The sequence below is a fragment of the Sinohyriopsis cumingii genome, chromosome 16 (assembly GCF_028554795.1).
Source record: "Sinohyriopsis cumingii isolate HCF-2022 chromosome 16, ASM2855479v2, whole genome shotgun sequence".
Classification (NCBI taxonomy): Eukaryota; Metazoa; Mollusca; class Bivalvia; order Unionida; family Unionidae; genus Sinohyriopsis; species Sinohyriopsis cumingii.
In genome coordinates this window covers 91,255,209-91,327,297 of record NC_142976.1, presented here as the reverse complement: position 1 = coordinate 91,327,297, position 72,089 = coordinate 91,255,209, and the positions used below count along the sequence as shown (strand labels likewise).

At 35.7% G+C, this 72,089-nt stretch overlaps 2 protein-coding genes across 2 annotated transcripts; both read right to left on the bottom strand.

The window, feature by feature from the left end:
- Positions 1-42,585: 42,585 nt before the first annotated feature.
- Positions 42,586-51,039, bottom strand: LOC149780986 (uncharacterized). The gene is made up of 3 exons (XM_089938095.1): positions 50,908-51,039; positions 50,263-50,441; positions 42,586-46,257 (listed from the first exon to the last, which is right to left on the bottom strand). Exons 1-3 carry the CDS (start codon positions 50,942-50,944, stop codon positions 44,956-44,958), a joined length of 1,518 nt encoding a protein of 505 aa, XP_089794221.1. The 5' UTR covers positions 50,945-51,039; the 3' UTR covers positions 42,586-44,955.
- Positions 51,040-51,196: 157 nt separating this feature from the next.
- On the bottom strand, positions 51,197-54,631 carry LOC149780985 (twitchin-like). The gene has a single exon (XM_089936259.1). It carries the CDS (start codon positions 54,629-54,631, stop codon positions 51,197-51,199), a length of 3,435 nt encoding a protein of 1,144 aa, XP_089792385.1.
- Positions 54,632-72,089: the final 17,458 nt, after the last annotated feature.

Below are 72,089 nucleotides of genomic sequence, written 5' to 3'. Positions count from 1 at the left end.
CGAGGAAAATTTCAGGGAGGGATTAGGAAGCAGGTAACCGATGCAGCTGCTCAGTACAATGGTCCACAATTGTTTGTCTGCTTGTTGCAAACTCAAATTGGCGATGGCTGCACCGATGACACAATACACCACGAAGGTTAGGCAGAAAAAGACGATTTGCGTTATAGGCACACGTTCTCTATACCTCAACCACAATGGTTGTTTTTGTAAATCTTGCAGAGAAGAATTGGGTGAAGGAGTGATCGCAGTAGCTGAATCTGTGTGAAAGGGAATGATGGTCACTTTTTTTATAGTCGATGATGTGCGAAGCGTCGATCCAAGAATGATAACTCGTCGGATATCCTTTCCAACGTACTTTGACTTCGTTGACGCGTCGTTTGCCCACTTTACGGTTTCTGCTTTTGACAATGCCTTTGATGTCGTATTTTTTGGTGACACGACTTGATTTGAAATAAGTACGGGCTAGCGTTTTGGTGTCTTGCTGAGCACCTTTTTCCTCCTTTACCACGCTCGGACAGAAAAATGAGTGTGTGGTGAGACAATTCCCACTCATGTTTAAAGCCTTTCAGTCAGGTTGTTAAGGACTAGTTAGTCCTACACCTGAGTGGCTAAATTTAAAAATAGTCTGTGAGTACATAAAATCCTGAGGGATGAGGCTCTCTTTCCTTCCCCAGGAGTAATTAAAAATCACGCGGTGCGTTATTAAACCAGTGATACATGCACCATTAGAGCGAAAATCACTTTAATTCAAGTAAGCAAGCAAGCATGTTCAGGTACCGTCTCTAGCACTCTTGATGACACCAACTGTCTGGGTTATTTTCTTTCTTGCAAGCCCCTATGTTCCACTTCTGTTTGTGATAATAACTTGTGATACTTCACATTTTCTAAAGTGGAAATCTTTACAAGCCGTACAAAATACAAAACTTATATGACTTTGGCTTTTGACACTTGCACAGACTCTTCACTTTATAAGTGTCACGAGAAAATTGTATATCCAATTTTTACCATTTTCAAAAACACGCACACACTTGCAGCCTGACCAGAAATATGTACATCTTGTTTTGTGGATAAGTCACAGACAAGTCCAAGCATATATAGGTGGTTATGAACGTTAGGAATATAACCTCATTTTTTCAGAAACATCAAAGCTTGTATGTGCATTTTCCCATTTCCATTCTATATTAGTGCTTAGATTTGTTCCAAAAAAAAAAAAAAAAAAGAATCGAAATAATTTTGAAGAAAAAAACAACTGAATTTTGAATTCAGGTTTCTCTCTGTTTATAATTTGTTTCAAGTTTATGGTGCATGACAGAGTACATTCGCCTACCTTTCCAAAGTGAGATGCATTTCTTCACATGTCATTGCCTTTGTTAAATTCGGTTTCATTGGTTAGTTATCGTTAATCTTTAATTTTTTTCGTGCATTTCTTTTTGATAGAAGATTTAAGGCTTTCTATTGTTGTAAAGGTATTTATGTTGTTTAGTCTGTTGATGAAATTATCTATAACCAAGTTTCTTAAGATTTTTCAGTTTTTTTTTATTATTTCAATCCCTACAAAAGGAGACCAAGTTTGTCTTCAAAGACGATTGAAACTCTAAATTACATGGCCGTGAAGGAAAACATCGTTGTGTTTAATCTAATCATGCTTGCCGTATATCTTTGTGTTTTAGAGGTCATATGTTTTCTTAAGTAAATACACGCATCAATAGACAAACAGATTGGGTCATCATCCTTGAGATTCACTGTACTTTCGGTTCTTTACTTCATACAAACCCCAAATTTATTAGTTTAAAAAAAAAAGATAACATGCCCCTCAATACTGTAACACGTCTGTTCTGACTCTACCGATGTGAGTGTGAGTGTTTATGTCGAAATGTTTAAGTGAGATATAAAAAAAATGGTCAGCTTGAAAACGCGAACCAATACTGTGACGCTCAGTATTTTGATGTGGTAAGAGGAAATGGTACAACACACAAAGAGGGCTTGTAAGTTCACATTTCAGTCTGTCTGCACTGTAATGGTAACAACGCAAGAACAAAGGGATTATTATGCCACACAGTCCTAGAACAAAACAATACATCACCCGTTGTAAGCCATTTCATTGGCTATACTTATTTTCTTACCGCGTTCACTTCGAATTGACTTGAGTAGCTATTCAGACAGTGACGAGAATGGCCATGCTTTACTGGGTCTATCCTATAGGCGATTTATATAAAAAAATATTTTTAAAAATTAAACTAATGCACGAACAATCGTACCATGGGCGATCCCATGGAAATTGTGTCCGTCTTATTGCAAAATACATCAACATTTAATTTAACCGTGCAGATCGCTAGAACAAACCTCTGATAATATACATTTTGAAAAGTGTTGTGTGACACGGATCGCCATTGTCTCTTGGTGTCTGTTTTCTTGTTCGAAAAGAGATCGTTTCGTCTTGACTATAAAAGTTTAATTTGACTAAGTTTTACGCACTACTTGAACTCATACATTTACGTTGTAGGTGTAAGCCGTCGTTCTCAGTTTTCTGGAAGTTCGTTTTTGCGTTTCTCAGATGTGATACTATTTTTTATGGACCGAACGAAATTTCTTTTGGCGTGAATCAGGACTCGTGGTTTTGTGGCATTATTGGAGAGCACTGATTAAAGCTCAGTTATGTCGTCTTCGAAATTGCTGACACGGATTTGAACCAACACTTCAGGTTTTGTGTGAGGCGATACGGTACATCATTGCCTTTTACTTCCTCAATGAAATCGTTTCATCTTATTGCAAAATTACATTTGACTAGGTTTCATACGCAGCAGGTCCCTGTATATAAGGAGAGTGTCTTAGCGTCAGAGTATTCATTCCGCTCTCAAACGATCAAGAAGATAGAAGAGTCAGCACAGATCGACCTGCTGGTCAAATATTTGCTAAAAGTCATACGAAAGCATAATTCACATGCGAAAGTGGCAACAAAACTTGCTCTTTTGGTCGTTGATTTGATGAGAGTCATACGAAAGTGTGTAAGTGCTAATGAAGTTTGCTATATCTGCAAAGGTAAATGGGTATTTGTCTCCAGAATACCTGCTTCGTCTAAGAAAGAGAGACAAAAGTCAAGATACCTAATATCGTTGTCAGGAGAAAGGATAGTGGAATTCAGAGTGCCCTACGAGAAAAGAGAAGAAACAAAAACAAGACGAAACAGAGAAGAGGGATTCAGAAGAAGAAGAAATTGAAGATGATGAAGAACTTGTGCCAGTAAAGACATGGAAATGGAAAAATTGACAATGTGAGCCGATGCGTTGGCCCTGATTTGAAATTTCATACCACCTTCTAAAAGAGAATATACCAGAAAGAAAGCGTAAGTGTCTCTTGGTCTTTGCATTGTATAATAAGGATGGCGTGTTTTGTTTTTACTCACACTTTATGAAATTGTGCTCTTTCACCCCTCTCTATCCCTCTGGATCATGTTTTAGTTAGAATTGAAATGGAAGGATGTTTTCCTTCAAACACGCTCTTTAGGCATGCAAGTCGGTAAACAATAGTCAGTCTATTCATCCATCATTTTGTGTCTTGATGTTTCCTAAATCACACACTGATGCCATAAAATAATGGGTTAAATGGGTTTTGTAGTGTTGGGAGTGGGGGTGGGGTGTAGGTGTTTGGTGAAGTTGGTCATTGCAGGTGAGGGCATAGGTGCTTTCAAAAAACTTTTTCTTCTTCACTCTGTGTTGATGGAATATAATGGGTTATTTCCTTCATTCTCTGTTGATAGTATATATAAAGGGTTATTTCTTCACTCCGTGTGGATAGTGTATAATGGTTTTCTTCTTCTTCCCTCTGTGGTGTGCTTGTGTGTGTGTGTGTGTGTGTGTGTTCGCGTACGTTGTGTAGATCGTATATTTGGTTGTTTGTTTCTTCTTCCTCCCGAGTGTGGATAGTATATTTGGGGTTTGTATGCGTTAGCGACGTTGTGTGGATAGCATATTTGGGGTTTGTATGCGTTCGCGTACGTTTGTGTATATAGTTTATTTGGGGTTTGTATTATCTCCCTTCTGTGTTGATAGTATATTTGGGGTTTGTTTTTTCCTCTTCCCTATGTGTGTGTGTGTGTGTGTGTGTGTGTGTGTTCGCGTACGTTGTGTAGATCGTATATTTGGTTGTTTTTTCTTCTTCCTCCCGGGTGTGGATAATATATTTGGGGTTTTGTATGCGTTAGCGACGTTGTGTGGATAGTATATTTGGGGTTTGCATGCGTTCGCGTACGTTTGTGTGGATAGTTTATTTGGGGTTTGTATTATCTCCCTTCTGTGTTGATAGTATATTTGGGGTTTGTATGCGTTCGCGTACGTTTGTGTGGATAGTTTATTTGGGGTTTGTATTATCTCCCTTCTGTGTTGATAGTATATTTGGGGTTTGTTTTTTCCTCTTCCCTCTGTGTGTGTGTATGTGTGTGTGTGTGTGTGTGCGTATGTCTGCGCGCGTACGTTGTGCGTGTGTGTGTGTGTGTATTGGTCTCTGTTTCTCTCTATAAAATTCACTTTATCCCTATCAGATACACTCTACCTACCTACCTGCAGTAGCGTGTATTCAGGTCAGCCACTTGCAACACTGTTGACATTTATCCCCTAGTGCTCAGTACAGTGACGTCACTGACGCTGGAAATTTCGAGACAATAAATATGGACTTGGGGATTTCCACAGGTTGTAGCTATACATATGTACTAGAGTTCATAAACAGGAACGTCACTCAAGCTGAGGCTATAAAAAGATAGTGGAGTTTTCCAAAGGAATAACCCACAAGTTGTAGTATAAATAGACAGTGGGATTTCATAGGAATTTTAGCTGATTATAGCTATAAATAGACACATGGGTGTTTATCCACGATCGTCACACAAGTTGATATTGTAAGTAGGTACTAATTTTATCCATTTTAGTCTAAACCATTGTAACTTAATTTTCCGGGATATGTTTATTTTCCTTTAAATTCTGGGACAATTTCGTCATTTTAGCGTTACTTTTAGTCATATCCATTTTGACGTTGAGCATTTCCTTGATTATAGCTATTTATAGCATCATTACAATTATGCAAATTTTTGAACACCCCAGCAAGATTTCAGGTCTTGGTAATGCTTTATATATAAATCTCACGCTTGTACTAGTGTATGTATGTCTCTGTCTCTGTTGTGTTTGACCCTCTACCATCATTGTCCCTAGATAATCCCACCATGTTCAATTCCCCTTGACGCTATACAGACCCACCATGTTCAATTTCCATATGTTAAATTCCCCTTGACGCTAGACAGTCCCACGATTTATTCCCATGTTCAATTCCCCTTGACGCTAAACAGACCCACGATTTATTGCCCATGTTCAATTCCCCTTGACGCTAAACAGACCCACGATTTATTCCCATTGTCCCTATACAAGCCCCACAATTTATTCCCATGTTAATTCCCCCTTGTCGCTAGACAGACCCAAAATATATTCCCCATGTTAATTCCCCTTGTCGCTAGACAGGCCCAGGGATTTTTGCCCATGTTAAATTTCCCTTGTCGCTAGACAGGCCCAGGGTGGTTAATGTTAAATTTCCCTTGTCGCTAGAGTTGCCCAGGGGTGTTTTTAATGCTAATCCCCATTGTCGCTAGGGTGCCCCACTTAACTACTATTATTCGTTATTGTGAATAATTGTTTGAATGATGGACTTACCGATTGACCTGCAGTTAGATTTTGAATGTGACATAACAAGTTTTGGAATAGTGTTCAAGTCGATGATCATGCAAATTAGCTGGATTTATGGGTGTATGGTAGGAACAGTCCTGAACGTTAATGATTATTTTTGTTAACAAAAAAGGATTGAGTTCTTAACTGTGTAGTAAATTCACTAATCTTTTGTAAATCTTGAAAATAATAACGTTTATTTCTGCTTACCATACTATGTAAATCGTTGTGACTTCGTCTTTTTCAAACAGTTTTACCTGAATGCATCAATGATACATAAAACATTGGTAATATTGTATTTTTAGAGTGTTTTAAGTCAACCTCAACACAAAGAATACTAATATAACAAAAAAATAAACATAAACAAAAGCCAAGCACAACATGTCTAAAGTAACCGAATCGAAGTTCCTAACTATAGTGCAATAACCTTGACGTTCTGTAATTCCAAATGTGAAGTGCAAGGGTCAAAGTGATTTATCATATTACATGTATGGATAGAGTTGGTGAATGCTTGTAATTTTATAATACATACAAGCAGTTGGTTTTGTTTTGATGCTAATAATGAGAAAGGCACACTTTAATGCAACACTACTCTCCCAGCTCACTTTCCAGGTCAATCAAATGAGATATTTGGCGATTCAAAGTACTTTGTGAGGGTGTTTTGTACCGTTGATTACTACTGAACAAGGAAAGCGGTGACATTTTTAACAGTTTTTTAGTCTCCAGGTCGCATTCTGTGATAAACGTGCTTAAAAAAGACTACATGAGTGGGAGTAGTTGTTACAGGTACGGCGTATAGACTGGCCCTTAAGAACATTCTGTGAGGTTTGCCTATCACCAAAACTATTGCAGTTTGGAAGGAAAGAAAGTGTAACAATTCATGATTGACACCACGGTACATGTAGACAGATTGATTTCTGGTACGTTCATATTTTGTGTAGTGTTTCCACGAGACTTCCTCACAAAAAAAGATCACAGATGCAAGCATCGCATAATCAGCAAATGAATGATATCTGACCTTAACATATGTACGTATCCATTGAAGTTATATGCATGAAGCTTAAAGATTAAGATTGTCAAGACTGGATGTCACTCTAATATGATCTGTGATGTATTGCATGTCAGACCTCTCATTCTTGACGCTAAAGATATAAAACGATCGGATATTGTTCATTGAATACTATAAATGTTGCATATTATGGGCTTCTTTCCAATAGCTTTGCATATATAAAACGGACTGCAAACAAAGCATTTTTACCGTTCTCTCAGATAGGACAATTACGCGATAACTATACAACTCAGTAAGCGATTTGTATGTATTTATGATAACAGTTTCATGTACATGTATCGTATGACGTGTCGTGGATTTATTTGCTTGTATAATGCACGTACCTCATAAATGTACCTTGATTTTCCAATAACATTTGACACACATGTATGAAAAAATAAAACCCACTAGGGACCGTTGTATGAATCAGCTTTTCTTCGTCAAGTTACTCGGATAATCGAGGACGTGGTGTCGGACATTTTTATCGCGTGCTTCGAAGGAAAGATAAATTCCAGAATCACCAAACAAGAAACAAGTTTGTACACATGGACCTTTCGACAAATCATGTGCTAAAAGTTGTTGTTAGAAGTAAGATTTTACCATTTTCCAATACCGAGGATGTACACTTATCTACGGTCCATATATATATATATATATATATATATATATATATATATATATATATATATATATATATATATATATATAATCGTTCTCGTGCGAAAATTTAACATCTCTTTAATTCTCGTACCTTGTATGGACATGTATAGATGCTGTCTGGTGGTACAGTTTATGGGTGTGGTTAGTTTTCTTGAGATAGGGATATAAAAGACAAGTGGATTTTTCAAACACAAATCTAACATCTTCGGACCCTTAGAAAGTTTTTGATACTGAATGTAAGGGTCAAAAAATAAATAATTGAGACATTTCATGTAACTATTTTATCCAGCAAAATGTTGTCTTGGGTCTATTGCCAGTAACATCAATGCTGTATTGTGCATTTTTGACACCATCATCAAGTTTGTCTTCTGTCCACGACCAGCAGCATCATTGTTTTCTTGCGACTATTACCACCAGCATCAATGTTTTCTTTTGACTATTACCACCAGCATCTATGTTGTCTTCTGAATGTTACCACCAGCATCAGTATTGTATTATGTGATTAAAACTAAGAAATTGATTATGATTCGTTTGCATGGCTCTTAATTCCGCTATTTAAATCGTAGCCAGTGGGTTCAAATATCATGTAGTGTGATTTCGCTGGGAAACAGTAGTTTAACACCTTACAAGAATAAAACATTTGTGTAATTTCAGGTATTTAGATTATTTTGGCTCTAATTATGAGTGTGTATATGGTTACGGTATTATTTCTGTTTTATGCATACTAAGATTCTTTCAAACACAGTGTGTCTGTATATGTGGAGCTGTGTGTTGGGAGATGTGTGGGCGCATGGGAAAGCTGGTGCTGTTTTATTGATTTAAGTCGCTGAAACATTCCTGCATTTGAAAATTTGTGCACAAATCTTTTTAATTTTTATGTACTTTTCATTTGATTCCATTCAACCTTAAACAAGAAGAGACATTTTTGTCATTTTTTACTTATCGAGTACTCGTACGTATACATTAAACTTATTTACACCCTCTTTACTCCGTTGCTACTACTACCACTACAATTGTCACCATCAATGCTATTTCCACATTCTCTGCATCTGCTACTACTAACTACCAAACAACCAAACAAACAACAACAAAAATGTCTCAAATACCTTTTGTTTGTTAAGTGACTTTCTCACCGAAGAAACTTGGAATTTGATAAAGGCCGGTTTCTGTTGTTACAGAATAGTCACTGACTGTGAACGTGCCAAGTAGAATTGTTGAGGTGCAAATTTAGTTTCACATCCTTTTCTTCGAATTGGATTGCAATTTGTTGAAGAAAGACTTCCGTTATTATAGCGAAGTCATGGATAGTGGGCGTGACAAGTGGAATCGTTGAAGGGCAAAACTAGTTTCACGTCTTTTTCTTCGAATTGGATTGGACTTCGTGAATATTTCTTTTGAAGCCTAGATGATTTTACAACGAAGACGGCATTGGCACTGGACATGAAAATTAGCATGAGCTAATGTGTAAATATATTAGTATATATTTTAATATTTATTTTATTAATGCTCATTTCTCTTCTATTCTTCCAGTGTTTTGAATGCTGGTAACCCACGGCTATGCTGTGGAGTACCAGTAGCTGACGTTGTCATGTTGGATACTGATGAATGACGTCTGTGGTGCTGGGTCGACCGTGTAGTAGAGTGCTGTTCTCGCTGGCAGCTACAAGACAAAAACAATGAATCAACACAATGAGAAAAGATACTGAGATAACAGTCTGTGTGTGTGTGCGTGTGTGTGTGTGAGAGAGAGAGAGAGAGAGAGATTGCTAAAATCGACCACCTGAGATCGGTAAGGTAAATGTTCTCCTTTTAAAATAAACCTTAGAAATTTGGTATATTTCCATAGTGCTACGACTATCTGGGGGGCCCCGAGTGGCCGAGTGGTCTAAAGCGCTCACCGTTACGGATCATTGCCATCTCACCTCTGTCTGCGTCGGTTCGAGTCTCGGATTCGGCTAATGTGGTTATGTGAGAAAGCTTGCCAGTAGCTTCTCGTGGGTCGGTGGTTCTTTCCGGGTTTTTTCCGGGTTTTTCCTCTACCATTAATACTGGCCGCCATGTATGGCCTATCTTGTGCTGAAAAATGGCGTTAAACCCCACAGCAACAGCAACAACAACGACTATCTGGTCTTAAACTATGTAATAGAAAAGAAATGAAACCCTGAATTTAAGACATTTTCAAGAAATAACTTATTTCCATATAATACAAAGTGAAAAGTCAAGAGGAATTTACAGTATTGCAAATTAAATCCAAAATAATCCTAAATGTCATGTCACAAGTCCAGAAGTATAGCATGTTCTGAATGAATTAAAATAACCATAAACCTCTTGATGTATTGCATTGATATACGCCTTAATGCATTTGAATGAGACTTCATTAAACCAAAAGTGGTGTTTTTGTCCACAAATCAATCAGCACTTTGTAATTCCAACAAATAATTTAAATAAATAATACCTCTCCATGTATTTCTGAAAAGAAACATATAAACTCTGATAATAGATGCCCAGCTACGGATATTAAACAGGACTGAACAATTGTTTACTAAATCATTTATATGCATATTTCACTTGACCTATGTCGCACGAGAGATTGATCTGGAACACTAAATTTCCAACAGACAATTCCCCCAGTTGTAAACAACTTTGCTTCTAGGACATTCTAATGTCGTAAACAAGATTAGACATTGAATTAAGATTTCAGTAAATTGCTTTAAAAGTATGACAGAACCAAGGGAGCCAAAAACTCAATCTTCAATCACGGACAAAAGTCAGGCACACAATATAAATTAAATATACATGACAATAGTATCTTTGGTTACATTTCAACAGTCCGGATGTTCATTGGTCCGAAAGTTCTATGGTACGAAAAAATGGTACACTGTTTCAAAGGTTATTTGAATAAAATGGTCATCAGTCCAAAATAAAGGTTGAAAGGCACTTAGATTCATTGGTCCGAAAGCTCTTTAGTCCGAAAGAATGGTTCAATGTTCCGACGCTTCTGTGGTCTAGAGGCACATTAGTCCCAAGGTTTATTGGTCTGAAAGAAGGGCTCTGTAGTTCGAAGATACATTAGCCCAAAGATTCAAATGGAATGAGAAAAAAAAATTTTTTTGATCAAAATTTGTTAAACGGATAAGTGATTGATTGATTCGAAATAAAATCAGAAAGTAAGTTCGAAAATGTATGGATTTAATTTAAACACACACACACGCACACACAGAGGAGATAAAGATATGATAATATAATGTAAATGTTTGCTAGATGCTCTGGTAGATGCTCTATGCGCTAAAAACTGATGTCATGTGTCAGGAATGTAATGTACTTTTAGTGTTGCTTCGCAGAAATTGACAATAGTCTATTGGTAATTTAGGCCATAGGCCCATAATGCTACAGTTAAATAGCAATGGCAATGGCAATACTTTATTGGTAATGTAGGCCAAAGGCCCATAATAATATAGTTATATAGCCATGACCATGGCAATAGCTTCTAGCTAATGTAGGCCATAGGCCCATAATAATATAGTTTCACGGCAATGACAATGGCAATAGTGTATTGGTAATGCAGCCCATAGACTCGTAATACTACAGTTACAAAGTCATGACAATGTCAATATATGATTGGCAATGTAGGCCATAGGCCCATACTGATATAGTTTCACGGCAATGACAATGTCAATATTTGATTATTCAAGTTCCCCATAATACTACAATTAAATAGCAATGACAATGGCAATAGTTTATTGCTAATGTAGGCCATAGACTCGTAATGCTACAGTTACATAGCAATGACAATGGCAATAGCTTATAGGTAATGTAGGCGATAGGTCAGTAATGCCACAGCTACATAGCAAGGACAATGCCAATAGTTTACTAGTATTGTAAGCCATAAGCCCGTAACGCTACAGTGATATAGCCATGGCAATAGCCTATAGCTAATGTAGGCCATAGGCCCATAATAATATAGTTTCATGGCAATGACAATAGCAATATTTTATTGGTAATGTAGGGCATATGTTCATAATGATACAATTAAAAAGCCATGACAATGTCAACATTTGATTGGTAATGTAGGTATTAGGCACATAATGATGCAGTTACATAGCAATGACAATGTCACTAGTTTTTGGGGGGTAATGTAGGTCATATGCCCATAATACTATTGTTACATAACAGCACTGTAATGATACAGAGCGCCTACAAACAAATTGAACACAGAAAAATGAAAACGAAAATAAAAGGAAAGATCCGGTACGAAATCTATACGTGAATGATGTCTCTTTAACTTTCGAAACACATATAACATTACCAGACTCATCCATTTTGCTTGGATATCGGTTATCACCCATTTTGATCAGCCTAATTGAATACCTAATACATTTACTAAAAGAAGTAAATCGAAGAGGTTATCTTCCACGATCTCCTCGTTGTAAAAGGTAGGATATGTATGCCCCTGAAGGTTAAGTAATCTAGCACGGAACGCATCAAGTACCTTTCAGTTGTATATGAATAGCCACACGTTAACATGTCAGCATCATATGTTAATACTGGTGTGATCATAGTATCAAAAACTAGTTTGAAAGTTTCTGTCACGGAAACAATTTCGGCAGTATTGCAGAACAGACCCTTGCGTGTTCTAGATGAGGTACTTCATCAATAACGACCGTGAAGTTTTCTTCACATTTCGATTCAGTTTAAAAGGTTAGTATGAAGTGTAGGTCAGAATAAAAATAAATACCCGCTTCGCGAGTTAGTACCTACTTACCGAATTAGTAACCTAGATCACAGTGGGAATAATCTGTTACTTATTTTTGTGTCTTGACGACGTTCTAATATATCGTTGGAATAAATTTATGTGTTAATTTTTTTTGTTGCTATGCATTTTATGTATAGCGTGTGTCTAGGGACAGTAGTCTGAATTATTATTAGTATTATTAGTGGTGTTAGTATTAGTAGTATTAGTATCGTTATTATTATTATATTTATTATTATTATTATTATTATTATTATTATTATTATTTAATCAGCCAATGATGATGCTATTCAACACATACAACCTTTAACCCTAGTCTTCATCGATAATAATAAACAAAAGTAAAGATCATCCTTTATTTCAAGACATTATATTTCATGCAGAGTTTGTTCTAATTTCCCTTTTGCAGAAAAATCCCTTTTGATTCAGGTTCTTAAAAATTGCACATGCAAGAATTAAAAATCGCTCTTTCTATTTTAATTTTTTCCCTCCTCTTGATTTTGATTTTATTTTACTGCTAGTGTTGTTGCAGGCAGATTTGAATGGCACGTGTTGCTGCTGAATAAGACTGAGAATTAAAATTGACGATTTTTGTTTTCCTCCATAGGTCTAAGTACCCTCTCTTCTCTTTCTCTCTCTCTCTCTCTCTCTCTCTCTCTCTTCATTTATATATCTATCCATACAGAAGTCACAAGATTTGTAACTGTAAAAGATATATATATATATATATATATATATATATATATATATATATATATATATATATATATATATATATATATATATATATATATATTCAAAAAACATTTAATTTAAAGGTTTTCTTCAAAGATATATATTATTCACTCATACCACTAGGAAAATAAACCGCAGTTGTCACCTTGACCTCAATCGATCACAATTAAGTAACTAACACAACTGATTCTCGATCGCAAGCCGAAAACAGTTCCACGAATATTTTACTTTCAGTATTGAAAATAAACTTATTTGTATTCTAAATAAAATGCTGCATGAGCAATGACCGCGAAGTATTCTCCATATTTTCAGTCTTATCATGCAAAACAGACGTGCCTAAAGTTTCATGGATTTTAGCGCAAAGGGGCAAGAAAGTCAACCTTTTTCTGCATGTTGCAGAAAGAGAAGTATGAATGTGCCATAAAAAATTCTTGATATATGGTGAAAATATCTGTTCATCCGTTTATCCATCCATCCATCTTTCAAGACATACGCATGCACAACTTTGCTAATTTTTCCTCATACATAATTGTTTGCTATACACTCTTCGCAAAATTTATTAACTAAACAAAACAGATGAAGAAAACAAAATGAGACATTAAACTATCTTAATTCATTTTACTATTTTTCACTCTCTCTTACCATCCTTCTCTCTCTCACTATATATATATATATATATATATATATATATATATATATATATATATATATATATATATATATATATATATATATATATATATATAAGGGCAGGTCTGGAGAGTTTTATGTATCAAATATATAATTATCTTCTTTAAAATTACAATCAGATGTGACCTTGACGGTTATTTGTCGACAAATATAAACAAGGAGTCTTCTTGGTCGCAAGCCAAAACCGAATTCCGTTAATTTCTACTTTCAATATTGCAGAACAGACAAATGTGTGTCCTACATACGATCATATGTCAGCAATGATTGCAAAGCTTTGTTCATTTTTTCGACCCTCTTTGACGAACAAAACCTGTCGATAAAATTATAATTTTTCATGGGACAGGTGGAACCAAATTGCAAATGGAGCTTGCATAGAAAGTGCGAAATTAACCTCCTGAATATTATTTTTAGTCTATATCCCGTGTATCAATACATACATACATACATACATACATACATACATAATTTTTCTAATTTATCCGTATTGCGTCTGCTTTTGCCGAATTCCTATCTCAAGATTTATGAATATTTCTGGCCATGAACAACAGCGAAAATGTGGTTTTTAGCCATTCACTAGATGTATGAAAGCCAAACACAGAATCATATCTAGTGTCGCCAGCATGGGATTACAGTTACAATCATTTGTCTGACGGGTGAACTGTGTCGATTGTTTATCCTTTTATGAGAAATAAAATCACATGCGAAATTTTGAATATATTAAACGGCTACATTTCACCACTTTGTGAGATTTTGTAACATTTTTTAAATTTAAGAATAATACAGCAAGTACAAAACAAAGAAGTGTTAGCGAAAGGCAGCATTATGTAACAGCTAAAAGATAATTCCAACTTTTACTGAAGATTGCTTGAAGAAACAAACCACAAACGTTGTTCACAAAATCAGACTCATGACAAATGTCTTAATTATTGTCTATACTCTTTGACAGAAGTGTATTAGTGCTAACTGAAACAGGTAGGAACTAATGTGAATATTGACATTAAGTTTGTAAATATATTTCAGCACTTGCTAATACTTGTAATCGTTTTTGTGAGTTATATTCATGTTCATATGTATGGCGGACTGGCTGGATGGATAGATAGCAAGTATAAAACTGAAATATCATGTCTAGACACCATCAGTGACACAGGAAATCCTGATGAAGTTTATAAACACCATTTCACTGTAAAGCTTTTTATTTTATGATTGTGTGACTCTTGCTATTACATAAACCCACACAAACCTAAATTTTTACCATCATCGATCTTTCTCTCCACTCGTATAGTTTCCTGTCAAAGTCGTTCATCACAGGCTCAGTTTGTAGTCCTAACGTTCAAATTCACACACAATTCAAGAGTCATTTCTTAATGGCCGTCCAAACAGTCCACCCATGTTCCAGCATGGGACTTTTCAGAGGGGACACAGGGCAAAATCCTTTTAAAAAGTTTCTATAACATGTCATATTCCACATGAGTATCCCAGCTTTCAGGCTTTGTGTAGTGATAAAGATGAACCATATCAATTAATCCAGACGTGTTCCGTACATTTCGCTATTCCATGGCATTGTCCAAAGTTTCATGTCAAAAACACAAATTTACTAAAAGTCCTCCTGTTTTGAAAAGAAACGTGACAGATGGAGAGGCAATCAGTATTAAGTAGACCATATTGTATATTTTAATATGTATTATTTGTTGGTTTTATGTAATCATTATATGTTTTGTGCTTTTTGTATCTCGTACTTGACCTTCTCCAAAATCAAGTTCCCAGTGTACCTAACCATGAATATTTGTTTTGTAAACAACATAAGACGCAGGCAATATTTGTCTATGAGTGTGGAATACATAATCGGATCATTATCCAAAAAGGGGGTAAACATGTTTATTTGGGACATCAGATTTCCATTTGGAAATTGCTAAACTTGTTATCAACTTTGAATGTTTTAGAGTGGAGGCTGACCTTTATCCGGGTTCTGTTATTCGTGTTTTAATTATAAACAATGTTGTTTACTGGAGAAATTATTCATTCTTGCATGAAGATCTTGAATCACAATCAATCTTATTGTCGTACTCAGTTTTTCATTTGGGTGAGATCATTTATTCAAAATATTATTCACTGAAAATAAAAAAGTGCTCATCAGTAATGTTCTCTGACTGTAACACTAGGTTTAAATTACTGTGAATTCAGACAAGAACATTATGGAATGTATTATTGCAATACATCAAAAGACTCTTAGCACATCTACACAGTCCAGGCAATTGGCACATTTGCACATTTGAGACAACAGGTACATCAACGTATTCAATATTGGAATTTAATTGGAATACCATGCAATTTAATTGGAACTTCATGCATTTGGACTTGTGATAAAGCTTTAAGGACTACATGGGATTTAATTCACAATACTGAACGTTATTTTTAGATTTTCACTTTGTGTTCGAGGGAAATAAATTATTTTTAAATTTTAGTTTAAGACCATACATACATACATACATACATACATACCATTTCATATGTTAGATAATAATTCGTTCCAAACTCGAAGAAAACACACGCTATTCGTAACGCCAACTATCTCTTAGTTTTCATGCACCATCGGCCCAACCCACATTTATTTATTTCCGTGGCAAGTCGTATTTCAATACGTTTTACCTACATCTGTAAGTTAGCTTGCAACAAAAGTAGCGAGACCGGTTAATAAAAGTAGAGTTTCTACTTGTGCTTCAGTGCTTTAGCTTTGGTCGATCACCAGAATATGTAATTTTAGTCGTAAATTGGATGTTCTTGATGTGTAATTCTTGGTAATTCGACACTAGATAAATAATAGTAAACTGGTTAAAGCAAATTGAATGTTGGTAATATCTGATTCATTCAAGATTTTCCAGCGTACATAGCATGGGCGATATTTATAAAAAGCTGATAGATTTAAGAAGAGTGTTCACAGTTGGCTTCGTTGTTGGTTTCACAAGAATAAATAAATGTTCGGAGTCACACAACTTCATTTTCTTATAATACAGGATCTGAGTCGTATTAGATCTAAATCTCCAATCTCTTTCACCGTTACATTTTATATCCTGGTTCAAACTATACAACAAAACATCGATTATCCGGATGATTATATCATACAGATTATTGCTGTATGTCGACATTTGGTATTATTACAATGTAGGTGTATCTATAAGTTAAATTTAACAGCCGATCTTGACACCAACATAAAATTATTATACCTTTATAAAATAACAATGAATTTTATTAAAAGAGAGGGATCAGAAGAGGGAGATGCAAAGAGAAAAAGTATATTTTAACACCCGATTGAGGTGAGTGTCGGTATAAGCTCATATAATTTTCATACAGAAATCCATATTTAATCAAACACGACTAAGAACTCATAATGGTCTAAAGAAGGAAATATGTAGCCTAAGCCTATATATATATATATATATATATATATATATATATATATATATATATATATATATATATATATATATATATATATACTGTACATCAACCATCAATGGTGACTTAATCGGTAATAAATATTAATTTCTTACCAGTAGTAGAGTGAATATAATTTAATCAATAATCTTTGATATTTGTGTTTACAAGCCCACGGATAAAACGACCGTCATCCAAAACCTACTTTATTTCATTTAGAATATTTCAGGTATATCTGTGAGCTGTGAATCACCAGCATAAAATATTGTCATCAGTTTTAGTATGTAAATAAAGTGACTTAATATTCTCTTTCTATTTCAATTATCTCTTCGGCAGCAGGGAAAGCGAGCAGACCAAGGGGCATTCTCAAAAAAAAAAAAAAAGGTTCTACAAAAAATATTCAAACAAAAGGCTGATTTAACAAAATAAACGTTTTAGCAGAAAAAAATAAACAGACCAAGGGGCATTTTCAAAACAAAAAGTCTCTACAAAAAAATTGTTGGAACAAAGGGCTGATTTAACAAAACAAACGTTTTTTAGCAGAAAAATAACAGACCAAGGAGCATTTTCAAAAAAAAACGTTTCTACAAAAATATCGTTTTAACAAAAGGCTGCTTCGGCAAAATAAACATTTCCATGATGATTAAAAATCGTCAAAAAATATAAAAGATAAATTTTCAGCAGTGACTGTGCTGGTATTTGTGGTTTGTTGTCGTTTATCAAAATATTTTATAAAATCATAATAATAATTCTTTTATTATTATTAAATTAAAATCATTAATATATCAATATTTATGGATGTTGGAGAAGTACATACAACTATATTAGCACGAGAACGAGCTGAAGCAATAAAGAAATATATTCCAGTGAGAGAATCCGTTAAAAGAAAAATACGTGCAGTTGAAGATGCAAAAGAAGGTTTCACTGAGTCAACTGAGTTATTGTTTAAAACTTTAACTAAAGCCACTGAAAAAGCCGCGGAAACCACTGGAAAAATACTCCTAGGAGATATTAAAGATCCCGAAGAGATGAAAAGAGGTATTCTTCCAGTGTTAAAACAAACTGAAGAACAAACTCGACCTCAAGCTGCAGCTCATGCTGTTGATGAACCCGAACCTGTAGCTCAACCTGTGCCTCAACTTGTACCTAAATCTAAGGATGATTATGAATTTTTTTAGCGCTTATGGTTTAAATGTGTTATCAGAATTTCCACTTAATATCTCTGATGATTTTAAAAATCTTGGCGTTTTTGCTTATAATTCCTTTTCAGATAGGCACAAATTATTAAATACTGATGTTGTTATTCCCACTCGTGATAAATGGTTTGATTTAATATACAAAGCAAGACAAGGTATTATTCGGATAAGTAAAGAAAGTAATAATTATAAATCTTTCATCGCAGGAACAGTAAAAGGAAGAGACATGGCAGAAAAAAAAACAACACAAAAACCTCATACAAATTCACCCAAGGGAACGGATTAGGTGACACAGTTAAGGGTTTTATTACAAGAATAGCTCCCAAGGCGGGACCTATCGTTAAACAACTATCAACGAAAGTTATGGATTTTATTCGTGATAAAACCGCCGCTGCCATTCGTAGCGCTGCTAGTAAAGCATTTAGCGTTGTCAAGGACAGACTATTAAATTTAGTTCAACGAAAACAATCCTGCCGCGGTTTTACCAAGTACCGCAGTGATACCTAACGATGTCAGCAAGGTAATAAACGACGCAGCAAATAAAAACTGGCATCGTTGATAAATCAAGGAAACGAAATAATAAATACGAGCATGATATCAGGAAGTGGTCTTCGTTTTAGAAGATAACATTTACAATAAAATGTTTTCGCGAGTATCTAACGCTGCTTTTGACATGGATGAACCTGTAAGCAAAGACGAATCAGTGCGCGATTATCAGTATTATTCATACGACGCAGTAACGCCAAATAGTAATAGTCGAAATGAATTACAAGTACATTACATGAGCAGATATCTTTTGTCGTGTGAGGTGTTTCTCGAAGTTGTTGGTGAACTTGTAACATCAGTTGTTGTTGATGGTGTTAATGTACCATATAATGCTGATTTTAAAGCTGGTTTTGTCAACAATGGCATTATGGCATTATTTAAGAGTGCCATATACATGATTGATGGAAAAGAAATTGAATCAATTAACGATAATGTTGTTATTGCTACAACAATTATAGGCTTAGCGAAATGTTCAGAAGATTTTACTAGATCGGCTGGTTCGAGTATGATGTTTGTCAAAGATAATACTAATCACCCTGATAATGCACCTAATATTGTGAGAATACCAAAAAAATCTAAACAATCATGAAAATCATGACCCCAAGAGATTTAAAAACAACAACATGTGCGCATTGTTGTGTACCAGCAGAAAAGTGTATTACATCACTGGTTTTTTGCACAACAAAACAAGATTCCATTTGTTCAAAAAGTTGAGACATTTGTTTCATGGAAAAAACACCTACATTGAAATATATTTTGTAAATTCTTTTTATTAGTGAAATATTGATGCCATGATTTCATTGCAAGTGATAACAACACTTCTGCTCATTGTTGAGCGAATCTCTGAGTGCCAATTCAGGTATTTAAAGCTGATTGCAAAATTTGGAACCTGCTTCTCCATAATGAACCATATCCATCAAACAAAATTATTTATAACAGTGTGACCATGATTGCTAACTCTTGCACGGGTAGGATTTGCATGCATTTTTGTTGTTGTTGTAATTTCATCCCTGTTATTTGATTTGATGCAAAAGACATTTAAAAATTAAAATGACAATACAAAGCAGATCTGCTTTTGATTGAGTGTAACAATAAAGCAAATATTTCTGTAAATTGGATATCAAAACACAGTTTGCAGTTAAAATTAGATTTTCAAAGAAACACTTGCAGACAAAGCTGTTATGGAAGACTAACATGTTTTACTTTTGAATACATATCGCAAAATATGGTGATTCACAGGAACCAAAATAAACACAAATTACAATCGACAAAACTTATTTCATTGCTTTTTATTTCTTAAAGTGTTGCCACTGATTGTCATTGATGACATTTTCATTGATCAGTATTTTATCAGGGGTTGTTTCTTTGCAGTTTATTGAACAATTATTTTATATAAAAATGTAATAGAATATAAGACTTCTTATTATAAGTTAAGAATTTTGTGATGTTGAGTCATATTTTCAGACACTAACCACTGTTTTTTGACAATGAAACAAGCAATTGTTAGAATGTTATTTACCAAAGGTAAATTGCTTGTGCATTTTCCAGAAAGAATGGCATCTAAGCCTGCCCTATGTTACAGGTGAGTTATCGATGGAACAGTGTATTTCCCAATAAAGGAATCTGATATGATATGAACTAGAATGTAAATGCTAAACATGAAGTATCAGCATGAAAATTTTAAATGTTTTAAATAGATGAATAAAACATTAAAGAATTGAAGTGTAGCAGCATTAACTATTGATTCTGATGACTCAATATGCTGAAGAACAGATGTATAAAGAGATCAAAAAGTGAGATCAAGCAAATCTCAGACATTGTTTATACCATAAATAGTGTGAGATTCTGCCAGCCTGCTTGTAAAATACCAATTAATTTCACAGCAGATGGGGGTAATAAACGAGTAGCCAGTTTGTCTGACCAGTTGGGTTTTTAGTTATATTGAATGAACATAAACTACAAATTTTATAAGAAAGAATATAATCCAAGTGATAAATAAGTAACAGTAAATTGTTTCTGATATTCACTCACTGATTTGGATGCAATAAACATTTTGACTCCAGATTAAAGCTCTTCTGCATTGTACAATATCTGATAGCACATGCTACTTCAGAATTTCAGTGTCAGCCTGTAGAGGTATTCCGGATGCCTTGAAGCCACCAGAGGCAAAAAGTACCAAGCATAGCCAGAGAAAAAAAACTGTCCGAAAGGAACATGATACTATCAAATGAAAATGATGTTTTAAAAATTGTTGGATTACAAAATTCATTTAAAATATAGAAACAGTCTTCATACCAGGTTTGAAGACCATGACATTGCTGTTAACTGTTCAGCTGCATTCTGATGAACAGTGATGCATTTGATCAAGTTCCAGGAACCCACTACTGGAACTCATCTTTCCACAGAGCTAATTTCATAGGTTGCTGTACAAAGATACCAGAGCCTCATCTTTGGAGGCTGAATCTAGTTCTGGAACTGTTCGTGTATGAAAATTAAATGGTAGAGGTTCGTAATTCTTATTCAGTTTATGATTAAAATGGGTCATCAATGGCAGCAGTATATCCTGATTCTTAGCTTCTCAATGAGTTACAAATATGGATCAACTGAACAATAAGCATCGTTGTCCTGACTGGTAAACAGTAGCTATGTGATGCAGAATTTAACACAATACATTTTATATAATGATATAATTATATTATTTTGTGTTCTGTTTATATTTTTTCCATGAGATATTGTTTAAGTAGGATTACTAAGGGCTGATATTTACACTGGCCTACATTTACAATTGAGTGATTGACTACATTTTGTCTTTTTGTATGATAACCTGGGGGTGTTCAGTATGTTGTGGACTTAACCAGTAGCATTTTCAGATTAATGGTCTTGAGGGCTTGCATAATTTTTTATTGGGTTTCACAAAGTGCCATTAGATGGAGAAACTAGCAAAGCATGTGGAGATTCTTGACCAGCATTTGAATCAAACCAGTAGCTCAGCAATCAAAAACCCATAAAGAATAAGTAAGCATGGCATAAGATTTTGTGGACCACGAAAGTAACTTCTTCTGTGTATTTTTACACTTCCTGTCATGGAACTTCAAGTTTTTCCAAGCAATTTTTTTGGCTCAGTTTTAAAATTTTTATACTGAGCAGACATAAACTTTCTTACTTGATTTCTGATGGACTTCAGGATGAAAATTACACAATCACAGTATAATGCCATTTACTTTTCAGTTTGACAAAAATTTGTTTCATTTACTGATTTGATTCAGGTCAATGAGGCTGGGGAAGTTGTGCCTCACTTCTTTAAAACTCGTGATATACTGATGTAAGACATACACTGGTTGACATCCTGACAAGGGCGAGGCACCTCCATTTGAGTCAATTTTATTAGAAATAGATAACCCCACTGTGAATAAGAAAACATGATCCCTTCTTAACATCCATATGAAAGGCCTGAGTTTTCCATGGTATTATTTGGTTCACTATTTGGTGCATATAGTTCAAATTGCTCTCAGACAAGGTCTTGGTATATTTGGAGAATACGAAGAATGCTTAGGGTTAGAACACTGGCTTAAATTTCACACTGGTCAGAGAGAAGATTTAACTGATACTTTGTCTGTGAGGGGACTTGAAGAGGGTCTCTTCATTAAGCATATTTAGCTTACTCTTTTGCTAGATCTAACGAAGACTGAAAATAAGTGGGATGCTGTGTACCAATACTTTTTTGAAGATTTGCCAGCAAGAGTAAGGGGAGGTAAATCGCAAAATGTTCTGATAACGAATGAAAGGTACAAAAGAATCTGTGAGACTTAGAAAAATATGGAAACTTGTTTTTATGTGTATTTCTGGATCATTGTGTGGTTGCTGATTCTGACATTGTTTCAAAAGCAAGAACTGTTGATTTCCTGTGTTCTGTGAGGAGGCATGCAGTTTGTTTTTATTGCCATTGTACTACTACTATTACACTGTAACATATTCAGTGTGACAAGCCAAAAGTTAGACAAATCGTTTTTTTCATCAAAGAAATATACAGATCGAACTTTCCTGTTGTGGTACTTACATCTATTGCTACACAAATGAATATGAAATGCTTTTACGGTCCATCTAAAGTTACAAAATAGTAGTACATTCTTCTGTATCATATTCCCAAGAAATGAAGATAACAGACATTACACTAATGTGGGCCCTATGTCTTCATAAGACTGCTTGCAAAAACAATTTAATATTGATGCCTTAAATGGAATTTATAAAAGCATAGCATTTTATTTTCATTTATGACATACTACTGCTTTTAGTGATAGTGATGTTGTCATATAACATGCTGATATTGACTATTAAAATAGATATGATCTCTGTGGTGTGGAGCTATATCTTTAAGGGAATAGAGGTAGTGTGGATTAAAGACAGCAGCTATGTCAGTAAATATGTTTTTATTGCAATTTACATGGTACGTCCAACAATGTAAGTCCATACACCAGCGGCATTAGTGGTTAGAGCATCTGCCTCGGATGTGGGAGGTCATCGGCTTAAACCCAGGTAGAATCATACCCAAGACTTGTAATAGTGGTACTAACAGCTTCCTCGCTTGGTGCTTACCATTAAGAGGTTAGTGTTAGGACTGGTCAGCCTGATGTCAGGATAACGTGACTAGGTGGGATTTGGTGCTACATGTCTGCGGCATGATGCCCCAGTGCTAGACATCACTATAAACTGCCACACTGCAGGCATTCTAGAGATATGACTTAAACATTGTTAAGCTACATTAAAAGTTCAAAAAACAAACACAAATGCAAAACACAAAATAGTTATATTTCAGCCATTTCTGTAAATATACTAAATTTCTTTTTAAATTATCTCTATCTTGGCCCTACCTATTCTCTACTTTTAAAAAATATTAGCCCTACTTTATCCTTTCTTAAAGGGTTGCTGGAAAGGCTGTATTTATCTTCCATTCTTTTGCAAAGTAATACCATTTTTAATATGATCTTGATTTCATGCAGAAAATGAGAATGCATGAACATTATAAAATGCAGAATGATTCTGGCCCATGGTGTTCCATTTTAATTTCATCACATTTATGAATTGCCTTTCAGTATGAGCTTGTTTATGTTTTCCATAAAAGACTTTCTTTCATCCATATAAAATTTCAGCCTTTCATGAATGAAACATTGTAGATAGACAAAAACAGAAATAAAACAGACCCAACATAACTCCGCCATCATGGCCCATGTGCATCAGCTGACATCTTTTTCTGTGGATGCCATGTTAATCTGTTTCAAGTTGCTCTTGGCAAAACTGCCATATGTATATTTCAAAGATGTCTGATATAAGGTTTCTTGTGAGACCTGAGGCATTATTGTGTCATTTTTGAGCAGTGAGCATCTGTTTTAACCGTCCCCTTTAGTCATAGGGTAGGTAATAGCATTTCCAATTGTGAACCACATTGGTTGCCACCATATCATTGAATTGATATTTTATGGATGTTTTTAGATTTCTAGGGTATGTATTGTCTTCCCCTTGACTTCAGAATTTGTTGTGACCTATATATTTTTAATATCTATTTTTAAGTTATATAATGACTAACATTGTACGATGAATCTGTAAGACCCTCAGAGGTGGTCCCACACAATTTATTATTATCAGTAGTGTTTTTAGGAGATCTTACAACTCATTATTATTAATATTGTGGAGGTCGCACACCATTCATTCTTTTCAAGATAGTGTTTACTGGAGGTCTCACACCATTCAGTTATAATCATCAGTATTTTTGTGTATTGCTTTCTGTTTCAGAAGATTTTCCTTTACATGATATAAATATTGCAGACCGTGGGCATAAAAAGCCCCGTGAGACATATACCACACCTGACTCTCACTGTTTTATTGTTTATGGTGAAACAAGGCCTAGGAACTTGCTAAGAGTCCATGCACATTAAAGGAATGAAGGCTCCTCCTTCTCCTCATACTTTTGATTCTGGTAGTATATGTGATTCCTCTATGCGTTCTTGTAAGTGGAAGGCTTGATTCCTGCAGAGTATGGAATCCTTCTCTGGTTATTTAAGGATCAGAATAAGAAGACCACTTTGTTTGAGAAGAGTACTGCTAGATCCCAGTAATGTATGGGATTCTTCTCTTGAGTCCAGCAGGGCTTGTAGCAAAACAATTTGATCCCAGGAGGGTATGGGATCTCTTTTTTGGTTAATTATAAGGCTCTAGGATCCCTGATGGTCAGTGTGGCTCAAGAATTCATGACGGTTGATATGGTTCAGTACTAGTGAGGCTTCTATCCAAGGTACTGCCCAAGGGAGGAAATAATTGAGTTGAAAATGAATTGCACAATCCTTTCCCAATTAGTGAAAAGCTGCATCCAGTGAAAACCATTCATCAGTGAAAGCGATGAGCAGACAAGCCATCCCAAAAGGATAAAGCAGTGATATTGTTCTAAATTCTGAGGCGGGCTCCTCCATCATATCGTAATAGCATAACTGGTCATTGTCTAATAGCTGGGCACCAATCACTGGTCATTACAGTACCATCTGTATAGGTGACAGATGTTGGGTTGATAAACCCCATGTCACTATGCTACCAGTCAGTCCTGTTGGGGACAGGGAGGTGGCTTGTGCATGTCAGACTAGGGCAAGGAATCAGATCAACATACTCCCTTCCCTATGATCCCTCTTAATCTCTACATGGTGTGACCTCATCCATTCCATGGGGCCCCGAGTGGCTGAGTGGTCTAAAGCGCTCTTCTTTACGGATCACTGCCATCTCACCACTGTCTGAGTGGATTCGAGTCTCGGATTCAGCCAATGTGGGTATGTGAGAAAGCTTGCCAGTAGCTTCTTGTGGATCGGTGGTTCTTTCCAGTGTTTTCCCGGGTTTTCCTCCACCATTAATACTGGCCGCCATGTATAGCCTATCGTGTGCTGAAAAATGGCGTTAAACCCCACAACAGCAACAACAACAACAACCTCATCCATTCCAAGATAGTTGTCCTTTCTGTTTATGAAACATTGGACACCAAAACTTTGGCCTCATAGCAGTTACGGAACTATATTGCCTGGTAAGATGTGTAGTCTTATAGAAAGGGTCATTTTTCCCCAGGTATTCATGCATGGTCGGGAAACATGTGTATTGTCCTGCAAAGTATGCTACTAGGGACAAGTCCATTGCTTCACATGATGAACTGAAAGATGATTCTCCCACCCCAAATCTCCCCTTTAGAAAGAGACATAGGGTTGGATAATACAGCTTCTTGGGAGCAAGAGCAGGATGATGATGTCCTGTCAGTGTTAGTGGGCTATAGCAAGTTTATTGGGGAACACGCTGAGACGGCAACTCCATCTTCTCTTTGGGCCCCCTGCATCTTTTCACCTATTAACTCAGATGGCAGAGGAGGAAGAAATCTTGTCCTTCATAGTAGTGGTCAACTTTGTCTCAGGTCCAGAAGACAAGAAAATCCTCTAGTTTGGAGAGACTCTCATGGGCTGCCTCATTCTCTGATCATTTCTACTGCTGAGGAGGAGTCTTTTGAAGTTTTAATGTAGTCACGAGGTTGCAAGGCAGCATATGGTGTTGTCCATTATGCCCTCTATGCTGAGACTTCTGGTCTCTGCAACTAGCTATAGGGTGCACTCCTCTATCTCAGCCCACCCCCACCTTGGCAAGTGTTAATTTCGGTGTTGGACTTGCCTTATCTTTCAGTGACAACACTGGAGGCTTGTCATCATAGCCTTGCGATTCGATCACAGCAGTCTCCTTAAGTCTTTTGGAAGAGGAATCACAAAGGTGATGGCTGGAAGTATTTGTCTAAACCTCAATGCAGCTTTTATCTATGTCCATGGCACTGTTAATGGTGCTACTCATTTCCGCAAGGATTTTGCTCTGGACTCATGAATGGATCACATTAATAATATTTTAGAGCTGCTACTTTGGAGGCAGAAACACTCTTTTTGGGGTCACATTCCTTCCATTAAATCCATGAATATGACTGACCAACAACACTGGTTCCTCATATTTGCTTCTGGAAAACCATCCAGAAAGGTTGTTCATCCTGATCATCCCTTGAAAGAACCCCAGATATAAACCTCTCACCTGGTTGTAGTGTGATGAGCTGGTCAACAGGGCCCAGGGATGAATTTGCAGATCCCTGTCTCTCCCTTCCTTCATTAAGAGGTTAGTGTTAGGACTTGTTGGCCTGGTGTCAGGATAATGTGACTTGGTGGGACATCATGCTACATGTCTGCAGCATGATGCCCCAGTGCTAGACATAACTATAAAGTGCCACGCTGCAGACAACATAGCGATATGACTGAAAAATTGTTAAAGCTACGTTAAAAATCCAAATCACGCACACACACTCCTTATTGAAGTGGGGATGGCTACCCTCGACACTTTCTTCTGCTCTTGCTCTACATACCACTTGGGATTTCCATTGGTGGTTAGGTAGGACTCTTTTGAGATGTTTGGTGGTGCATCACAGATGATTTGGGATGCATAGCTTCATGGCCCAATTTTTCCTACCCATAGGAAATGTATCACATTTTCCAGAATTCGGAGTTTTTCCCATTCTGAGCCCTGTCATTCAGTCTAGCCTCTACTCCCAGGGCTATTACCATGTCGATGAGACTAAGTACGTCTTTCCATTTTCCAGTATTTTCATTACTGCTTATTGAACAAGAGCTTCTTGAAGCCCTTCTTGCAAGACATATTCTATTGCTGGTTCACAATGACCAGGCTTTTGACTTATTCCAAACCTGAGAAATCTGAGTTAATCTCTTCTCATGATGTCAATTATGTTGATGAATTTGCTCACGAAGTTAGGTGAGTCTGTTTTCTACTGGACAGGATAGGTAAAATCCTTGCTTTTTTGGTGGCAATCCTTTAAGTTCAAAACTTGGGTTGCCTTTACTTATCCCTCAAGTGTTTTTTTTTTTAACTGTGGCACACTGTGTTTTCCCAGGAACTACTTGTGTCTTTTCTTCTTGAAATCTGGATACTGCACAGGGATCCCCATTTGGGACATCAGGACCTGTCCCAATGCATGCCTTCAAACGCCACTCCTATCTGAATCAGATTTGGGCTTGGGGTTCTCACATGGAGCCAGAAGTCATAGTTATTTCAGGGCTATAGTCCTGGGAAGAAGCTACCATATACATAAACAACCTGGAAGCTGAGGCAGTATTCTTAGCTCTACAAGGGTGTGCAAACCATATAAGGAGTTGTTTGGGATGTTTTCCCCCGACAACACATCAATAGTAGCTTACCACAGGAAATAAGGTACATATGCTCCTTCCCTTTGCATGTAGGTTTGGAACCTCCATCGCTGGGAAGCCTTTTTCCAAGGCGATGCAAGATAGTCCTCATAGAATGGACTTTACATGTTCACAAGTAATCTCACCTGCAGAGACCTGTATCACACTCAGTAATGTTTAGATGGAATTTCTCATGTATTTTGTGGACTTTGTCAAATTCTCTTTATGAACCGATGCATGAATGTTTCTTTCAAGAACATTACCCTTGAAACAGTCTTCCTGCTATTCTTAGCATCTTTGATGATAAAGAGTGAGCATCATGCCTTGTTTATACAAAAGATTTGTTTAAGATTTAGCAGCAATTATGAGTCCTTTTACCTCCCTTGTGAGTCCATGTTTCTTGTGAAGAACCAACTGCCATCAGTAGCTCCACTTCCTACTGTGAACTCCAGTGTCATATATGCACTGGGAATGATCAAATTAAATTAGACTTCTGTGCTGATTTATAACTTTATAGTTCTGTTTGATTGCCTCATAAGGGAGATGAAAGGGTAGGAAGCTTTTTTTCCTACCTTTACAGAACTCCATTGATATTTCATCATCTACCATTTCCAGCTGAATTATCTGCACGATGAAGAGAGCCTATCAGTGGTTCATTTAGTGGGACCTCCCCTTCATGAGAATTGAAGCCAATGATGTCAGGAGTGTTGCAACTTCATGGGCCTATCAAACTCTTTTGTCATAACAGGATGTTTTGAGAGCTGTATTTTGGCAGTCCCATACTACCTCATAAACTTTCAATCTTGGGCACACCAGAATGAAGGCATTTTTTTAAACTTTGGCCCAATAGCTACAGCCCAATCTGCCTCCAACTTACAATAGTGAACACTTCCACCACATGGGAGGCTAAATAAATATTTTATAGCAGCTTTTTAGACATCAGTCACCCTATGAATTGGCAAATTCAGAAAGGCAATAGTGACATGTTATCTGTTGCTACTATTTAAAGGTATGTAGGATAGTGGGGGAGGGTAAAACTAAATTTTATAATGTAATACTCATTTAGATAATTCTTGATGTATTTCATGATAAATTGCCAGATTCATGCTGGTATCTATGACTGTTTACATACTATGATTTTGTCAATAAAGAGTGATTTAGGTTTCACATGCAGGGACGTCTCTAAAAACCAAAAGACGTGTCATTTTGAAAGGCATTTTTAATGAAGTTTCTTTGCATAAAAAAAGATTTCTTCTGATAAATGCAACAAATGCCTTAAAATTTAAAATGTGAAGATTATTTAGATTATTTATTGTCTTGATTTTACCAGTATATCAGCATTCTTATTTGTCTGAATATGTTGTTCACATTGCCCGTTTCCCCATGACTTTTATGTCAGATTCAACATGTGGCAGAAATGCCTACGAATTTTCAAATTTAATGACTTTATGTATACACTGCAATTGCCGAATTATTGAACTTAATTTCTTTAACATGTTATACTTTTTTGCTGGAAAACCCGATAGTTTGTTTCCACAGTTGCCAATAGTTTGAAATTGTGAAGGCATGTTTTTATTGATGTTTAAATACGTTGAAAAGATTCTCATACCGCTTAAGCTATTTTTCCTTTCATCAGTTTTGTTCAATTATTGGATTTAGACTTTTAAGTTAGGTACATACCTTAGTAGTACAGTTACACAAATCTACTTGCTTTATACAAACTAAATTTTGTGTTGTTTTTTCTGATATGAATCTGCAAATGGGCTGATTAGATTTAATATCTATTTACTTTTGTCAAGCAAGTTTTCTGGTCTAAACATTTTTTATTCATACATTTTATGTGATCTGCAGGTCTGTTAATTTTTCTTGTCCATTCAGTAACTTTGTATCAATTGGAGAGGATTTCATAAACTTGTTTAGGTATATATGTTGACTATATGGAGTGTCATATACCACAGCCACCTTATTCGCCTACCTGCCTAAAGGTTAGGGTATCAACAAGGGAATATTTAACTTTGTGATTAATATCCATGTTTGAATTAGTGATGATATTTGTTTGAAATTTTATACAATTATTTATTATGGCAAGGTATAAGTCATGTCAAAGTAAATGTATCCATGTCCAGAGCATAACCTTTGAACCACTTTAGATATTTCAAGGATATTTATTGCAAGTGTTTGTGATATAAGTGTGTCAATTGCCATAGCCAGTAATGTGTTCAACGTGCCATTTAACCAACTAAGCAGGAAATAAGGCACCATTGAGCTATTTAAGTATGGTCTGTCATCTGTTTTTGACTTCTATTGCTATAACATGTAAAATCTACAGCTTAACTGCTTCTCCAGGATGGCTGAGCCAATGTTTTGACCCAACATGCCAAAAATAATTCTCAGGACATCTCTGCCATAACTGTGTCTAAGTTGGCTTTCCATGCAACTGTGTAGTATCAATAGCAACCAGGTTTGGGAACCTATGTTCATCATCTTCGAGTGGCAGCAGTTGACTGTTTATACTCCTTACTATAAGATTTATTTCCTAATTATCTTTCATGGTAGTGGCTTCTGTAACAATCAGGTGAAAAGCCTTATTTAAAAAATTATTGAGATGTGTTGACCAGACCTTTTATGAATTTACCTCTAACTGCAGTTAGATAGCATCCAGCATAAATGCCATTTAATGCTGCCAATATAAAATCATTCAAATTCCAGACATTTTCACTAGTATGTTGAATTTCATAAAGTAGCTGGGACAAAAGACTTAATTGATAGGAAGTGAGTGAGGCATCAATTTGAGTGAACATTATAACTGCAGCCATCAGTATAATAAGAACAAAAATGAACAGTGATTTCAAGTTGAGGTGCAAGTGATAAACAATATAAAAGCAGTTTATCTTGTGCATCTAGTTACAGATGTTTTGAGATAAATAATCTTTTTCTACGTGCAGAATATTTATTTTTTGTACAGAAGTGAGTCATCTACCAAATTTAACTTGTTTGGCTCTATTACCAATTTTTCAGGTCTGGTGGCCACTCAAGCTCAGCATATTTTGACCCTAAAGGGATGAAAACAGAAACCACTGAGACGTAAGTCTTTATCTTAATTAGGAAATTTTCAGTGCTATCAAAAGAACAACAACACTTCTCAAATTCTTATCCTGTGATTATAGTTGTTTTTTTGTGTGGTGTTTTTCCAGGTACCAGTTGCTGAGAGCTCACAACATTAAAGTGTATGAGGATGAATTTTTAGCAAAGCAGTCTGTAATAAAAAGAGAGTACTTTCGTTTTCGTATGGATGAAGCTTTAAGGCTTTAAGTATCGGTACTCCAAAATCTTAGATTAATGGACTGGTAAAAATTAGATGGAGGGTCGAAGAAAGGAAAAATGTTCTGATGGCAGAAACTAACAAACTTCAACAAGAAGAAATTGGAGACAAATTTGAGAAATATAAGAATCAATACACAAAAGCACAAACAGAAATCTTGGAGCTTGATGAGAAAATAGAAGAAAAAGAAAATGAGTCATTTGAACAAATAAGGAAAGGCATTATACGCCAACAAAGCAAGAACATAGGTCCTGAATGTATAACCAGTTTAAGGAATAGGCGCAATGAACTGGTGTGTTCACTTGATAATATTGCCAAAAACGGGGAAGTAGCATTAAAAAATGGAGACAATGTGGACACCTAAGAAAAGAGGCAGAAAAACCACAAGTGGTGTTGTGTTTAAAACTGCTTCTGAATTAAAATGTGGAACAGAAAAACGGGAAGATACAAAGAAGCCAATTTGTGTTTATAAACAGTTTGAGGAAGAACGAGTTTGTTTTGGTGATCAAATTGATGTTGATTTAGATGAAACAGTTGATTTTGACAGACATAAACAGATTATTGTTGATGAACGGGTCAGTGATATTGTTGATGAACAGGTCAGTGATGTTGCAGACAAATACAATGTTCTAGACACACAGTATAATGGTTGTGTTTCAGAACTTTCTAGCACTGCGTTTTTCGAAGATGTAAGCATGTTACATACATCAAAACAAGTTGGAATTATTGAAGATGGAACCCTTATAGCCTACGGTACTCTGGTTTGCCTTGATGGCCTTGAATGCATTGTGAAGCTGGATGAAATCCTTGAGCTCAACTCGAAACCATTACCTTGGATAAAATCAGAGGAGCTTTTGAATGGCCAAGGAGTTGTTTCAGTGAAAACCAAATATGTTAAAACAGTAAAATCTTTTGTTACAAGATGGTCTGCGTCATCTCCTGGTACATTAAGGATTGTAGAAGCTGAAGTTATGAATGCATCACAGTTTAACTGTGGAGTAGGACTCTTGGAGGAAGGGAGTAGTGCTTGTATGGGTATTGCATTGATGATGACGCAGATGTACTTTACAAAATCATTTCCACATTTCAAAAATGTCTAAGATGTTCTTCGCATATTCATGGGAATAATCCAGAAAGCTTGTAACTTGTGGAAGAAACATGGCACAGGGTCCCTAACAGTAGTAGCAGCAATTAAAACGCTTACGTTGGACACAGTACTTGAGATTGCAGCTGAAATATGGTGGCCAACTGCCCCTGAAGCTGTTCCCAAATCTCCTTTTGAGCTTGTTACAGAGTTTTACTTAAATGTGAAAAGGTATAAGCGTCAGGCAATGGTATTTACCTTGAATCCACACCATACCTTTGTTGTGCTAATACATAGGAGGGCGATCAGCTCTTACTAGACTGTCATCTGCACTATTCCAGTGCAAACCTAACGTATCACGAAGCACTTTTGATGCCTGGCACAGGAGCTGCCATTGCTTTTTTGCCATCTGGTACTTCACAGTGGTTAGTTGAAGACTACCCTGCTATAATAAATTCCAGTATATCCCGTGGAGAAGTTACTCAAATAATTCCAAAAGACTGAACAATCTACATCAAACACTTTTGGAAAACTACAAATTAAACAGATATAATGGAAATGAACTCCAGTTATTCAAGAGGAAAACAAAAATTTGAAGTCAGCAAGATCTGAAAGAAGAGCAAAAGGTATAAACAACAGTATGTGGTACGATTTAAATACTTCAGGCAACCACAAAATAAGGGAAGAGGCTTTACATCATTTGAAAACTGAAACTAACAATAACAAAAATGTTGTTTCAAGTCATATTAAATCATATAAACTAATAAAAGTAGCAGATTTTGTAATATAAAAGTTGGTCGTTTCTGTCTAAGAAGCTTGGGATCTCTATGCTAAGTACTGCAGAAGTGAATACAGTTATTTAAATGTACACCTCCATCATATGTATATAAAAGTACTGATGCAAGAGATTTGTTTCTTTGTAATCTACCTTTGATCATTGTCTACATACGAGGTAATTTGGACCTCATGCACACTTAACAAATAAACTCTCTGGTGTAGAACAGGGATTCTTCATCAGTGTACTTGAAGGATAAATTAGTCAAAGAAGAAACCATGAAACATGTTCAACATTTCATTAAACCAGCTCTTAGGATTGCAACCTCACAAAACGATTGAAAGCTTTTAAAATTTGTATTAACTATTATTACTAGTGCTTCGTATCTTTCAAAGCACTGTGAACTGAAATTTGACAAGATGACTTTGCAGCACATTATCAAGACCTCAGCAAAAATGAAACTAATTGAAGAGACCACTCATTGTTCAGATACTGCATATCAGGCTAAAAAACGCAAACGTGAAATGTCAACTAAATTGTCTGGGTCGGGCCGACCATCCATTGTAGAAGAATATCCAGAGCTGACATTATATTTGTTATTGTTATTTGATAGCACATGTTTAGAACTTAAGTCACACCCATGATTAATTTGTGAGACATTGTTTATTGGAGAAAAGTCCTGGCTTAATATGCCACGAGCCATCAGTATTTTAATCAGGTTTGCAGCATTCCCACAGCTTTATCAACAGCATACACCTACACTGACAGCTTTATCAACAGCATACACCTACACTGACAGCCTTATCAACAGCATACACCTACATTGACAGCCTTATCAACAGCATACACCTACACTGACAGCCTTATCAACAGCATGCACCTACACTGAAAACTTCAGATCTAAATCTTTACAGGCCAAACGACACCATGAAGGGAAGAGTATTAATCTAGGGATTTCTCTACAGAAGGCTACTAGAGATATTACTGCTCATCCATCAATAAGTATTTATAATGCCATGGCAGATTTGCAATATTCATTATGCCATGGCAGATTTGCAATATTGATTATGCCATGGCAGATTTGCAATATTCATTATGCCATGGCAGATTTGCAATATTAACTCAAATGCAACAATATTGCATCTTAGCAAGAGATGACAAAGCACTGGTGCACACAGATGCTGAAGTCATTCAACGCCCGTCTATATCTTGGATCAGAGTAGAGTACAGCAATCATGATTGGGAGAAAGATTTAAATGGAGTACGTTCTATTACTTACCAGTATGTTAAAGTTGCAACAGTTAAATCAGAACTTCATCCACAGTCAAGAATTAAACATGTTTAAGTGGAAGTGAGGCCTCTGTTGTCAAAATTCTTTTCTTTGAACACACAACTGCATTCAGACATATGAAATATGAATGATATGTTACACCTAATGTCAATGGACAAGTATAAACACTATTTCGTAGATGAACACAATAAGTTAGTGTCTCAAATTATAGTCAATGTGGATGGAGGAGGTGATGATAGACCAAGAAATAAATTAACCCAATTATGCTCAGTTTAGCTAAAAATCTATTTAAGCTAATTTTCACCTATTCTTCGTGAAATGAAATGTAACATAATACTTGTCAGTTTCAGTATACATTAACACAATCATGTCAGAATGTACTTGTGTGCAGTGTTATGTGAACTGTGTAAATTTTTACCTTGAGAATGACCATGCAGAGGTAATTTCCTAGTTTATGTTCAAATCGATGTAAAAAAAAAATGATGCCATATATTGTTAATCAACATTGGTTTTCATATTATGTGATATATTCCCTCGGAAGTTTACATTCTGGATAAAAAAAAATAGTATGCCTAAAGTCACTCCTACATGTACACAGCCCTTGGGAATTATATCCCATAATTTGAAAGTAATATTGACTAAAAAGTCTGTATATTTTGAAAACTGTGTCCAGAAAATACTGAGTTTTGAAATTGTATCTGTAAAACCACGGGCTTCACTATTGGTGCTGGAAACGCCTGCAGCTCCACCCACCTGATATTTTGTATGTATCTATATATATTTAAACATATTTAAAGAAAAAGGAAAATTAAGATACTAATATGATATATATATATGTAAAGTTGTTTTCTTCTCAGGCATTATTGTTATACTTGTCTTAATTGTTCAACTATTAGGCCTCGTGAAAAATAACCGTATTTCAAAATATTACTCTTTGTCATGGGAAAACTGTTTTGTGGCATTGTTTTTGGTTTATATATAAAAATTTGTTGTCTTTCCTATGCATTTCTTTAGTATATTGTCTTAATTTGACAAGTATTACACCTGTAAAATTTCTGCAATTTTCAACCACACAGAACTCATTGGATCCGCAGATGCATGTAGTTTAGAAACCAAAAACAATGCCACAAGTGAATTATATATTGATTAATTTGTATTATTGGTAACTTGAATATAAGTATCAAACTTAAAAGACAGAATTAAAATGTAATGGATCTAATTAATATTTATAATTAAACATAATATTATAAATATAAAACATTTTGTGAATAGTAATAATAAAATGAGTTGTTCATTTCTGATCAACCGGGTATTTGTGGTTTTCAAGTTCAAGGACGAAACATTGTCTTGACAGTTTATTTGGATTAGGAACCCAGTATTTACATGGTTCAAGATCAATATGTTTAAAAGCACCAAAATAACAGTACCCATAAATTATACATGAAATTTGATAGCAGGGCCATGCATGTAAGTTTTAAAAAATATTTTCAAGGTAATATGTATTTTATATGAATGGATTAAAAGAATACTGAAACCACAAGATGCCTAAATTACTTTTATTTTCATTTAATATGGAAAATGTTCCCCAACAGACTCTGAACATGCAGCTTTAATTGTCGTATATAAAGATGACACATGTCTCATATTACACCTTTTACACGGTATCATTGAATACTCTGCCAACCCATTTAAGCTTTTATATGTTTATACGTTCAAACAAACATTACAAAATAAAAACATTGCCATACATTATATATATATATATATATATATATATATATATATACACCAATACCACAGTACCAAACTGACTGCCTAGGAATTAAATACCTTACCACTCCATTACTACACCAGAATAACTACAAAATGCATGGATCATGTGACTAATTCATATATGATGCATCCTGTGACTTGTAAAAGGTTACATTGTCTTTGAGGATTGCCCCTTTCCTCCAATGACAGAATAGCATGCTATGAATTTGTATAAGGCCAGTGGTTTTATGGAAAATGATGTACTTGTAACATGTTTTATATTAGGTTACATTAATGGAAAACGTAATGATTCAACTGCGGTAAAACTTGACTTGAGATAACACTGTTGTTGAAGCCTTTTACTTCAGACCTGATTCTCAGTGTACCAACACAATTGTTATTTAGTGTTTTGACCTATACTGACATACCACCTGTTTTTGTAGACCACTTTGTGTTCGTAGAAGAGATGCTCTTACCAGTCAAGTTGTACTGTTACAACTTGTTGATAATGAATCTTTAAAATATCTGGGTGTCCAAGTTTTTTGGTCTGCATACATGTCTTTCAAAAGAAACCAGCTAATTTACTCGTGAATGGTGAAATTATTTTCTTTCATGTTTTAGGTAGTAATATTTTAAATAGTGTCAGCGAGGTCTGTCTGTCCCTTGAAGATCTCCTTGTCTTTGCAACTGGAGCAGATCAGGTGCCTCTGCTGAGTTTCCATGGAAAACCACAGTTGTCCTTTTACCACGCTGAGGATATACAAAAGCAGACTACTGTAGGTTTCCCAATAGCAGTCATCAGCAAAATGAAACTGATGATTCCAGTATTGAATGACTATAGAGCATTCAAACAGAATATGGCAGCTGCCATTTCAATGATACATACATTCAAAATCAGTAAATAAAAAATAAACGAGAAATAATCCAGATTGCAAGACAACTACTGCGAATCACAATTAAATTCATGGATATCAAAGTTTGTGGTTTCTATAAGAATGGATATTAATGTGTACCAATTTTTTGGATTTTGAATTATAAGACAAAATGCATAGCATATATGGCTGTAATGTATATATTTCTATGAAAGATTAATCCATCATTCACTTCCAAAACAGCTTGATACCTTTGTTCAAGTTGCATGCAGTTTCACTGACTGGCGATGGGGTTAATATCGCAGAGAACTCTGTTTTCTTTTGGGGGTAAAATATAAAACATCTCTCAAAACTTATGCTAGCTGTAGTGGCAAAGAAGTATTGAGATGACCTGGAAGCATCATATAGCGAAGTCATTACAATGAAGTTAAGCGCTGCATTTAGGGAGACATAACGTATGACAATTATCTAATATATGCAAGTAATTATACAAGTAGATTGAACTGCACTCACTAGCAAAGAATGTTCTGCAATTTATGCTAGTAAACATGTTCATAGCATATTTTTGGGTCAACAGATACTATGTTGGCTTCAGGATCCATATTGTATGTTGTCTGTTGGAATGTTTTCGATAAATAACTGATAATGTTATACAAGGATATATCAATATATACAATATATTCTTTGTGGAGTAAAGAAAGACACAGTGGGTAATTTTGCATTTATTCGTGTAGTATCAGATAGTCATTATATTGGTTTCAAGTTTGAGAAATATTGCATGCAAATTAAACAAAATTAATACATTTATATTGTTCCTTACCTTTAATGTTTAAATTTTTAGTGATGATAGTATATGATAATATTGGCATTTACACAAGGAAGTGATGCTTTAGCATGGAATATGGCTGGGAGGGTGGGAGGTGTGCTTTTTGAATATCAGTTTGGATCTTATTGGGACTTTAAATTTGTCTACTTGCATGTATCTGGAAACCTCAGATTGATTACCCATGAATCAAAAGTTATTAACATGAAGTAAATAGCAGTCTCTTATAAGCCTTAAAAATGGTAATGGCAAGCCATGTTGAGCACATCTGGAAATTAGGACTTTTGAATCTATGACATGTCCCAGTATGCATCATTTGCTGTCCATCCATTAAAATAGTCATCTGGATATAACATGGACAGACATTAAGTAATGAGGACTTTTGAATCTATGACATGTCCCAGTATGCATCATTTACTGTCCATCCATTACAATAGTCATCTGGATATAACATAGACAGACATTAATTAATGAGGACTTTTGAATCTATGACATGTCCCAGTATGCATCATTTGCTGTCCATCCATTAAAATAGTCATCTAGATATAACATGGACAGACATTAAGTTGATAAATAGTATGATTATTGCATATACCACTTTATTTATATTCAATACTTTTAGTAATATTTGATGTATATATTCCATATTTACATCTTCAATTGTTGTGTGATTTACATTCTGATTTGCATAGTATTAATTGCAAATATTTCTTTGTAAATGTGATATTTGTGATATAGGAATACTGCAGTTACATGTATTCTGATGCCTTGTGAGTGATTCTGTATGCATAATATTGTAACATTACATGCATGTAATCATTCTAAATAATAATCCACCACCTTCATATATGCTTGAGAACCTCATGAGAGTATGCTTTTGGATGTCTCTGAGCCAGGAAAGTCAAAGACTGAAACCCTCAGACAAGCTTTGTGTGGTAGGCATGCCGAATATAAATTTCCTGCATTCTTTCCTGTTAGTTGCAGGTTTTGAGGGAAAATAAAACATGGCATGGTGTATTTTATTTAAAAATCTCTAATAATCCTCAGGAACAAATTATCTTCTACCGATTGATGTACATTCAATAGATTTTTGGTTACTATATGCATAATCTATATGTAAATTTTGCTTATTGTACTGGTAAGTGAAGTTCGCTAAATAATTTGTGTTGATCATAAATCGGTCAGGATTTCAAAAGATGTTTAGTGACCAGATATTTTATTGTGGGGGAGTTGAGGGGTGGGGACTGCTTGGAGTTTTCTTGAGAACCAGGATATATTTATTTATGTTACCTCAAGATAACTTATTTTTTGAATGAATATAATGGAAATAATTAGTTTTTGTATCTTCAAATCAGAGAAGGAATATTTTCAAGCTATTTGAGGGCCCCAATTGTTTTAAAAAATATCGGTCACCTCCCACAACATCCTCTCTCAAAATTAAATGCTCCATCCCTTACAGTTTGGTATGAAGGAATTTAAAAATTTAGTCTAATGCGCTTATGATTTTATTTCAGCTCCTGAAATGCATACAACATATGATGATTTAGTTTTTATTGTTGAAAATATTATACTAAACAACTTCAATGCCCCAGAATAAGAGCATTTGAAACATGCAATGTAAGTTAATTCCACTCCTAAGAGCTTGTGAACAGAGTGTTAAAAAACAAATTTATTAATTGAAAATGAAGACAAATCGTAATTTTTAATACCAGCACATAAGTACAACAAGACTGACGTACACAATGCATCTGTCAGCCACTGCTAAATTGTTGTTGTTAGTTTAATGGCATTTCTCAGCACATGGCGGCCAATATAAGTGGTGGAGTTAGAACCTGGAAGAAACCGGTAAGAAACACTGATCAAAGCTACTGGCAAGCTCTCTCCCATAGAACATTTGGTGAGCCAGATACTCAAACCCATGCGGACAGAAGTGAGATGAATGTAAACACTTTAGACCGCTCAGCTACCATAGGCATCACCACTGCTGAGTAATTAAACAAACAAATTAATCTTAAGACTCAAAATTGAACTTTCAACACATTGAACTTAATTATACGTACTCATTGGACTGACTTTTGTCTTCAGCAGGATCTTAGTGTTGTACCCTGTTGCGTGTACCACGTTAGCATTTTTGTTTGTTTATGCATGGATGATGTGCAATGTACTGGCAATGCCATATATTTACTGTATAGTATCTCCCCTTCATAATATATATGGAGACCCCCTGAATTTTTTTATTTATTGAATCTGTGCGAAATATTTTTCATTATTCTTCCCTAGAAGATACAGAATCCTGGTCTGCCTATTTTTGAGTATGCATTAATTTGCTCGAGAATGTATTATTAGGGTGTTTTGAATGTATTCTGATTATATTCATGTCTAAAGCTGGCAGATTTATGATTATTTTATATATTGATTGTGACTGCCAGTGAAAGACGTGCTATCAGTGAATTTAGCTCATTCTATTCCTTATTAGTTTACAAACTATGTTGTTTATATGTGTATGAACCACCCGAGTGACCTAATAAGTGGTTATAGCGTCCGCCGGGGGGTAGGGTGGGGTCGAGGGTTTGAAACACATCCGATTCGTACCAAAGACTTATAAAACATGGTACCAACAGTTACCTCTCTAGGCGCTCAGCATTAAGAGGTTAATGTTTGGACTCGTCTACCTGGTGTCAGGATAATGTGACTGGGTGGGACATGATGCTATATATAGGCAGCATGATGCCCCAGTGCTCGACATCACTATAAACTGTCACACTGAAGACACTGTAGCGATATAACTGAAAAATTTTTAAAACAATATTAGAATTCCAAATCACACACATAATTATGCTTGTGTTTTGTACGTTCATGGCAATGGTGTTGAATTAAAAAATATGAAAATTGGTCTGCGTGTAAATTTGCGTATGTGTTGTAGTGAACATTTATTTTACTTTTTTGTTTCATACATTTTTATTAATTTCGCATTGTGTTGAGTTATCATTCAATCCATGCATCCATTTGGTTTCAGTCTTGTCACAGTAATCTCCTTATTGGCTTTATCATACATACCAAATACTTGAGTTCCATTTTTATCGAAATCGGCTGGACGAATATTACTTACACTTTTCATTTTGATGTAACAGGTCCTTAACAAGAAACTTTCCAAGAGGCGTTGAATGAGAGTCATCTACGTACGGGATTACTTAATATGAACCGTTGAAATACTTTATCAATATTGTACATGCCTTTCATATCTGGTATCCGTTAGCAACCTTTAATTTCACTGCTCCTGTCGACGAAATTAGACGAGTTCTTTCTTGTGTTGCAAAATATCCATGCAGGTAACATTTTCAAAGAAGACTCAACCTATCCGCATTGTTCGTGTGTTTTGTACCAGGTACCCATAAGATGCCCCTTATCGCGCTGACTCCGCGGGACGAACTCCGTGAGACGACTTTATCGCTTGAGACAAAATGTCAAGGAAGGGCCCATGCCAAACATTTTAAAGAGGGAAAGTAATGGCCGAACTATATAGGTTAGATATAATCTCGTTAAGGCTTGTGTTGTACAAGAACCATTTTATATAGCAGCGGATTTATCAAAATTAGCTCGACAAATTTTGTTTACACTTTTCCACCCGTTGGAACAGATCCCTAAGTAGGCACTGTTTAAGAGGCATTGGAATCAAACTCCTCTAAGTAGGGATTCATTTAGAACTAACTAGTGATACAACCAATCCGCATTGTGTGGTTTTCATATCCGGTATCCACAGGGTGCCCCTATTTCGCTAATTTCTCTCGACGAAATTCTTCAGGATTTCCTTCGTGGACTGACTCTATCCTTTAGAGATAGAATATCTTCTTACGGCGTGTATTGTACACGAAACTATTTATCTAGCGGATAATATCTCAAAATCAGCTCAACAATTTTGTTTTATATAATTTCCTACTGGTAGAAGAGATCCTAACTAGATACTGCCCAAGAGTCATTGAAATCAACATCCTCTAAATAGTAGTTAAATTTCTACGAAATATTGGTACAATCGATGCACAGTGTGTATATTTGTTATACCAGGTACCCATATTTGGGACCCTAATCTCACTAATTCCTTTTGACGAAAGTCGTTAGCACTTCCATCGTGGGTCCAAACTATCCTTTTGAGATAAAATGCCAAAGAACGGTTCATATCAAAATTCATTAAAGAGGGGACGTAATGGCCCAACTGTCCACGTAAGATATATAATCTTCTTACGTGTTGTACCCTCCCCCAACCCCTGTATTTAGCCCCCAGCTTCACCAAATTGGTTCAGCGAATCCTTTTTTAAAATTAAATTTTGGAAGAGAGGGAAAGAGAAAGGGAAAGGGGGAGAGAGAGAAGGGGGGAGCAGGAGAGGGGGGAGAGGAGATAGAAAGGGGGAGAGGGAGAGAAGATTTGTGTGTGCATTCAAATGAAAAGATGACGTGACTGAGATTACATTGAATGCTTCTTTCATTAGCAGATTTCCGTCATTGATTAGGTAACTGTGTATGTGTTGTCTTGTTAATTGGAAAGGCATCAATAAAAATTTGGAACATACAATCGCTGATTTTTTTTCACGTTGTTGTTCGTTTCTCTTTTACAAGTATCTCTCCCTCACCTCCTTCCAAAAATAATAAGCAAATGTTAGAAAATACAAAAAGAATCAGTTTTATTTTAAATCTTAACAGCAAGCACTATAAGAGGAACAATCAAAACCTACATTAGGTGGTCACATGATCAGTCTGTTTGACTTACAAATTGTTGACACAATATAATAATATAAAAAACCAAAAATAGTGGAAAATACAGAAATACCCATCACTGTATTGCTGTAACTGAAAGATACATGAAATAAATCTTCCTTTTAAAAGGAACTAATAATGCTCTTTCTGCACACCAGAATGGTGACACAGTATACTGTTGTTTGCATGTTCGATTACTCATATACAATACATTTCAAATGAAAGATGCACCAATCTTGAATAATTTGCATGATTTCCAAGGCAAGCACTTTGCCTTAAAGCAGCAACAAATGTTTCTTGTCCAACTGTTTAATCTTCAAAATTTTCTTTGTCTTCTATCCTAAAGCCATAATTGAACATAAATTTTAAAAAAGTAATTCAAAGACAAAAGATTACGTATACATTTACCGAATATTTGTTAGTAGCATAATTTATATTGTGCCTGTGAAAGCAGATATAAAACTTACATTTTCAAGGATAACCATAGACATCAATAGCAGCAATCGGAACTTCCGTCCACAGCCTCGTCTAAACTTGAACTGTGATTTCTCAGATAAATAAAAACACCTGCTTTCATTGCTATGTAAAACACATTCGAATTTCGTAACCTTTGGAAGCCTTCTGCAAATCAAACAAAATTAATAACTATTAAACGTAAGTGATTCAACAATTCGAACGCTAACAAATGTACACAAAATCATAAATGTCAAAACACTCGAAAGTAAATGCGTGTATGAACAAATTATACTTTGTACATTAGATACATTATAAAAAAATATTTTAATAAATGTGAACTCTTTAAATTTTTACGCAAGAGACCATTTGCGAATCACCTGCTAGATATAGTTTTACCTCACCTTACAAATATCAGGGAAACAATAATAAAACAATTCCTACATCAATGATCAAATGTTAGGATCAAAACTTCTAAATATAATTTTCATTTATTGGCTCCTATACAAATTAATGTCTGGTAAGTTTCTTCCAATTGTGTAAATATGAGTTGAATATGAACCCCTGGAATCATATATAACTGATTTTAGACGTTTCTAAGAAGAAATTGTACACTTCTTTGTCATGAAAGGGAAATAACTCAAACGTATGTGTCCACTCCCATAACATGCAAACCATGTATAATAGATTAATAAATTTACCAAACGTTTTAATGTGACACGTCAATCGAAACATGCTTAGTTAAAGAAGTGATCAATATTTTTAGGAATAGACAACTGATGTAATTCAAATGTAGGTGTGAGGTTTGGGTGTGCCAAAACAATATAGTATCTGTGTAACGCAAATGTTTGCTAGAAATGTTGTTTCACGATATAGTATCATTTAATATGTAACAAGGGTCGTGTTTTATTGAAGTCGATTTGCCGTTCCGCCTCCCCTTCTTCACTTGTTTCTGGAGCAGTTGATTAATGACGAGAAACAGCATGCGATTCTGATTTCAATGATGTTCTCTATGATTTAACTTCTACGAACACAGTGGCGTTATTTGGATTTTACCGACAATGAATCAAATCAATTATCCTTGACAGCAAGTACATACTTTTTTATTAATTGTTTATAATCTTATCGTAAACTGAGAGGTCTTTTTCTCAACAGCTGTTATAAATTTTCGAAACTGAAGCGAATCAAGCACCAACATTCTAGTTCATTTCATACCAACCAGTAAGACCTTTCAGCTTAATGTCTTATAGTATCCACACCGAAAATGAACAAAGAAGGAAATGTATGAATGTCAAAGATTTGCATTTTCTATGGCAGCAGGTTGCAAACTAAATTATGTACAATATAAACACCACCAAAGAACAACAACAACACAACAAATGTAAAACAATTGTGTCAGAGTCTAATTAAGGCAGTATATATTTAAAACTGTACACAAGTGTGCTGAAGTTCCGCGCTTTCTGTATTAATAACATTGCCTATGAGGTCAAATGGAGCATTAACCTCCTTTTAAATGTGATCAAATGCACATCTATACACAACAGAACTCATAAAATATGGAACTTTCCTCTAGATATACGGATTGGTTGAATAACAGGTGCAGAAACTTAGAACATTTCTAATTTACTTTGCTAGAAAAAAACAATTCTATATAAAAAGAAATGTGAGGGAAAGTTAACAGTTTTAACATTCAAATATTGTCATTATTGATCAAATTCCAACTGATATTTGCAGTGAGTTTGTGTGTTGATTCTGTTTGCAGTAGCTGTAGAAAGTTTGTCATAACTTCCAAGATTAACAAGGGTAACATCACAGAGAGAAAGTCAGTTAACCATTTTTAAACAAATTTTTGACGTCTTCGTCAGTCCATTCCGTAGTTTTATTTTGTATCTTCTGTACTAACTCTGCTTTCTTTTTAATTTCCTCAAGTACTTTTAGTCGACATTCCCAGCCAGGTTTCACCTCCCTCTTTTCGTTATATATCATGAGGGTAGCATAGTTTACCTCACTTAATAGATTTGGTTTCAAGGCACCTTGCTCTAATTTATAGATGCTTTCCCTGAGTGTCTTCATCAACGACAAAACCTGTTGCCCTTTAGCTTTTAAAGATAATTTAATCGTTTTTATCATGGATATTTTTTCTTTTTGTCCAGTAATAGCAGATTCATATTTCAATTTCAAATCTTCGTATGTTCGCTCGACCTTTGTGATGTAGGTTTCGTAATAGAAATCGTTGTTTCTGTGTTTCGACCAATTGCACTTTCCACTGCATACTGTGCAACATCCGTCTTTTCCCATGGCAGAACAGTTTGCCATGTCGTTATTACAGCTGTACCTGCATCCTAGAAGGCATGTAGAATTACATATAATGCAATTTGTTACATATTGTCCGGGTTGACATTTAACTACTCGCTGATGAATTTCTTCGCATACGTATGTAAAGTTCCTGTAGTTTTCTATATCTCTCTTATGATTTTCCAATATTTCTGTTTCTTTTCTGATTGCATCCATCGTGTGCAAGGCGTCTTGAATTTGCAGCTGAAGGCGTTCAATAGTATTTTCAATTTGTTTCCTTAGTGCTAGGACCTCTAAAGTTAGTCGGAGACTTCTTTGCTGCACGAGGTATAATTTGCCAAAAAAGGCATCAAAACTTGTAATACCTAATTTCCAGAACATTTGAGTAAAGTGATTTGAAGATTCAATGGTATCAAACAAGGCAGAGTTGTTAAAATTAAAAGTTTTATCGCTCTGAAACGGAACTTGCGCATCTTGTAAGGTTGCAATAACTTGTGGTTCCTTGCCATCTGCAAATGTGATAAGGATAAATATGTTGTCTTTTACATCTTTCCCAAAGATGGATAGTATGGAGTCAAATATATACCTCTGGGTGTGTGTCAAACTTGCAAGGTGTGCCTGTATAACAAAGCAAACTGCATCTATACTATCTATTCCTTGATCTCCAGGTGCCATAAAGAACGCACGGATTTGATCCACAATCTGCTTGTCGTATTGAATTTCTCGAGTGTCACCAAATCCTGGCGTATCGATGATATTCAGATTGTAATCCAGCCGACTTCCGGGCTGGTAATTAACCTCATAGCACGTGATCCAATTTGTTTGCGAGTTGGCCTGCAAGGAATTAAATATATGATGTTATGCCGCTTACTATTTGTGTATTTATACATCGCCCGTTTATCACAAAGGAAACGATAACATGAAAAACAAAATTGTCTTGTCATTTTGCGACTGTTAATCAGACCGTGCATTTTGCGGCCAACGAATTTCATTATTAGTATTTCGTCAGCACATCCCTAACTTTCCATGAATTTCTCCAATGATGGAACTTAATCCATGTGTTCCTCTATATATGGATAGGAACTAATTTTAAGATAACTACCTGGTCATTAAAATGCACACAAAACAACGGTACAGCGCTTCAGCGACAATGAAAACAATTACTCCAAAAAAAAAAAATATTTCACATTTTCTTAAAATATAATCACTTCATACACGACCTTTAAAACATATTTACCTTTTTGTTCTGAAACGAACGTTTATCGGTATAAATGGGAGAATTTTTCTATAAAGTGCTACGTGTACAAATGTATGCACTGATGTAAGAATTGAACGAACTGTTGGTTAGTATAGTTGTAATTTATTTACATTGTATATTCTTTAGATATATAAATACCTGAGCAATCTAACAAACTTAGAGTACACGATTTAAATTATCATTTAAATTTGAAATTTCAAGCAAAACTTAAAACTATAACCTCGTGTCATGGTTTGATGATCTAATATTCATTATTATTTGTTAAAATCTTTGACAAGTGTAATACGTTAAGTCCATATCAGTTGAGAAAAAAATCCATTCGTCAGTAAGTGGCCATGAATATGTCCCCATTCAGAAAATCACATTCATTCCTAATAACTATAATTGTACATATTCATCATTCACCTACCTAATACATTTACTTTGATGTTGTAAATAATAAAACAATTAAACATATTCATGGTATTAAATAAGCCCTACTGAGAAGGACATTACGTACCACATCAACTTTTATACGGGCACATCACCATAATCTTTCTTACCAAATGTTATACAGACGTATCATACAGATCAGTCGACGCGATCCTCAATGACAACCAGAGAAAAGAATGAGCAGAATAGAGCTCAGAAAATGGAAATAGAAAAGGATTCCATCTCTCATATTCCATTCTATAAAGTCATTTTGAATGCAATGTATAAACTAAGCAAAAACCAAGCAATCAGTAGAAGTCTCTGGGCTATACTAAGTTGTTAATTTCGTTATAAATCTGTGTCTTGCAAGTCCACAGCCTTTAGTACGACTTCCATTAGTGAAATAGAAAGTTAATACGATTTTACATATTTAAAATTCTATACGTAACTACATATCGTGTATTGGACGAACACACGTCATATATACATATTGTAATTATGATGCTCGTGATGATGATCAGGTTAAAGGCTAATGTAATGGCGAATGCTCGAGAACTTAATTAGAGACATTACATTTAGATACAGTTTAAACTCTTGGTTAGATTTCAATTGTCACTCCTTCGCATAAGACACAAGCAGCAGTTTATTTCATGTGAACTTTATATGAGCATACCATCTTGTGGCCCAGTAAGCCCTGAACAAATGGTAACTCCGCTTTTGTTCTTCTAAAACAGGCACCATATTTCTGAAAGTTATGCAAGATTGTGAATGTGTGATGAAAGAGATTGGAGTTGATCTACTTTGACAAAGGTCATTACAAACCCATTAAAAAAACTTGCACCGATGGAACCAAGATTAAGAACTTAGAATAGCAAACGAGTCTATTTTAGAGATCCGTTGTCCGAAAACACACTTGTTATCACAAAAGCCCCCTTCCCGAAAAATGTAAGTGCACTAAATGTAGGCATACACATGTAAATTGTTTCACCTTAATCTTGTAAATTTGGAATTAAAAACTACCGTTTTATTGACTCAGCTATTTTACATGAGATTCAGACCAGGCCCATATGCAGCCCTCCCGAAGATGTTTCTAAAACCTACTTTTCCATTATGTGACATTCGGGAGTTAAAACCTATATTATCATTACAATAATGTAATTTGAGAGTTTTGAAATTGCTTGTTTTTACAGTCTTTCAGTTACATTCCCACTTCAGTAAAACATACATGTCTTGCAAGGCCATCGATCACGTTTCTGACGTCACAGTGTTTGCATAATAGATGGCAATAATATTCACTTAGGCCGTCCACACATAAAAATCTTAAAAAGAGATATTCGATAAACGGGTCGGTTGAATATGTGTGTAATGTAGTCTTATAATGTGGAGTTATCTATTTATTTTGAAAGAGAAAGTGGGAACTATAAGCCAAGTTGCAATTTACAGACTGTACAAATAACACAAAAGCTGAAACTTGATTATTTGCCTTGTGCTGTCTGTTGTAACTTATATCCTTTTGGGGCCCCTCATGAAGGAGACGATGATGTGGCACATGGAAGTAGAAAAAGGTGGATGTTTTTAAGTTGATAAAAGTGAGTATTTTCGTCCTCATTAAGATGATAGAAAAGAAAACAGTTTCCGCAAGCAGTCCGTTTACACATTTCCAGACATGGCAACAGAGGGAACAAGGGAATTATTGTGGTACATGCGATATTTTGGACCCACGAAATGGCGAGTATTCAGGCGTAAGTTCATGCACTAGGAAAATTCATCTTATTTATGTATTATAATTAGGATTGACGTGCATATCTGACATTTAAGATGAATGTGTGCCCAACATATCTCAGTCACATGACTGATTCGCTGCTCTCAATACACTTCAAACGAAACGAATACAATAACATTCAGGTTTCTATCTACAATGTCAACAAATTCAGATGCACGGTTGGCTTCATTTTCAATCATTTCCTTTTTTGAATGACTGTACATCTGTCAAAAGCAGGTGAGTTACTCAGAACTCAAATAACAATCCACAGATTCTTGCATAACAGAGTTCACTGTGGTTGGTTTGACTTTTGCGTTTCGGTCAAGAGCCCTGCTCTCACAAACCGGAAGTTCGCGTGCTGCATACAGTGTATGCTTTCTATATGTCCACGCCAGCGTAGTCTCAGTGGTTATCAGTGATATATATTGTTTACCAGGCATATAGCAAACATAAACTCATCTAGCACACATTTTTTATTCTTTTAGCACTAGGCTGGAAATATTGACATACAAAAGATATACCAGCCTTTTCTTACACAAGTTTCAAGACAACATATTGATTTCAGAATGTTTCAAATAAAGAGGACATTCACATAGATCTCACGGGGTAACATTAAATGTATTGCTGGTAAATTTATGATGGCTTTCATTAATAAAATTATTTTAAATGTTTCAAATTTTGAAGAAAAATACATAGACTATGATTATATATTAATTCATTTATAAACTCTTTGACACGTTTAGCCAATGCTCTAAAACATGCAGTGCAGTCACAAAAGTAATTTCAAAGACTGTGTTTACATAATTGAGCAATTTCACTATTGTATAAAATCGATCGGATATGATCTTATATGTACACACCAACCCTAAAAGATAACCATACAAGAGCCATGGTTCGTCTTGCTTATGCCAAATTTTGGCTAATTAATTTTAAATCAATTAGATAATGCTCTTATTACTTGGATTTAATATAACCAGACCAATCATATACATACAGTTTAAACTACATTAACAAAATATGTCCTTGAATTGCCAAAGACATTTAAGTTATCTTCAGTTAATAAAACACTTTTTGCCAACGTCATTATATTGCTTGTATCTGGGTTATTTATTTTCTCAGAGATCTCAACTAATGAATTGTTACACCGAACAGTTTTCTCTAAAATATGTATAATACTATTATTTCTTAATTACCATATATTAAACGTACATTACGTAGGACATTTTGCATCATTATATCATATAAGTATTATTAATTCATGATAAATATTCTATCTGCTTTAAAAATAAAATTGATATTAATAAAAAATTAGCCTCTCCATTTTTACAACAATTTATTGTCCTGTAGTGTGAAAACGTATGCCTTAAAAAAATTCAAGGTAACTAATCGGACCTATTATTGTACCTACCTGTTTGTGTACATTAGCCTTATCGTCGTCAGTCAGGTCAATCATAGTAAATCTAAAGTCGTCTTCCCATGCTACATCCACTATATAGTTGATCATGCGTTCAATCAAAGTACCTTTACCTGCTCCTTTCGCCCCAAAAATCATAATGGTCTTTGTTGAACGATTCAGATCCCTTTTACCTGGAAAACGTTGAATTAAAATGCATATTTGTTGAAAGATTGCATTGAATTACAATGTTTTATAGCAGATTTACGATGGAAAAGTTTGTAAAGTTCCTATTTATATAGCTTGTGTGGGAATAATTAAATATTTTTTATAATTTATTTAGAAAAAGCAAGGAATTTGCATTACTATTTTAAAACTTTGAAAAGTCATATAATTTTAAATGCAAAATTTCTGAATTCGAATTCTCTTGATACTTCTAATACTTTATAGGGAGGCCTGGAATTGTGGAAGCTGTATACTATTCGCGTTTATCTGAGTAATAGAATCAGTCTTTCATTGAAGAGATGGCAAAGATATTAGTAAATACTGCTGATATCTGAACTCAGGCTGTTCTGCAGAACCTTGAGTAGACAAAAAATAAACGACATTAAAACTATATAAGAACCTGAGCAAATTTGTAATAAAGACAAGAATACCCACCAAAACTTCCTTTTCTTGTCATAGTTTTACTGTTCATTGCTGTTTCTGAAACTGTAAATGGTATTTTGTACTTCTGTGGTTTCCCTGAGTCTACCTTTACAGCAGTTTTCTTGAGCCGTGTGGCTAGCGATTCCTGTGTTGTAACAGTATCACTGACTTCACTAAAGGGTCCTTCATTACCGTCTGCAAAAATGGCTCTAACCTTGAATTCGTAGTTATTGTTGCTCCTCAAATCTTTTAAATCTAGAGACTCCGTGGTCTGTTTTGTGTTGACACTCAACCATTGAACTTATGTACATGATTTGTATCTGACTTCATAGTAAGACACTTCATCGAGTCCTTTTGGCTTCTCCCAGAACAAATATGCAGAGGTCGCTGTCATACTCGAACATGAAACTTTTCCGGGTTGTTGAGGGGATCTTGCAATTAGGACATCATCACTTATATCACTGAATGGACTTTCTACACCTTTCTTTGTCTTCCATCTTACTTTGAACTGATAAGCAGTATTATTTTCTAACTCTGTTACTGGAATTTTGATTGATGTTGAGTTGTCATTTGTATTTTTCAGTTTTGACCATTCATTTTCTTTTGTCTTTTTCCATTGTATTTCGAAGACGTCTATAGCTTGAAGATTGGCTGAGGAGACATCCCAGCTTAATAAAAGATCTTTATCATTACTTGTAATCCCATTCGGCTTTCCAGGCTTCTGCGCCATCTTGATTATAATATCATCACTTATGTCACTGAATGGACTTTCTGCTCCGTCTTGTGTTGCCCATCGTACCTTGAAGTTATAGACAGCATTCGTTTCTAACTCTGTGATTGGAATTCTGATTGATGTAGAATTGTCCTCGGTTTTTTTCAGCCCTGACCATCTCTTTTCTTCTGCTTTCTTCCACTGAATTTCAAAAACGTCTACAGCTTGAAGATCGGCTGAGGAGACATCCCAGCTTAATAATAGATCTTTATCATTACTTGTAATCCCATTCGGCTTTCCAGGCTTCTGCGCCATCTTGATTATAATATCATCACTTATGTCACTGAATGGACTTTCTGCTCCGTCTTGTGTTGCCCATCGTACCTTGAAGTTATAGACAGCATTCGTTTCTAACTCTGTGATTGGAATTCTGATTGATGTAGAATTGTCCTTGGTTTTTTTCAGTCCTGACCATCTCTTTTCTTCTGTTTTCTTCCACTGAATTTCAAAAACGTCTACAGCTTGAAGATCGGCTGAGGAGACATCCCAGCTTAATAATAGATCTTTATCATTACTTGTAATCCCATTCGGCTTTCCAGGCTTCTGCGCCATCTTGATTATAATATCATCACTTATGTCACTGAATGGACTTTCTGCTCCGTCTTGTGTTATCCATCGTACTTTGAACTGATAAACAGCATTCGTTTCTAACTCTGTGATTGGAATTCTGATTGATGTAGAATTGTCATTGGTTTTCTTCATTGCTGACCATCTATTTTCTTTTGCTTTCTTCCACTGAATTTCAAAGATGTCTACAGCTTGTAGATCGGCTAATGAGACATCCCAGCTTAGTAAGAGATCTTTATCGCCACTTGTCATCCCTTTTGGTTTTTCGGGTTTCTGCGACATTTTGATGATAATATCGTCACTTATATCACTGAATGGACTTTCTGCTCCTTTCCGTGTTGTCCATCGTACTTTGAACTTATAGACACTATTCTGTTCTAATTCAGTTACTGGAATTATGATTGTAGGAGAGTTGTCGCTCGTATGTTTTCGCCCAGACCATCGCTTTTCTTCTTTCTTCTTCCACTGAATTTCGAAGAAATCTACAGCTTGAAGTTCAGCTGAGGAGACATCCCAGCTTAGTACAAGATCTTTATCGTTACTTGTTACTCCTCTCGGCTTTCCAGGCTTCTGTGAGACGTTGATGATAATTTCATTACTTATATCACTGAAAGGACTTTCTACACCATCTTGTGTTATCCATCTTACCTTGAACTGATAGACCGTATTTGTTTCTAAATCTGTAATTGGAATTCTGATTGATGGAGAATTGTCATCGGTTTTATTCAGTCCTGACCATCGCTTTTCTTCTGCTTTCTTCCACTGAATTTCAAAAATGTCTACAGCTTGAAGATCGGTTGAGGACACGTCCCAATTTAGTAAGAGATCTTTATCGTTACTTATAATCCCTTTCGGTTTTCCAGGTTTTTGCGACATGTTGATTATAATATCATTACTTATGTCACTGAATGGACTTTCTGCTCCATCTTGTGTTATCCATCGTACTTTGAACTGATAGGCAGTATTCGTTTCTAACTCTGTGATTGGAATATTTATTGATGTAGAGTTGTCGTCTGTATTTCGCCGTCCTGACCATCTTTTTTCTTCTTTTTTCTTCCACTGAATTTCGAAGACGTCTACAGTTTGACGATCGACTGATGAAACGTCCCAGATTAGTAATAAATCTTTATTACTACTCGTAACTCCACTCGGCTTTCCAGGTCTCTGCGTCGTCCTGGTGATAATGTCATCACTTAAATCACTAAACGCACTTTCTGCACCTTCTGTTGTTATCCATCGTACTAAGAACTTGTAGGCTGTGTTCTTCTCAAATTCTGTTATCGGAATTTCGATTGATGTTGAATTGTCATTGGTGCATTTCTTTCCTGACCAACGTTTATCTAAACTTTTTTTCCATTTTATTTCGAAAATTCCCACAGCTTGGAGGTCAGTCGGTGGAACATGCCAGCTTAGTAAGAGAACTTTATCACTGCTTGTATCTCCTTTCGGCTTTCCAGGTTTCTGCGATATATTGATGATAATATCATCACTTATATCACTAAACGGACTTTCTACACCCTCTTGGGTTGTCCATCGTACTTTAAACTGATAGGCAATATTCTTTTCTAAACATGTGATTGGAATTTTAATTGATGTAGAGTTGTCTTCCGTAGTTTTCCGTCCTGACCATCTTTTGTCTTCTTTTTTCTTCCACTGTATTTCAAAGACGTCTATAACTTCAAGATTAGATTCAGACACATCCCAGCTCAGTAAGAGATCTGTATCGTTATTTATAATTCCTTTAGGTTTTCCTGGCTTCTGCGACATCTTGATGATAATGTCATCACTTATGTCACTGAATGGACTTTCTGCTCCTTCTTGTGTTGTCCATCGTACTTTGAACTGATAGATATTATTGCTTTCTAAATCTGTGATTGGAATTCTGATTGATGTTGAATTGTCATCGGTATGTTTCCGTCCTGACCATCTTTTGTCTTCCTTTTTCTTCCATTGTATTTCAAATACGTCTACAGTTTGAAGATAGGCTGATGATACATCCCAGCTTATTAAGAGATCTTTATCATTAATTGTAACTTCTTTCGGCTTTCCTGGTTTCTGCGACGGCATGATGATAATGTCATCACTTATGTCACTAAACGGACTTTCTGCACCTTCTTTTGTAATCCATCGTACTTTAAATTGGTAGGATGAGTTTATTTCCAACTTTGTAATAGGAACTGTGACGTTTGTAGAATTGTCATTGGTGCATATCCGTTCTGACCATCTTTTCTCTTCAGTTTTTTTCCATTGTAATTCGAAGAAATCTATAGCTTCAACATTGCATGGGGAGACACCCCAGTTTATTACTAGACCTGTGTTATCACTAGTAAATCCTTTCGGTTTTTCGGGTGTCTTACTAGGCTCAGTCATCATAATCTTGTTTTCAGGATCCTCCATAGTTCCAGGACTACATTTTACTTCAGTGTTGGTTGTTTGAGTTTCATTACACTGTCTTCTGTTCGTGTTTTAATAATAGAGTCCATTAATTCCATTTTTAAACGAATATATCATTCTGTGGAGATTTTACTCAGTACTCAGTACTGGTAATATAGCATGATTAATGTAATTTAAGTTATTTGCTAGTTTTGGTCGGATAAGCTCTACTAAAGCACCATCTGGTGATTCGTTTCACTGATCATCGTATCCACTGACCAGGGTTGACACGCAAACTCTTTTTTGGCTGAAATGAAAATGCGTTGCCATTCTCAATGATATCATCAGAAAGGCGCTGAGAAAAAAAATGTCCACTGACAATCGACATAAACAGTATGCATTATTTGTAGCATCTAATAAAGTACGGTGTTACGCTAAACATCTGCCTATAATTTAGTATCAAAGTTACATGGACTTTTTTTATTTGAATGTGCATACCTTAAGAGTCAAATGCAGAACGACTTTCTTATAACGAACTGGGTGATGAAAGAGTTAATTGTTGTTTTAGAGTTCACTTTACTGTAACATTTGCTGTTATTTAAACCTCGATTTTGAAGCTTCATAACTTGGTAATGATGGCTGTAAAAATATGATGCTCAGTTCTAATAATTAAAAGTCGGTGTCTCCATATATAAATACTAAAGCTGAAGTCATTTTTATATATTGATAAAAAAAAGTATCATTCGGTTAGCGAAAAAGGTTTACTACGTAGCCTACTGAGATTCGACCTCAGGTCTGCGAATTACAGCATCTATTTCGTTGCCTGCACGCATTAACTCCAATATAATTTCGACCAAGGACACAACCACAAAAAGGATCCTTTAAGGTCTCTGATATAGCTATTCGTGTTATCGACATAGTAATTTATTCACATTTAGCTGCACAGTCACTCCAGATCCAGAGATAGCACTTTCTTCTTTGTATATCTGAACTCTAACTCTCTGAAGGAAACTCTTCATATCTTTATTCATGTCATAGTAATCCGGACTTGTGACTCTGTCTATTAGAAATCTTATTCGCGGAGTCTTTGTTTCATGATATCTTAATCATCATTACAAGGAGACATAGATGATTACCATCAGCAACCAAAGTCATGGAACATGAGCTAGATGGCTATTTTGATACTATGTATACCAATATATAGAATAGGATTCAAAAACATTTTACGACTTAACAGTAGAAACAATTCAAGGTGACTATATAAGATCTACCAATCATGCTCTTAATTGCTACAAAACATTACAGAAGCCATTAAGTATTTGTTAAATGAACAGCAGAAGCAAATAGAAAATAACAAAGTCAGTGGTAACAATTTTTACATGGAAAATCTCCGTATTTTGCTTGATTTGAGAAGTCTACACTATAATAGGGTACATAATAGAGGTCTATAGTTATATAGCGTGTAACAAAATAGTCACTTTCAAATCAACAAATGTGCATTTAGTTTCTGTCAGATGGTAAGGCAAGTATCAAAAACAATCTGTTCAAATAAATTACATTTCAATGAATGTGCCTGAATAACGCTAAAGTCTTACTTGAAACTCTTTACATGATAATTTGTGGAGTATCAACTGTGGCGCAAAGATTTTTGCTTTGATTTGATCAAGTATGAAAATAGATACGTTTTCGTCTATATTGTTATCATTTGTCCGAATTTAGGCGTGAATTAGACTTACAATAGAAAATGGTTCATCATCGATTACTTGAATCTATGTTTGGGTTTTTACCGAGACCAGGAAATCACAGTCAAGGTGATACATTATTTTTTTCCTCACTCGGCAGAGCCTCGTAGGGAGGTCATGTGTTTGTAAATACGAATATTTATTGATAGAAGTTGTGATACCTGTTGAACCGATGAAAACAAGTTATACGCATGAAAACATGAAAGATAGAGACATTTGGTATTTTTTACTGTATTATCACATTTAATCGATGGATGTCATATAAAAAACAATAAGTGATAACTATTTATAACGATAGATTTTAACTTTCGTCAATTCTAATTTTGAATAATTCTATAGTAGCCAATGATACGAAGTGTGTAATGACTTTAGTACGATTTATACGTTGGGCTATTTTTAGAGCATTGTAAATATTTGTTAAAGTCATATATAACTCACCTTCTTCTTAGAAGAGGCGAAACTGTAAGTGACATACTGGCATTGTAAATGATACTTATTGCAAACTTACCACCATGTATTAAAGACCCCTCCAACACAATTGCCATCTGAACAATATGAAGAGCTTTCTTCTTCATGATTTTCTCTAAAATGTGTATTTTCTGTCCTGGGAACATGGCAAAGTGTAGCTATTACTAGTGCTATGATACACTACATGGAAGGCTTGTGGAATATCGTGTGGACTCTATTAATGAACCACTAAGATTAGTGAGTGCAGCGGATTTCATTGGTAATTGATTAATGTTTGATACACACGTTTGACAAAGTTTGAGGAATGCAGATTTGAATTAGCACATTTATCTTTGTTGCCAGAATTAAAGTAGTTGTTGAGAATTAAAATAATATGGTTAGTGATGTGTTTAGCCTATGTTTATGGAACAGTTTTTAATGCAACTTTATATATATATATATATATATATATATATATATATATATATATATATATATATATATATATATATATATATATATATATATATATTTATATATATATATATATATATATATATATATATATATATATATATATATATATATATATATATATATATATATTCCCACGCTAGAGTTTATGTTACATGCTCAGATGTCAACTTTTGTAAGTTTGTTTTCACAATCTTTTTTCATTAATGTACTCAGCTTCTTTTTCCTTCTTGCTCTAACTACTGCCCGTAAAAGTCCATTGCTCATTTAACCGATGTGCATGCTCATGGGTTACATGGGCAAGGTTGAAATGATAGAAATGTCACAAAAATCACTGGGACTTTGTTCTTATAACATTTGTAGATCTAGGATACTTCTCTGGAAAAATGGGGTTAGAGTACATTCTTGGTATTTTATTTGATTGTGTTCCTTACGTCTTCCAATGTTCTTGCCTTCCTCTCTATATATCTCTCCATCCATCCATCCATCCATCCTCTCTCTCTCTCTCTCTCTCTCTCTCTCTCTCTCTCTCATTAAACTCTAATTATTGTACATACATACATACATACATACATACATACATACATACATAGTTTTACTATGTCTCTGCACCTCTGTCAAATTCCCGTCGTAATATGTATTGATAATAAACGATCGAGGCGCTGAGTTAAAACGAAAAAAAAAGAAAGCAATATTTTGTAACAAGCACTATACATTTGTCTTAATTAATCTCACTCATCGGGATTAAAAGCACGGGTCAAGTTTGGATAATTTCCTGTATCAAATGTATCCATATTTTACTTTAGATTCAGCGCAGGTGTCACCCTGACCTTTATCGATCGCAACGTGAAAACAGAGGGCCACTATTCATATTTCGAGTTCTGCTTTCAATATTACATAAGGGACTTGCGTGTGCCCGAGATATGATGATTCGTCAATATCTATAGCAAAGCTTTCTTAAAATTTCAGATTCATTTCGCAAGGCATAGAATATGTTCACACATTTGTCTTTATTTTCTTCTAACAAACCAGGCGTAACTATATGTACACACTCTTATCTTACAGGTGGAGTCAGTCATTGTATGAATTTGCTGAATATTATTTTTAATAATTGCTACTATTTTATGCATAAATCTATATTGTTTCTAATCTACAAAAGAACGGACCATAGTTTGTCAACAACATTATTTCGTTACATTACGATTTATTGATTAAGAAGTTAATGCTGAAAGGCACAGTACTGAAAACTGGGGAACTATTTTAGCTGACTACAGTATTAAATCTATATTAAATCAGTATCAAATCGTATTCAATCAAATACCGATATTATATGACTCAAAGGAACTACTTGTTTCAGCCATTACTTGTTCTAAAACTAATGTTTTTTAATTTTATTTACACATTGCAAGGATAACTTGCCGCTTCATGGGAGAGGAGTGACATCTCATTTAAAACTTTTACCGTACGTTATACAATGAGTGAGAGAGATAACCCAAATTGTTGCTTAATATTCTCTTTCTCATGCTCGCATCAATGAACAAATAATGCATATCTTTATTCCAAAGAGTCGTTGTTTTGATGTTTTATAAAACAAGTAAACGGTGAGGGCAAATTGTGTGCCTAGGTTTGACAGTAAGTAAAGCTGCAGGCTTCTATTTATAACCGATGTCCTGAAACGAAGTTGACATACTTTATAACCGTTTGAATTCTAGCACATTTAAATAAGCAATCGTTATATTCTTCAAGCCTGTCAAACTACGCTGGCCATCTTCTCCAAAGGTGTCCTATGCTGGACGGCCGGTGACGGCTATACAGTTGGATGGCCGGTAAGTGTAGAGTGGTATAACAAGGTGAATCTAGTTGATCAGATATGAACCCAATGTTCCATGCTCTGACATGCGAGGCTGGGGGGGGGGGGGGGGGAACTAACGCTAACAGGGCTGCCTAAAATTGTGAAATTCTCCCCAATGAGTCGGTATCGTAAAAAACGAACCGTAGATTGTCCTCCTTGTCTTATTCCGTCTTTTCTTCCTTTCATGAACTATGACTTTGAACGTATCTTTCATTCATTTAGTAAACATTCTCTTCAAACGACACAAGAAGAGAATAAACTTTATATTTGCAAGTCAGCATGTGACTAACTATCTAACAGGGTAGCGCAGACTTCCTCTGACCACGTATTACAGACGCTGAATACTATAGAAAGTCTATTCTTTGCACAAACAAATCACACCTCTGTCTGCGTGGGTTCGAGTCCAAGGCTCGCCTAGCGTGGGTACGTGGGAAAGCCTGCCAGTAGCTTCTCGTGGGTCGGTGGTTCTTCCCTGGGTTTTCCAGGGTTCTTCCTCCACCAGTTATACTGGTCGCCATGTCTAGCCTATCTTGTGCTGAAAAATGGCGTTAAACCCTTGAACAACAACAACAAACAAATCAAGAGTCCAGGCAGACGCCCATGCTCTCAAGTTGCATAAATATAATTTATATGATGTTCTGCTGAAAGATGATTCGAAGAGAAAGCAAAGTCTGAATTAATAATCCATCAAGCTACTAACTCATTAATATAAATATATTCCCTTGTAATTCGAAACTTCTAGACTATGTTTTGAACTTGTGTTTTTCAAGTATTTAGTTGACCGTTCTGCTGAAACTACACAAGAAGGGAAACACAAAGCATACATTAGCAATGCAGCATGTTAAAGACTCACTAAAACCAACTACGTTAAAATGGAGCAAGTTTAAAAGAATCGAACTCATGCTAACCAGTAACAACCTTGCAGAGGTCAACGACAGTGTGGTATGACTTGCTATTAAAAAGTCTTTGAGATCACTCAGATTTGATAGTAAATTTTTTTTATAAAAAAAGCTTTATATCATGCAGCAGAATGATTAACTCACATAATAAATCCAATCGGAACGTTGGATCAGTCGATTATAACACAAAAATTTCTTGGACTTGTTGGAGGGTAAACCGAATGATGTTATCCAGTACAGCTGTGAAGCTAAAACCTGATGTCAATTGGAAGTGCCAAGGGAAGGTAGTGGGCAATAGTGTTTTGCCTTTTGTCTATCAAAATAGACAGAATAAACGATTTTCGTCTTTGATTAAGGCTGGATTCGCGAGGTAGTATGATAAAATTCCTGACGTAATGAGATTTGGGAGCGCATTCCAAGGAGAAACATAGTTTCCATCTAATCTAATAGACATTTTTCTGCAAGGGTAAAACCTATTCTTTACACCCAGCACAGTACAAGTTCACAATTTCAGATACATTTTACATATACAATATGGAAGTCATTAAATACTTAAGATACAAATAAATTCTAAATAAGCGAATTGTTGTTATTACTCATATTATAAACAATTCAACCTAATGATGCAAGCAAGCACATTTGTATTTTTTTTATTCTGGCAAAATGATTTTTGATGTAGCATTCCAGCAAATAAACACTTTAACCTCAAAATATTTGCAAAATAATTTGTACCGTCAAAACGGGACTAATCAATTAACGATACGTAATCATTTTGGCAGAGTGTATCTCTGAACAATATCTAAAAAGAATCTGGAAAAATTTAAATAGATGGAGACACTTCATTTTTGTAGCAAAGTGTATGCAATACAATGATTTTACTCAGTACCATTTTACCTACCGTAACGTCTTTGACCAATTATTGATTGTGTAAAAATTTTCAACTGCTTATACTATCCTTTTTCTCCTTTTTTTTCTTAAAATAATATTCCTTTTTTGACTGATTGCGAGCTGGCGTGTAAGATTCCTCTGTTCAAGAGCACAATATTTGTTTTAGAGCTTGTGTAATACAGCATAGCTCATACCAATTATAGGAGGAAAAGAGTGAAGTGGATTCTTCTAAAAAATCACAAAATCATCACCAGTTGTGCAAATGTTTATGATTATTATGGAAAAGGCAATGACGCATTTACTGGTTTGATTGAAGATACGTAAATATTTGAGCGCAAATAATTTGCAAACACACGTTACATTTGCACCTTCTTCCTTAAAACTGTCGAGTACGTACACAATAACTGATGGTTTAAAATCCACAAATACTGTGCGATAGTACAATACAATATTCCAAAGTTGCCTTATATAATAGCAATATAACTTTACATCTATAAGCACAGGCAAGCTTTTGTAAAAAAAAAAACCATGTATTTTACAAAGAAACCCCAAATAGTCCTAAAAAAAACCCATGTATTTTACAAAGAAATCCCAAATAGTCCTAAAAGTTTATCCCAAGTCCAAATGAAGACCAAATTCCTAAAGAATTCCAGTGATGTTCCGCATAAATTCTAATCTTGAATTTGCTGATGTGTCGAATGCGTTAATGTGTCAGCATAATTGATGTATTACAATAATATTTATCCAGAATCTTCTTGAAAGAATTGACAATAATTCCAAAATAGTGATTTACTTCTACAGTCTATGAATGATTTAATGCTAAAGTCTATAAGCACTCTGAAATTCCAACGAATAATTTACATAAATATATCATCTCAACTTAAATCTGAACACTGATTCCAACTGACAAATGTTAAGATATTGAATAAATAATTCGGATGTAAACAACCCTTATATGACTTCTTCAGGCACAAGAGCACCAGAATGAGGTCAAATTGTTTATTTCCATAACATTTTAAATTGCAAAAGAGGTCAGGTCTTTTACTTAAGGAATTTTTAAAGCCACCTGACAAAGATCTAGACCCTGCTTTTACAAAGGGAGTAATTATTTCCTGAACTCAAATACGAGTAAGCACCTTTAACTAAAGATAATAATGATCTTAAAATAGAATTTAAAATCATAAACAAAAATTTGCTATGCATTGTGATGTTTAGAAAATGACCCTTACAATCTATATCATGGAAATTTTTTATCACATAATATAAATATAAATAACAATACATACATACAGACATACAAGGTCCAAGTCTTAGTCTTGGTTTAAGGGGCGACAGAGATGTTTTAGTGTTCTCTCTATAACGTTTGAATGTTTGTGGGATTTTTTTAAAGGAATTTTTGCACATATTTGCCCAGGAATAATTGCAGAGACGGAGCTCACAGACAACTTTGGATATTTTTTGATGTCCTTTCTGTACTTTTGCTTATATATCTCTACCGCATTAATTGATTGCACGAAACTCTTCCTTGACTGAACCAGTGATTCTTTCATTTAATACCCTTTGATTGGGGATTTTCGTGTCCAACATACACGTTTCTAGTTTCTGTTAGAAAGTCATTTAGTAATCTGGACCAACAATGTGATTTTATTATAAAAGAAAACTTTGATTTATGAGAATATCCTTTGAAAGGAAAACCCAATTTTTTGCTGCAGCTGCTTACAATTATTACAAAATAGTTTTCAGTTTTATTTCTTTACAGTTGTACAATATTTTTGTTCTTTTCTAATTGTGTCTTTTTATCACAGATTGCCGATTTCACAGAAAATCGTTGGCTGCAAAATAATACTTGAAGTAACTGTACAATCAATTTCATATAGAACCAATGATTAATTTGGGTATATATTGTATCATTTCCTGTTTTATTACCCCAGTTTTGAAGAAGAGCACTCAAAGTTATAAATTGTTTCCAATGAATTGTTATTACATATGATAAAGGCCGGTATTGTTTAGAAAACGTTATTTCCAAAGAACCCTGTCGTGGGACTCTTTTTCAAATATTTTCGGATTTCGGTAAACATCAGTGCTGCAAAAATTAACTTTTATTCGAAATCTTTAGACTAATTACACCTTTTGACCAATGAACTTATTTCCAAATATATTCGTACGAATGATATTTCGGTCTAATAAAGTATCTCAAAATTTAAAATGGTCTAGTGTTTGAAAATTAATTGACTTGCTCATTTATTCAACAGTAGTTACTCTCTCTCTCTCTCTCTCTCTCTCTCTCTCTCTCGGGCGCTAAAACTTAATTTTTCCTTTCTCGTTAACTCATTTGCCCACTTGGCAATGCACAATCCGTGGAAAATCTGTTACTTAAATTAAGAACCGGGAAACAACATACGTGAAAGCCGCAGTCATACAATAAATATAAAAAGAGATGCTACCGTATTTACAATTCAATGCATGCTAATAGTCATTGGAAGGGATCCTGGCTTCCTTGTTGGGAAACCAGGTAACCCCCAAAACCGTCATCTAATTCAAGTCCACTTCCAAGAATATGATGTGCACCTAGATTTACACTTCATAGAGTGTGCTCGTCACGCGCACAATCCATGGTCTTATTGATTAGAAACCAAATAACATTATGTAACAACAGAAACCTGTCTTCGCAGAATAATACTTTTTAAAAAATTTCTAGTCACTGTACAAACAAAAAGCGTGTGATACTTTTGTTTGGAAGTAGTCGTAGTAGTAATAGTAGCAGCAGAAGAGATATTTGACGTACAATTGATCTATTGATTATAATGTTAGTAGCAGAATTAATATTAGTAGTGGTAGTAGTAGAATGATAAGGAAGAATGGAATTTATTTCAAAGTATATACGTGAGTCCGAGAGTACTTCATACATATCAGCTACCAACAAATGTAATTTGTTTAACATTGAATGGTATTAAATGAATAGTGAATTAAAATAAAACTTATTTACAAATTTTCAGTTGCACATACGTTTTAGAGCAAAAGTATATATCACACCAATTTACTCACCCCATCAACTACACATACTGTATATATGTGCATGCTTGCATGTATATATTTGAAGAAAAAATATATGACCGTTATGCATGTACACAATTAGAGATTTAAAATTTCTTAAAAGCCTGAATTCACTCTGGGAATACACACCCAGTCGTTTAGCTTAGTGAGTCAATATTAATTTCTCTAGCCGCCACCAATTTTATCACATTCATCTCAGGCAGAATAATCCTCGCTTCTCTGCCTTTATTAATACATATTCTGTAATATATAATTTAATGACACCTATTTCAAATAACCCAGGTTATCCTAAAATTTGGTCTGTTCAGTCTCAACTCTTGTCATTTACGTTAATATTGGCCTCTTTCATGTTTCTCACCGATAAAGAATGGACTCTAATTAAAAGTAAATTTATCCACCAAAGAAAACTGATCCCATCCTTCGGAATCAACCATTTATTGCGAGCCCGGCCCATATGTCAATCTTAATGTCAGCATTACAGCACGCTAGTACAATATTGCCCCATATGGCATCCATCAAAATCCATCAAGTTGCAATCTGATAGGAAATAGCTTTTCTATATTTTGCATTCAATTCTGCTGCAGCCAACAATTCTAAATGACCAGTCGAATTCCTTCTGGACAGATTAATTTTTTTCTATAGCGACCTTTTTGATTTTATGCGGGTAATAAGACTTCAAAACGAATGCTAAATACATTTTGGACAACACCACGCTTATCCACATAAAACGTGATACAAAGTATATGTATATAATGTGTGAGTCTGAAAATCCATAAATGTATTTATAATTACACTCCACGTAATAATCACTATATATATATATATATATATATATATATATATATATATATATATATATATATATATATATATATGGAAATTTTGTAGATATATTCACAGTACATTCTGTCCTGGTCAGCGTGACACGTAACAATTAGGATTGACATATGGGCTAGGTTTCCAAGAGAAGAAATAAGGTCACGGAGAGTAGGAGGACAGTGAAAGGAAACGTTCACGGTACTCTTAGACACCTTGGCAGAGTTAAGAAGTCTGAAAGAAATGTATCAGACTTCTTTAATTCGACCAAAGAGAAATAGATCTTCCCTATCCAAACACTTCTATTCCGTTAACACTAGGAATTTTACCAAATGATTTACAGTAGCAGGTCCAGAGGTTGGCCTTGGCCGTAGAAATGTGATAAGGCAGTTAAGGCACATTACCTCCGTTCCTGAGTTAAAAAACAAACAACCAACGGTCCTTTTCTGTCGAAAAGAGACTATTCAATGTTTTCCAAAATCAAATAAAACTGTAATCCCTTTTTTCCCCATGATGTACGTGTGTGAGTGCGTGAGTGTATGTACTTATGATTATTAAAACCAATACCAAGAGACAATTACATTTTTCCTTCTGGTATATTCTCTGGTGCAAAGTTAACATCAAACTTCACAACACATCACTTTGAAAGGTTTATTAGGTTCTTGTTTTCGTTTCACTATCTCCGTTTTTAATTTTTTCACTGTCACAAATGTTTCCTTCTCTTCTTTGTCTCCTTCAATTTTGTTCGTCTTCTTTTTTTCTCTTTCTTCACGGGTATGGGTCCTTCTTCTTTTTTGGGGGGTACCTCTTCTTCCTGCTCGGAAGCCCTCTTCTCCTGTTCTTGTTGTTTCTTGGGTCGGTTCTCTTTGTTTCTTTCGTCAGTTTGAAGACAAATGTCTATTCTCCTGACAATGATAACAGGTATCTTGACCTTTGAATCTTATAATGCCTGTCTTGCATTGAAATTGTGGACATTCTGAAGACCAGTTCCCTTTCTTCTGACAGATATAGCAAACATCTTGACTTTTATCTCGAAAGGAGGGGGAGTAGCCAGTCGGTTTATCTGAAGAAAACGATCGAATGACACCTCGCAAAGCTTTGATCAGAAGTTCGATCTGTTTTGGTTCTTCCATCTGTCTGGTCAGATTGAAAGTGAAATGAATAGTTGGAGGGAAGACACTGACCTTGCTTTGAGATATAGGGGACCATTGCGTTTAAAATGTAGTGATTTGACATTTTTCAATCAAGATGTAACGATCGTCCCATTTCATGGAGAAAGGAGAAGGAAATAAGAGTCAGAAACGTGACCTATAGCCTTGCACAGCAGCTGAAGTCATTGCTCAAATCCATGTCAGTGATTTCGAAGATGACATGATTAAACCAGAATCCAGACCCATAGAGTTTACACCAAAACAAAGTTCACTCTCAGTAACGCCTGAAAAGTACTAACACATTTCGAGAGACCGATAAACTTTCCTTAGAAAATTTAGAACCACGGCATAAACATAAACGGTGAAGTTTAAAGATTTTAAGTCTAAGGTATCAAACTGAAACGGCAATGTTGAGCCAACAAAGACGATCGCATGACACTTTCCATTTATCACGATAGTCCGAAGTCACCCGTTTGGATCGAGTTTAGCAGGCCATCAGAATTGACACCTTCCAGAGTTATCGACAAGATTAAACACGTTCAGCAGTCCAACGACAAGTTTCACATCACTGATGGAAAAACAACACTCTACATGGCCCACGTTTCTCTTCCCAAATGGACCGGTCTCAAAAGGTGTTCCTGGTGGACGACATTCGTGACTTTGGTGTATTGAAATATGTCTTTGAGTCTCGAGAGGATCAACATTTTAAAGTGACCACCTACGACCCTAACAAGATTGTACGTTTAGCTGCACACTAAATAGTCAATCAACCTTTGGAAAACTATCAAATAGTGTACCTGGAGTGAGTGCAGTTTCCCAACCACTTCACTTTGCCTTAGGGGCACGTTGATAGTGGTCAGCATATAAAAATGGAAAGCGTCCAAGACCGATAGTGCATTGTGATTATGTTTGCCAAGAGAGAAAGATGAATCCTGTTAGACACAATACAAGTCAGGTGATTCTCAAGTAGAGTGCGATGTTATGCCGTGCGATTGCAGGGATGCCGTACGCTGTGACCTCAACGATTAAGCACAGTATCATGATCATGAGAACTTCGCTATGACTCCTACTACAACACCTACCGTAGAAAGTGATGCTGTGCGTGTCAAACTTGACGGATGCAAAAGCGATGCCACTCGTTATCGGAGACTCTTTACTAACTTACATCCTCAACTTGAAACCATGCGACTACCACCGAACGGATGTCATCCATGCCTGACCTAACTACTTCGGGTTTCACCGTACCCTCATTGATATGAACCTGTGAAAGAAGAATATTCGTTCTCTGTGCTTTTGTCTGAATACTGCGACTTTGAAAGTCAGTTCCAAAACTTCCAAGGAAAGTGACCTAAATATATGTGAGGACCTACCCCCCAAAGAATTAGCCAGAGCCCGATTTATCTACTTGGGCGAAGGTAATAGAGTAAAGTGCTTCAGTTACGGTGTGTCTCTTCACGAGTAGGAGTAGACAGATTCAGCTTACCCGGAACATGCTCGATGGTCTCCTCACTATCACCACCTACCTTTAGTGGGACCTCATTAATCTTTTCAGGGATAGTTTACACGAAAACATTAGTGGTTTCCCTGCGGAGTTGAGAGAATGCATTTACGGAGAATTCAAAATACAAGTGAAACGCAAGGAACAATTGCATCCGTTACGTCACCAATGTTTAAACCACTGGTACTAAATGCTATAAGAGGACTGATTTGGACGAAAGCGTTCAAATGGTCAAACATTGATCAACTACCCAAGGACGACATGGAGTGGTTTGCTAATGATTCGATTTGCGACAAGGTTGACTTACTGCAACGAATTCCAGAGGAAGAGTTAGATGATTACCACAGTCTTTAACACAATCTAATCATGATTCAAGGGGAAAATTCTGTATAGTGTGTTGTGTGTAGGTTAGTGACTGAACACTTTAGATTCGCCATTATTGTACGATCAGCTCTGTGTAGAACATACACTTATTGCCTCCAAGAAGTGAAAGATATTGCTGTGAATGTCTAGTTTAGAAGAGCACATTTAGAATCAACCTCTGGAGCTGAGAGAACGTCGTGTGTTGTGTGTCTTAGTGACTTCCTTTTTGTGGGATTTCGTTTACCAGCCGATTCCTTGAAGACTCTTTACGAACAGCAATTACCAGCAAAACAGGAGGGTGGTACCTTTATTTGTACACAATAAACTCATTATGTTATGAGCGTTGCGCTTTCATCTCAGGGAAAAGAAGATTCGTCAACTTTTAGTCACTGAAGATGTTTACGAAGATGTGTTTATAGCTTGTGACTTACACCCTCACTGGCACGATCTACGTGACTGGAAACGTTTACGTTTTGGTTTCGAGACTTGGACAAATAAAGCGGCAAACGGCAAAGATTTGTAATCATGAAGTCCAGCGTCCGGGAAAAAAGTAACTTTTAAACCTTTGTTAGCCGCAGTGCCATAAGAACCCGACACCGAGGAAAACCACTCCATTCAGGAGAGGACTCTGACTGACATGGACACCACTGAAAGGCCATTCCGAGAGGTCCACGGTGTGTCTTTGCCAAGTGTAATTGTCTAAGAACATTAACCAGTGTCCCTTGGACACCACACCACACACAGAAATGTTGTTGTACAGTCACTTGTTTGTATTCCACCTTGATTGATTTGATATGTATTTTATCGACGTACTTAACCATTTGGCTTTTATGTATTATTGTCTTTCGTTTTCAATTTTAAAATTTTTGAAATAAACGTGTCATGAAAAAGCATAAAAATTCTTGTCTTGTCTGTGTTCGTTTCAAAAGTGACATCCTCTTTACTACTCTGCTGTCTCTGCTACCTCTCCCTCCACCTTCAAAATCATCGACAAACATTTAGATCGTGTTAGTTGGGAGGCGCTGTATCTTCGCCTTCCCTTTAACATGTTAATTGCTGGACCCAGCGGTTCAGGCAAAACCGAATTTATCAAAAATTTGATCGAACATAAAAATCATTTGATCCATCGTCCACCTCAGCGCATCGTGTGGTTTTACAAAGAGTGGCAATCAGCCTACATTCTCCTGCTAGAAATTCAATGAGCTTCCATCGTGTTTGTGGAAGGCATTTCTTACGAAGACGACGGGATTGTGTCTGACCCCAGTCAAGCCAATCTAGTCATCTTCGACGACATGTTAAGAGAACACGAACAAGACATTAAACTGTGAGTTACGAGCAAAGGACATCATCGTAATGCCATTGTCATTTATATCATACAAAACTTGTTTTAACAAAGGAAAGGCCATCGCACCACCAGTCTCAATGCTCATTACGTGGGCTTGTTCATGGTTAACCTCTCTTGTTTGGGGGCGTACGTGAATTTTAGAATCTGTTCGATAAATGAGAGACAGACCGATGGAAGACATGTTAACCTAAGGTCAAGTAGCTAAAAATGACAAAACTGAGACAAACTAGAGCTAAATTTTAGGCAATACTTTCAAATAAAATGATATTTTCCATGAAAGGTTATTAATGAATTAGTGGGAAAGAGCGCATTTTACCCGAAGAGGCTGAAGAGAGAGAGAGAGAGAGAGAAGAAACGGAAAATCGGCAACACTGACCTGTCATCATCAGTGATTTGGGAAGGACAGGAAGCATGATATGCCGCCAATTTGAGTTCAATCATTCACTCCATTATATTTCAAATTTATTTACGTGGTATAAAATAATTTCTAATTGAATTTCGCATTAATTCTTTTAAGTCTATTCTACGAGAATTTGAAATATTCAAATGTCATGTAGAATTTCAATTTGTTTATGTCATTGATTAACTTGTTATTGTTTGCATACAAGGGCTTGTGTTGATGAATTTTACATACCTAGTCCGATTTCACTTATTCCAACCATTAATTTCATATTTTATTTATTGTTTACTCGAACCGGACGTTATCACAGTATGGTCGATCAGCTAGATAACGATAACCAAAGCGCCATAAGGAGCGGGGATCACATCTCGCCACCTGAAAAAGTGGTGGCTCGTTCCGGGTTTATACATTTTATGGGGGTAAATCGAACGCTTGCCGTTATACTTTATATGTTCAGTGAATGAAATTGTATTGCTACTTCTTTTCCATGTTGTGATGATAACATTGTAATGGTGTGAGATGTGCCTTTTGCTGTTATTCATTATGTTCATGAGAAATGGTCGTATTTTGAATACGCGAAACTGGGGCGGGGGGCGTTATCTTATTATTCTCTTGTATGAAGGGTTAATTAGTTAAGCTTCCGCTATCGTAGTTACTCCTTCTTTGGTGTGTAAGATTTGATCTGAATTTTGTGGAGACATTCAGGCTTGTACTGTTCGTTTATTGATTGTTTGTGCAAGGTATAGTCTTGTTTAAGTGAGTATATATATATAGGGCAATACCAGAAGCAGGTAGATACATGTGGAGCTATTTTGAGTAAGGCTGTAAGACCAGACTTGGTAGAGAACTTGGTTCTTGTGACACCGTACAAGTAGACCAGGATGACAACAGAGAGACCGCAAGTGAGGACATTTAAGCGGATTTGTAAGGATGAGATAGATTACGATAGGGCTCGGTTAGCTGAATTTGTTGAGTAAATTGTTAGAGAACAGAAGTAACAACAAGCGGCGGAGCGAAAGAAAGAAACAAAAAGACAAGTAGCAGACCGATGATAGGTAGGGTTTAAACGCCATTTTTCAGCACAAGGTAGGCTAAACATGGCGACCAGTATAAATGGTGGAGGAAAAAATCTGGAAAACCTCGGGAAGAACCACCGACCCACGAGCAGCATCTGGCAAGCTCCACAGTAGCCGAGCCTGAGACTCGAGCCCACACAAAGGTGCGATGGCAGTGATCCGGAACGGTGAGCGCTTTAGACCACTTGGCCACTCGGGGCCCAAGCAGACTGAGGGAAAGAAAGACATGCAGCTGATCGAGAAAATAAAGGGAAGGACATGAAGTGGAGCGAGAAAAGGAGAAAGAACTCGATTTAGGCAGATTGCCAGGCGAGGAAAGACCTAGGGAATGCGAACATACGTAAGCAATGGAGAGGCTGAAGATAGAATTCGAGTCGATAAGGTGTGAAGACCTGAATAGAAGACAGAAAACCAGACCAATGGAGGTCGTAAGATGTCTACCCTAATATGACGCCGAACGACGTCGACGATCGCGACACCTTGACGACAGCGGTGCTGCAGCACTATGGGCTGTCGGCTGAAAGTTTCTGAAATGAAGGTATATGAAGCGAAAGTAAGGGGTGAAGCCGCTTAGACCCAAGACTTCGCCCATAGACAATGTTCTACCTGGTGAGTTGGGAAAACTTAAAGAGGAGGATTTGTCTCTCATCAAGTTACGCAAGTAGTCAAAAGAGGGATTCATACGAAAATCGCCAGAAGTAAAATTTGTGTTTAAACGGCGTATCTTGCACCGGGATGCCAGGAAAGGGTCAGATACGTTTAAACAAGTTATAGTGCCGAAACAAGAAAAAATACTGACACAGTTACGGTTGAATGAGGCCTTGTTATAGGTTTGGTCGATAGTTTGTGTTCCTAACGGGAAACTAAATGACCCAGAGGACGATGTTTGTGCACCAGGTGATGGACCAGGCAAACAGGTTACTGTTCATTAGACACCTGACTACCACCCCGTATCACCCGCAGTGCAATGGTCGAGTAGAGCGTTCATAAAGTACCCTGAAGCAAGTACAGAAAACATTCTAAAGATCGAACAGGGATTGGGATCAATAGTTCCCCGTGATACGTTTAGCGTACTGCTAAGTACCACACGCTTATTTAAGATTTTCTCTTTTTGAATTGGCTTACGGTACGATAAAAAGGGGAAGCGTGGCTGTGTGTAAACAGCTATAGACGAAAGAATAGCCTCCTAGGAATAACGTACAATGTATCATTATGTTTTAGTTCTCCGCAAAACATGTTGGAGGAAGCTTGTAACTTGGCCCTGAAGAAACTCTAAGTCAAACGGGGACGTCAGACAAAGCATTACCACAAAAAGACGAAAGAACGACAGTTCCAGGTTGATGACAAAGCGTTCCTGTTGTTGCCTTTGGAGCATAACAAACATCAAGTCTCCTAGAGGGGACCAGAATTTTTCCTACAGTTGTGACTGAAGAACCTGACAACAACGGATGAGAGGCGGAAGTACTTTCTTGTCCTT

What these genes read in the sequence shown, in the direction of transcription:
- LOC149780986 (XM_089938095.1), bottom strand. Translation starts at nt 50,944, where the DNA reads ATGAACAGTAAAACTATGACAAGAAAAGGAAGTTTTG. An exon ending in GACAAGAAAAGGAAGTTTTG is followed by an intron (nt 50,442 to 50,907) that starts GTGGGTATTCTT and finishes AACGTTTTCCAG; the next exon opens with GTAAAAGGGATCTGAATCGT. An exon ending in AGGCTAATGTACACAAACAG is followed by an intron (nt 46,258 to 50,262) that starts GTAGGTACAATA and finishes AATTCCTTGCAG; the next exon opens with GCCAACTCGCAAACAAATTG.
- LOC149780985 (XM_089936259.1), bottom strand. Translation starts at nt 54,631, where the DNA reads ATGGAGGATCCTGAAAACAAGATTATGATGACTGAGCCTAGTAAGACA.